We start from the raw sequence: 60,948 nt of genomic DNA on the forward strand, positions 1-60,948 counted from the left end.
GTCCCTTCGCTTCAGAAGATACAAATTCAGACGTTCTCCATGCATCCTCAATGGAATGCTGAGAGTTTGGTCTGTTGAAAGAGTCTTAAATCCCTTCCCAAAAATCGAACATTGTTTATATTTCACAGGCGTGGGGCCAGGTGCAACAGGCGAATCCCAGGAGACCCCCAAATCGGGTTCCGCACTGGGTGCCGGGCTGATCGCGGGTCACTCGACTCGTTCCGCCCGGCATGATCTGGGTCCAGATCAGCATATGTAATGAGCCTAATGGCTCATTTAAATACCCTGACGGCAGATTCACCCGGTGCCCAGTGCTCAACGGTTGTGCCCGTGAGGCTCGCCAGGGCGTTGTTTAGTATTGGTCCACACACACGTGTGTCAGGTATAACGGCACTTCGGGGGAGGGGGGGTCTCACAGGGCATTAGAGATGGCCAGGTAATCGACGACAAGCAGGATGGTACCCTTGAAGGGCAGCACGGTGGCGCTGTGGTTAGCAGAGCTGTCTCATGACGCTGAGGTTCCAGGTTCGATCCCGGCTCTGGGTCACTGTCCGTGTGGAGTTTGCACATTCTCCCCGTGTCTGCGAGAGTTTCGCCCCCACTACACAAAGATGAGCAGGGTAGGTGGATTGGACACGCTAAATTACCCCTTAATTGGAAAAAATGAATTGGGTACTCTAAATTTATTTTAAGAAAAGGTTGGTACCCTTGCATTCTCCCTGGAACCTGGGCAAATTGGCACTACCAGCTTGGCAGTGCCACCCTGGCACTTCCAGGGTGCCCTGGTGACACAACCGTGGTGCCAGGCTGGCACTGACAGGAGTTGGCCTGAGGAGCCATTGCCAATTCGATGGTGGGGTTCCCAGGGGCCTCGGCAATGTTGGGAGGGTGAGCTGGGGGATTGAGAAGAGGGGAGGGAGATCGGTGCTGCCGATTAAAATGCCGCCCCAATCTGCGAGCAGCCGTTCCTGCTGCCGAATTCAGCTCACCAGCAGGAAATCTCTCTAAGTGCAGCCTCAGCCAAGAGAAACTCCTCGAGGCCAAAACAATATCGGGGTGACTCTCGGCGCCACTTAATTTTAAGTCCGCTGAATCGCACCCAAAACTATAACGGCAAGTACTTTTTAAATTCTTTTTTAAAAATAAATTTAGAGTACCCAATTCATTTTTTCCAATTAAGGGGCAATTTAGCGTGGCCAATCCACCTACACTGCACATCTTTGAGTTGTGGGGGCGAAACCCACACAAACACGAGGAGAATGTGCAAACTCCACACGGACAGTGACCCAGGGCCGGGATTCGAACCTGGGACCTCAGCGCCGTGAGGCAGCAGTGCTAACCACTGTGCCACCCTGCTGCCTCTGTAGTTTTTAAATTCTAAGGGGCCCAGGCAGAGGGATAGAAGCTTTCGAATGGTGCTGCTGTGGATAATTCATTAAGGAAACTGCCTTTGGGTGGCACAGTGGTTAGCACTGCTGCCTCAAGGCACCGAAACCTGGGTTTGATCCTGGCCCTGGGTCACTGTCCGTGTGGAGTTAGCACATAATAATAATCTTTATTAGTGTCACAACTCACATTAACCCTGCAACGAAGTTACTGTGGAAATCATCTCCCGCGTCTGCGTGCGTCTCACCCTCACAATCCAAAGATGTGCAGGTTGGGTTGATTGGCCGCACTAAATTGTCCCTCAATTGGGAACACTTTTAAAAAAGGAAACTGGTTTGAAGTCGTTGTCTCTATTTGGGCTTAGTGAGCCTTTTTGTTTCAGAAAAATTATCTTCAGACATTTTCAGTGCAACCTGAATGGTTTGGTGAGTGGAAGGGGTTTGGTGAGGAGGGGAGAGTGGTCCTCCTTTGCTTTTTCTAACTCTTCCACCATTTAAGAAATGGTTCTGGCTCTGCTACAGTGGAAGAAACTAACTGTTTGGTGAGCACCAGGTACGTGGCTAAGGTCTACTCTTCACGTGTTTCAAAAAAGTACAGGAATTTGTGCTAAGATTAATAAAATAGGTGATTGAATAAAATAACTAAGTGATCAGCTAAAACAGGTAAGGATGGCAGGGCAGGCAATGTACCAAGGCTACAGCATCTGGGATCTCAGTGTGATCCAGAACAAACACATTTTGAGTCAGTGTTTGCAGTTTTGAGGAGTCACTGAGCTGCAGGTTGACTTGCGGACACTGTGACACATCAGGGAGGGGGAAAGCTACCTGGGCACTTTGTACCAGGAGGGAGTCACACCTCTGAGGACAGGGCTCTCTGGGGAGGGTTCAAAGGAAATTGGCTCTCCGTCCAACTAATAATTATTATTGTCACAAGTAGGCTTCAATGAAGTTACTGTGAAAAGCCCCTAGTCGCCACATTCTGGCGCCTCTTCGGGGAGGCCGGTACGGGAATTGAACCTGCGCTGCTGGCGTTGTTCAGCATTACAAGCCAGCTGTTTAGCCCACCGTGCTAAACCAGCCCCATCTCATTACAGGATATTTGTAGTTATATTGGAGAGACAGCTCGGGTACACTTGTGTGGTCAGTATCAGAGTTTAGCTAAGATCTGCTCACATCAATTCTGTCGGAGCCCTGTCCTCTTCTGCTCACGTTGTGAGCTTTTCTCTCTTTCACTGTTTTGCTTCACCTTTTGCCGACACCTTCCAGTGCAAAATCACCGCTTACTCCTCCTGCCAATCACTGATTAAGTGTAGAAAGAAGCATCCTGACTACAAAGCTGGCTGTTAATAACTTCTTCCAGGTGATGTGATATGTCTAATATTCCTGGTGTTGTTGCGCTAACACAGAATATTTACCGAGCCTGCTCAGGTAAGGGGAACTGTGGGCTGGATTCTCCGCTGGTGGCATTCTCCGTCTCGCCGGCAGCAGACCCACACCCGGGGGATTTCCTGACGCCGTGGGGCTGCCCACAATGGATAACCCCATTGGCCGGCTGGCGGGACGGAGAATCCCGCTCTACTTGCGAACTCAGTGGCTTCAGCTTGCCATGAGGGCCGGCCCGTTGGTAGTGGGTTATCGTTGATATTTGCTGACAAAGTTAGCCTGCCATGAGGTCTGAATGAAAAAGCAAGATCATGGGGCACTGCGCCACTTCCTGCGACGATGTACATTGTACCTCCTCAGCATATTGCACAGTTACGTCACAGTAAGATTGGCTGGTCCAGTGTTTCAAACTGAATTTATTCTTCATTGATCACACGCACAAAGTCCGTATCCCATGGAAAGGATCAAAAATATATCACAACTCTCCTCGGAAATACACACAGCTGTATCTAATTATTTATACCTATGAAAATGAATCTTGGTAATTATGAATCCCACACTGGAGACCTGATAGCAACAGGTAATGGCACAGAATTAATTTTGAAATAAACAAAACACCTCAGCGTGACGGCAGACTGCAACTGTTCGTTCACACCTGCGAAAGGATCACTGTGACTAATTTACAGCCGCAGCACTTGTGAGATATGTATTGTAGCCATGCATTATTACCATTAATATATAGATTCATTCACCATTAATATAGATACGATATATTCACCATTATTACATATGGGTCATACACATACAATATATACCATTAATACATATTATTTCTACTGTATATTCATCATTATTATGTATGGGTCATACACATGGGTTATTTTCCATTAATATATATTAGGCTGGATTCTCTGCTGCCTGCCTTTGGAAATGGAGTTCCAAATGTAACAGAGTGTCTGGCGCCATGCAAAAAACGAGATGGTCGTTTGTTCTGATGCAAAGTCCCGTAGGGGCAACAGCATCGAGGTTCACCAATGGGAGGATGCAAATGGGGCCCTCTTATTAACTGGCTGGGCACTATATTCTCTGGGCCCTCGTAATTCTCTGGTCCACTGGGCCGGGAGTCACATGGGCGAGCATTGGAGCAGGTCAGGCAGAGGATGCAGCACCCATCAAATCCTGGGAAGAGAAAACCAGACAGCTGGGTTTATACCTCCTCGGGTCTTTGATTTGCAAGCCTTTCATTCATATCTCTATGAAATTGCTTTCACTAGGCTGTGATTGACAGCTCCCACACACACCCAGCAGTCTGCATGGGTTCCATCCATCTCCCATCACGCTTGAGTGGCTTTGAAGTAGTCAATTGTGAAACTAACCACTTAGGGGCTTTAAGTGCTTTCACTTCCTCATTTTCTCTGCAGAAAGCACATAACTGTCTTTGATGTGCTCCCGGAGCTGTCAATCATAGCTAGACGTTTATAAACATTGCAATTAGCTTCACAACTGGGCACTTCAAAGCCACTGAAACATGAGGGATAAACCACCACCCCTTGCAAATTTCCCTTTCAGATAATCCCCCGAGGGATCTAAATATCTTGATAGGGTTTCCATTACCCTAGTTTTCGGCAACTATATGGGACTAACTTTCCCTAATTGATTGCAGGTATTAGATAATAATAATAATCTTTATTAGTGTCACAAGTAGGCTTACATTAACGCTGCAATGAAGATGGCATCTCACTCGATGGTTGGTGCTCCCGATTTCGCGGCTTAGGAGGACCATCCTAATTAAAATGACGGCATTGCCCAGATTGTTTTATCCTTTACAAATACTGCCTATTCTCTTGTTGGCAAGAGTCGAGGAAGAAGTTAATGGAATGATTAGTTTATTTTGAGGAACAAAAAGAGACCTCTCCTTAAGTTGATTAAGTCCCAGTTACCAGGTGCTGGGAGTGGTGGTGGTGGTGGGGAATGGGGGTTGGGTCTTCTGAATATTAAGCTATACCAACTGGCTTCTTACTAATATTCATTCGTGACTGGGTTAGGATGGACCCGCTATCCATCTGGCTTGACATTGAGGCAGAGAAGTCAATTTTCCCTCTCCAGTTCCTGTTGTTTAATGGTGACATTAAGACCGGCTCCGCCATGTTTGATGATCCTATTATTATTAATATTTTTAGAGTGTGGAGGTTGGTCAACAAATAGAAGGGAGATCCAAACTGACGTCTGCTCTCTTTCCGAACCAGAGCTGTCCAGACTTTCCACCCGGTCGAATCAACCATGAATTTGACTCCTGGAGAGGCAGAGGCATTTGTAAGCTGGGAGGTACCTCCTTGTCATCCTTTGAGCAGCTATGTCAGCAATTTGACTACCCCTTTTACAGCTTAGAGAATGTATTGTATCCTTAACAGGACTTGCATGCATCTTGATTCCTGATTTTCCCCAGTGGAAAGAATCCCGAATTCTGTGATTGGTAAGTTCTGTGTTGTTTTCAACTCCAGGGTCTGTATCACCACACTTTATGCACGGGTAAAGCACTTGGCTCTAAAGATTGGTGAGGGAACTTGGTGCAACATTTGGAAATGTGCCGGTAAAATTTTGGTTTGCAACAAATGAAGCAGACCCACCTCAAGATACTATACCGTATTCATATTCTGCCTAGTCTTAGGCACAGGTTTGATCCTGGCTGATCCCCGATGTGCCTAAAGTGCCAGCTAGTCGAGGGCGATTATATACATCGTCTCTGGGCCTGTGTCAAGATTCAAGCCTATTGGTCAGGGAACTGGAGAGGATTTTTTAGAGAGCCTGCGAGTCTAATCCTGTATTTCCGATTCTGCGTCTTCGGGATGGGAGAACCACAGGTTCTGATGAAAAAAGGCTCTATAACATTCTGACCTTTGCTGCTCCTAAGAATATCCTATGCCAGTCATTTTCAAACTTAGGGCTGCGACCCATGGTGGGTCGAAGGCGGGTATCAGGAGGGTCACGGAGCCAACGGTTGCACCGTTTATGATTAGGGGAAGAAGCGCCCAACGGCCGCGACCGGCTTTCAGAATGCAGGCCGTCCTGTGCATGCGTGCTCCCTCAGCAGTGCACAGGCCCGGAGCCCAGCGAGTCAGCTCCTGACGTCAACGCGCTGTCCCAGGAACAGATTCTTTTTCAAATTTGATGGAATCTTCTCTCTAGAAGCAGAGGCAGAGAGTAGGCCACGCATCCCAGACTCTGATGCTCTGGGCGCAAGAGAGATTCCTCCATTTTGTAGCTGCCAGCAGTGCTGGTGTGAGCTCTCGGGTGTCTGGTGAACAACCCGTGAAAAATCAGCTGAAAATAGGAATAAAGCAACATAAAGATGATTGCTTGAGGTGTGGATGTATTAATTGTGCCGTTGCACATCAGGATTCAAAGTTCATGTGTGTTAAATGCAAGGAAGTACTGGCAAATTGAAGATCAAAACCCCCAAAACTTCAAAAGCATTCATGGCGAGTTCGAGGACAAACTCTTGATTTTTTTTTTTAATGGATGCAGTGAGATCTTAAATTATCAGCTGGAGTCCTTAGCAGAAATGTAACAGTTTAAAAATAATTTAAAGTATCCCATTAATTTTTCCAAATAAGGGGCAATTTTAGGGTGGCCAATTCACCTACCCCACACATCTTTGGGTTGTGGGGGCGAAACCCACGCAAACACGGGGAGAATGTGCAAACTCCAGACGGACGGTGACCCAGGACCGGAATCGAACCTGGGACCTCGGCACCGTGAGGCAGCAGCGCTAACCACTGCACCACCATGCTGCCCAGCAGAAATGTAACATTGAATGACAAAGCAAGTGAGATCTTGAGGGTCAAGCAGGCTCACCTGTCACATTAAGATAAGTGGAACCGGGCAGCAAAGGTCGGCTGGCGTGAGTCCCGAAGGATGGTCGGTTGGTAAAGATGGGTCCCAGGCAAAAACGCTTGAAAAACACTGCCCTATGCTCCTGGAAAATTGGCATCAGCTGATTATGTAATGCATCCCCATGGAATTTTGGACTTCTGTCATCTGCTCTAAATTCAATGCAGTTCAGAAAGTATGGAACCCCTATCTTAAATTCATAGGCTCCACCTTAGCTGACTTGCTTTTGCTAAGCTTTCTATGAGCCAATTTATTCTAGTTTAACTCAATTTAATCCATTTCAAGTTGATAATCTGAATCACAATACTGTGTGCTGTGTGACCTGCATTGTTTTCCCTCTGTATCAATATGATCTTGCCAACTTTCCCCACTCGCTGCAGTATCTCATTGGTGAATTGATCCAGCATTTAAACTAGGAGCTCTGGTTCCTTGGTGGCACAGTGGTTAGCACGGCCATCTCATAGTGCCAGGGTCCCAGCTTCAATTCCGGCCTCGGGGGACTGTGTGGAGTTAGCACGTTCTCCCAGTGTCTGCGTGGGTTTCCTCCGGGTGTTCCGGTTTCCTCCCACAGTCCAAAGGTGTGCAGGTTACATGGATTGGCCATGCTAAACTGCTCCTTAAGATCATAGATCATAGAATTTACAGTGCAGAAGGAGGCCATTTGGCCCATCGAGTCTGCACGGGCTCCTGGAAAGAGCACCCTACCCAAGGTCAACACCTCCACCCTATCCCCATAACCCAGTAACCCCACCCAACACTAAGGGTAATTTTGGACACTAAGGGCAATTTATCATGGCCAATCCACCTAACCTGCACATCTTTGGACTGTGGGAGGAAACCGGAGCACCCGGAGGAAACCTACGCAGACACGGGGAGGATGTGCAGACTCCGCACAGACAGTGACCCAAGCCGGAATCGAACCTGGGACCCTGGAGCTGTGAAGCAATTGTGCTATCCACAATGCTACCGTGCTGCCCCATAATGTCCATAGATGTGCAAGCTATGTAGACTGACCATGATCTCTTTCAGCACTTCAAGTTGTAGTTAAGCGTCTTCTCTCTGATGTGTTGGAACCCTCTGATGTCTCTCTCAGCACATCAATATCAATGATCTGCCAGATGACGGTAAAAGTCTTCTCTCTGTAATCGTAAAACCTTTGACATGCTGAAAGATAGTTCAATGATTTTCAAAGCTTCAGAGGGAAGACCTCCTGACTCGAGCCCATCCAGCTTCTATATAGGTGTCCTACACACACATTATTCACCATTTCTACAAATATATCAGTTCAGGAAAGGACTCCCAGAACCTAACCCATATTACATGCGGTTCAGATCTGCGACCTCATGATAAATTAAGACATCTAAATCCCTCCATTGCTTTGTCCAAACAGCCATTATTGATCCAGTGTCAAATAATGAATCTGGTCATCACGTCAAGTGGGAGGTCAAGCCCATTATAATCGGTGAGATGCAGAAAGGTGGATTGGTAATCCTCTGAAGGAAATTACATCCCCCTTAATGGTGGAGTCACCAAGTGAAGGAGTACGCACACCTTCACCTGTGGGTTTAAGGGCAATTTTGTCAGAAGCCAGTTGTCTACCCAGACTCACAATTGAAAATGTGAGATGATTTAATTAACTAGACAATCATATGAATGACAATCACAGTTAGGTCATAAATTCACTGACTAGATTCGTTATATACAGAGGTGTTCTTGCGTATGCAGTTACAAAGATTTTCTTATAGAATTTGTACAGTGCAGAATGAGGCCATTCGACCCATTGAATCTGCACCAACTCTCTTAAAGAGCACCCTACATAAACCCACTACCCTGCACTAACCCCATAACCTCATAACCAACCTGACCTGCACATCATTGGACACCAAGGACAATTTAACATGGCCAATCCACCTAACCTACACATCTTTGGACTGTGGGAGGAAACTGGAGCACCCGGAGGAAACCCACGCAGACACGGGGAGAACGTGCAGACTCCGCACAGACAGTCACCCAAGGTCGGAATTGAACCTGGGACTCTGGTGCTATGAGGCAGCAGTGCTAACCACTACGCCGTCGTGCCCGCCCATATTTGTGTCGCGTTAATAGGCATTTTGGACTTTGATGCTTCAAATTATGTTTCCAGAATTTAAGTTAAACATCCAGCACCGACTCACAGGAGCTGCAGTGTGTGCCCTCAAAAACATGCAGTGCAACAGCTGACCAATGCTCTCTCTGAAAGCACCTTACCAACCCGCAGCCTCTGCCAACTAGAAGGGCGAGAGGCATATGGGAGTGGCATCACCCCCCCCCCCCCCCCCACTCCAGATCCCCCTCCAAGGCACACGCCATCCTGACTTGGAATCACATCACTGTTCCTTCACCATCGGTGGGTCACTACATCCTGGTACCTCTTCTGTAACCTCATTGTGGGCCCACCCAGACCACACAAGCTGCAGTGGTTCAAAAAGGTGACTCACCACCACCTTGCCCAGGGCAACGCATGTCAACCTTGCCTTCGTACTGTGCTCACCCCAGTCCAACGCCGGCATCTCCACATCAACCTTGCTAATGGCAACATAGTCCATGAACTATATACTTTGAGTCATCAATGAAATTGTACTTCCAACAAACAGGTAAATTTAATCTAGTTTAATCTGAAAATAAAAGTTGGAAACGACGAGTAAAACACTTTTGGAAAATAATTTAAAGCTGGCAGGTCTGTTCATCAAGTTACATACTGAAAGGAGGTCACCAGTGCCTCTGGCCGTGCATCTCATGATACATTCCCCATCAAATTCCATCAGTACCCAGTGCAGTTCATCGAAGGTGCACTGTACTGTGAGTCAGTGTGGAGAGATGATAAAGTATTCACTCTGTTATTCTCTGCGTGCAGCACAGCAGCTATTTATTTGGTCACTACCCTGTCGCCGAAGTGATTCTCTAATGTTTGAAGTGTGGACCAGTGGCACCTATTTATCTCCATATCATTGCCTGTGCGTAACACAAAATAAACAATGGGTCTGTGAGTTTTGTTGGGATTTCAGTCACATTTTGCAGTTCACCTTTTAGGAAGTGAATCTTTACGGTGCCCAATCAACTTCAGTCAAAAACAATCAGAGGCTTCTATATTAATCGCTCGACATTATTCGAATCGATATCTGCATACTTAACATTGGATAAGCAATGAAAGCAGCAAATGCTGGAGATGCCCAGCAGGTCTGGCAGTGACTGTGGACAGGGAAACAGAGTTCACATTCTGAGTCCGGGTGATCCTTCTTCCGAGCTCCGTGGCCTTTTATCAGACCGTCACATGCAGCTGGAATTTGTGCAGATAACTTAAGCCCCACTGTCGTGGCCGAAATCGGGAGGTGACCCCCTCATTTGGGCCATCAGTCGGATCCAGGGAGACATGTTCCCTCCGCTAGCCAATTAAAAGTGGATGTTGCCGGAGCCGCCACCTCTTTTAGGGACAGCTGCGTGCCCAGGAGGTGATGAACCGGCTGCTTCCTTTAGTCTGTGTGGTGTGGGTACGCCCCACAGAACTGTTAGGGAGGAAATACCAGGATTTTGCGACTGATCAAGAGTGAAGGGGGAGGCCCTTTGACGGGACAGGGAGTTCAGCAACCTCAGCCGCCTCACCGTGAACCGTGGCCATTGCTGTGTTTGCAGCTGTGAGGTGAGTGCCCCCTCACCGGTCAGTGTGAATATAAGAGCAGGGATGTACTTCTGAGGCTGTATAAAGCTCTGGTCAGACCCCATTTGGAGTAATGTGAGCAGTTTTGGGCCCCGTATCCAAGGAATGATGTGCTGCCCTTAGAAAGGGTCCAGAGGAGGTTCACAAGAATGATCCCTGGAATGAAGAACTTGTCGTATGAGGAACGGTTGAGGACTCTGGGTCTGTACTCGTTGGAGTTTAGAAGGATAAGGGGGGATCTTAAAGAAACTTACAGGATACTGCGAGGCCTGGATAGAGTGGACGTGGAGAGGATGTTTCCATTTGTAGGAAAAACTAGAAGCAGAGGACATAATGTCAGAATGAAGGGACGATCTTCAAAACAGAGATGAGGAGGAATTTCTTGAGCCAGAGGGTGGTGAATCCGTGGAACTCTTTGCCACAGAATGCTGTGGAGGCCAAATCACTGAGTGTCTTTAAGACATAGATAAATAGGTTCTTGGTTAATAAGGGGATCGGGGGTTATGGGGAGAAGGCAGGAGCATGGGGATGAGAAACATATCAGCCATAATTGAATGGCGAAGCAGACTCGATGGGCCGAGTGGCCTCATTCTGCTCCTATGTCTTATAATGCTCCCTTTTAGGAGGGATAATGGGTTTGCAGTGCACTGGAGCCAGGCAGGCATGCTCTAGCGATTGGTGGAGGGAGAGAGGGTTGTAGTGGTGGTGGTGCTGGGGGGTGAATGGGGGGGGGACGGGGGGGACGGGGCGGGGGGGGGACGTGGTGGGAGGGATGCGCAGAGTTGCATTGTCAGTTGCCCCTCCTGTGGATTGCTGAGTGCCCATAATGGAACTCTTGTGCCACAGAGCAGTGATGAGGTCTTTAAATGCCTCCTTAAGTTGCCCAACTGGGTTTTTGGTGGGCAGCCAATCTGTAACCTTTGCTTAGTTCTCAAAATGGCGCCGGAGCGTGGCGACTTCCTGTGGGCTCCCTCCCACAGATCCTCTTCCTACATCTCTTATAACCGTACTATCCTTTTAGAACTTACTTCTAACACTAACACTTTCTGTTTTATGTTCACTGACAGGTCTGAAGCGACTAAATAGCACTACACCCCATATGATTCGGCCGATGTCCGTGTACTTACGTTGTGTATTTATCGTATGTCCTACGTTTTTTCATGTATGGAATGATCTGCCTGGACCGTACGCAGAGCAATGCTTTTCACTGCACCTCGGGACAAGTGACAATAAATCAAGTCCAAATCCAAACATGACATGGTGATGGGCAGATTTCAGGCTATCCTCCCGCCACCCTCAGGCACCCTTCTTTCAGCTTTCCTGACTCACAGGCCATCGTCGAGGGGCTGGTAAAATTCCAACCATATCTGTTTCTCGATCCACAGGCGCTGACCAGACCTGCAGAGCGTGGCTGGTATTTTCTGTTTTTATTTCAAATTCCCAGCCTCTGTGGTATTTGGCTGTTGTTGTGGTGAGTTAACAATTCTTTCCTTTGTGCTGTGTTCTTGAGATGTACTGGCGGTTTCTCGTAAGTGAGACATTGTAAACTTGCGTGGCTCAAGGGGAAAACTGGGAATTATTGAGAAAAAGAGGCAATGGAGTATTTTATGTCGATTGTCAATTTCCATTGGTATGTGAGGATCCTTCCAACTTCAATTTGAATTCTAAACTTTTGGGATCATGTGAGAGGTAATAAAGATATGCTTTTTCATCCTTTCCCAATGACAGGAGAGCCCCAGTGGTAATCAAGCTCAGGGTGATGTGGAGACAATTCTTCTTTGTGGTTCAATCCTCCATCTGCCCAGGTGCAAAATTAAGAATTGAACATGGATCTGAATTTTATGCTCCCCCACACTTAATGTGTTTAGGGGGGGGGGGGGCAGGGCTGGGAGGGGCATGAAATTGCACAGACAGGATTCCCTCAGGGATGTTGCCTGCCCTGCCCTGGAGGCAATTTAATGGTGGGGTGGGCAGGACCACAGGGGGGGGGGGGGGGAAGAGGAGAACCAGCCCATGCCTCAATTAAGGCTCTTTAAGACTTAAGGGTCTTCCCCATCCAGCCTTAATTTGTAGGGCAGATGGCAAATCAAGTGCCAGAGAATGAAAAAATGTAACAATCCTTATCTTGGGTGAGAAGCAGGGGCACGGGGGGGGGGGGGGGGGGGGGGTTGTTGCCTCCATGAGGGCCTCCTTTCAGATGGAGGGTGCCCTCCCCTGAAGGCTCAGGTACCTTCAGACCTCCTTCCAGCACCCCTCCACCCCCTGACCTATCCTGTCACCCCAATTACACTCCGACCCTCGTGACCCCCGCCAGGTTTCCCGACCCTTCTCTCCCTGGGACCCCTAACAGTGACCTGGCTCTATGTCCCGACACTGAATCCCGAGAACATTCCGCAGTTCCTCTTCTGGCCAATGGAGGGCCTGGAGAACTGCTACGAGGACATAATTTACAGAATGTTATTGGTATTATTAGCTGATGCCCTAAAAAAGTTATGATGGATTTTAAGCAAAGATTTCCGCTGAGAGGAGGGTCATTAACCAGGGAACACAAATTGAAGATAATTGACAGGGCAACCAGAGAAACCCTAGGGCTTTTCCCTAGGGTAGAGGGGTCAATTACTAGGGGGCATAGGTTTAAGGTGAGAGGGGCAAAGTTTAGAGTAGATGTACGAGGCAAGTTTTTTACACAGAGGGTAGTGGGTGCCTGGAACTCACTACCGGAGGTGGTAGTGGAGGCAGGGACGATAGGGACATTTAAGGGGCATCTTGACAAATATATGAATAGGATGGGAATAGAAGGATACGGACCCAGGAAGTGTAGAAGATTGTAGTTTAGTCGGGCAGTATGGTTGGCACGGGCTTGGAGGGCCGAAGGGCCTGTTCCTGTGCTGTACATTTCTTTGTTCTTTGTTCTTTGTTCTTTGATGCCAATTGGATATCTTTGTAGAAAATTCCAGGCCATCAATTGGTTTCCTTGCCAAGTTCAGTCAACCAGTTGACCAAACCTCGATGCTACATTCTTTGCAAATCCCATGAAAAACAGGCAAAAATTAAAATTGCAAGCTACAAGGATCCTCACATACCAATCAATAATAAAAAGCATGCAAGTCTGAGCATTACCAATTTCGCACCTTGATTAAAAAGAAATAAGGACATTTGAATGGTGTACGTTGATTACAATTGTGGAGTACACATGGATCAGTCTAACAATGCCACTCGTGGTTTCAGGTACTGAAAGGTTTATGTTATTTGGTTTCACAGTAAAATCAGGCAGTAAAATTTGAACTTTTCATTGATAGCTTGGGAGCTTTGAACAAATAATTGTAAAAATCATCAATAAAATGAATGATCCACGTATTGGGAAATGGGTTTAAATGAGTAAATAATTCACTAAAGTGGTCAAGTTCATTCCAGTCAAGGATTTCAGATGACTTGAGCATCTTGGTCGACCATTTTTGAAATATCATTGGAAAGTGGATCCAATGCTCAATGTGGTTTGAACATTTGTTTCCCAGGATTGTATGGACCAAGGGCTGGATTCTCCATTGCCGGAGGCTGGTAGTGGGTTTTCCGATCCAGCAGAGAATGGTGTGCGGCCAAAAAACGGGATCGGCCTCCGGTTCCGATTCTCTGGTCGCACGGTGGCGGCGGCAGCAAACTCCACGCCCTGCCCCGGCTACACAGTGCGAACGCACCCATTTACATCTTATTAAAGCCCGATTCTCCAGCCCCTCGTGATGCCCCAGCCCTCTCAGCCGGGAGTGAATTGGTGCCAGTATTTACAAGCGGAATCCGGGCGCCAAGGCCGTTGAGGGGAGCAAGAAGGTGAGTAAACTCTTCAAACGTTTCGGGCTTGCTGGGTGGCGTATGCCTGCACCTCAGTGAATAGCGGGGAACAACTTGATGGCAAGTACGTGGTCTCGGGATGTCCCCTCCCCCTGAGGATCCCAAGCTGTCTCCAAGTCATGCCTGTCCTCCACACCCCTGATCCCATCCATCGTGTCCTGGCCAAGTATCCTGACCATCTCCCTGCCACAACCTGTGTGTGAATCCTCGGCTCCACATAACACTGCAGCAAACACACACATTCCTCGCTCACCCCCATCTGTCGGATGTGCTCGCACACCAGGCACTTAACGTGGAGGTGACTGGTGCAAAAACGACTGGCTGCATCTGCGCGATTCACAACAATCGATCCTTTTGAATGGGACCGATTATCTTCTGCTGCCTTGTCTACAGGGCAGGCCCAGAGTTTCCCCGGCTGGCTGTCTCTGCCCAGTGGATTTGAACTTGGCTGTTCGAATTCGCAGGTCGGCCTGTGATTCGGACTGAATTTCTCGAAGCCGGCGCTCCCAGCGAGAGTGCGCAGTTCCCGCAATTCTAATTGGCCAGCTGCATTTGGTCTCCAGAACAGAGAATCCACCCCCAAGTGTTTTTTTTCATTGCAACTTTCTCTGGCAACGCAGTCAGAGAGAGATAAATATAGACTTCTGAGAGAGAATACTACATCTAACTCTGTTGAAACTGCGATTGAAGCCTTTTGTGGACTCTCATCTGTGCCTTGAGCCAGGGTTGGAGGCTGTTTCACTTCATTGTTCCCTTGTTTTCAAGGTGGGCCTGTTCCTTTTGTTGAAAGCAAAGAAAGTTGTACAATTAAATCTGCAATTTTCCATCCATAGAGTTTATTACAAAGCGTGTAGGTTTGATAGGATAGACAGCTGCAGTATGTAGAGTTAGGCTAACTGAGACTGCGAAGAGATAGGCAAGGCCTTCCCCATGACGGGTTGCTGGCAGGGCACATTTAATTAGGCTGGAGGGTGGCAGTTGGGGACTGCACGACGTTCCTGTCTCTACCCTGGTTAAGTCTGTCGTGGGAGGGTCTGTGGACTGGCGGCAGAAGGCGGCACGCCGTGGAGGATCCCCAGCCAGCGCATCCCGGTGTGGGGTTGCTTGCGGGCTCCGCTGGGGTGCCCCTCGTCCAAAGGCTCTCCGTGTGCAATCGCAGATCTGGCATTGAGAGGAGCGGGGTGGAGGGTTGCTGAGGGCCAATCCATCCTGACCATAATTACTACCTCCCTCCCTGCCCCGCAACTCCACCCTGCGACCCCCCCCCCCCCCCCCGGGGAGTGGGGCACAGGACAGCTGAAACTGCCCCTGCCACCTTCATTCAGGCGTGGCCTGGGGCCCGGCGATAATGCTAAGCCTCAGGCGGTTGTCATTCCGGCAACAGCCATCTTCACCATGGAGCCGCCATTCAATAGAGCGGTCAGCCATAAACTGAACTGATCTCTTCACACATCTTCTCTACTGAGTAGTACGACACTCCTGTAAGCTTCACCCGATGCCTGTGTCTATGTATTTACATTGTGTATTTTATGTTTGCCCTATTATGTATTTTCTTTTCATGTGTGGGCAGCACGGTAGCACAGTGGTTAGCACTATGGCTTCACAGTGTCAGGGTCCCAGGTTCGATTCCCGGCTTGGGTCACTGTCTGTGCGGAGTCTGCACGTTCTCCCCGTGTCTGCATGGGTTTCCTCCGGGTGCTCTGGTTTCCTCCCACAGTCCAAAGATGTGCTATTAGGTAATTTGGACATTCTGAATTCTTCCTCCACAGGTGCCGGAATGCGGCGACTAGCGGCTTTTCATAGTAACTTCATTGCAGTGTTAATGTCAGCCTACTTGTGACAATAAAGATTACCATTCGGAATGATCTGCCTGAGCTGCACGCAGAACAATACTTTTCACTGTACCTCGGTGCACGTGACGATAAACCAATCCAATTCAATCCAGCTCCCTGCGTACAAGCAATTCTAATTTTTCCACTTGTTCTGTTAGAATTTTTTTTGTTTATTTTTGTTCTTTCACAGGATTTGAATGTCGCTGGCTAGGTCAGCTTTCATTGCCCATCCCCAGTTGCCCTTGAGAAGGCGGTGGTGAGCTGTCTTCTTGAACTGCTGCCATCCATGTGGTGTAGGTACACCCACTGTGCTGTCAGAGATGGGTCTCCAGCATTTTCACCCAGTGACAGCGAAGGAATGGGGATATATTTCCAAGTCAGGATGGTGTGTCGCTTGGATGTCTGTCTGTCCTTAATTTTGTGTCCTCTAATTATTGAACCACCAGTGCAATCACTTTCCTCTTATTTACTCGATCAAAACACCTCATAATGTTGAGCAGAAAATAATAATCTCCTTAACGTTCTCTCTTTAAAGGACAGATAATGTCAAATATTTCTTCGTAGCAGAGCCAGTAACAATGCATTGCTGTGGCTTTCCTGTTTATCAAACTATGGATGAGATAATAAATTTGGGACTATCCATATTAAATTAACCCCATCCACATTACAGCTGAAGAAACCACAGAATCCAAAGTTTGTTACAACTGCTTGAGAACAGTGAGCGACTGGGGATTGGTGTTCGGCTAGAAGCTGAACAGTTGCACAAGTCAAATCTCTGTTTAGAACGTTGTGTGGTCCTTTTAATTACTGAGGAATTGGATGGTTTTTACAAATTATCCTTTTTAAGATACTTTGCCCCCAGGGATGCCAGTCCCTGTTCATCTTAGAAAAGTGCCTGAGCCCGTATCTTGGAGTTCTGTAAGGTTGGTGAGCGTAGCATTCTAATCAGCTGATAACAGCAGCCAAATTCAATCAACTTCCATTAACACCGTGAAAGGACTGGAGTATCTCCTTTCAACACGCTAATGTATTGTGACCTTGCAAAGACTCACCAAACTTATCAAACAGCAAAATGACATGAATCTTGGGTCATACGCATTCGGGTGTCGCTTTTATCTTGGCATTGGGGCCAGTGGGTGGGGCGGGGCTGGTGGGGCAGGGGGGGGGGGAGGGGGCGACAGGCAATGTGGGGGTGGGCAGGTGCTGATGCAGGCTAGTTAGAAGGCTCACCTCATTCTCTTAGAATTAACGTGGAGATGCCGGCATTGGACTGGGGTGGGCACAGTAAGAAGCCTCACAACACCAGGTTAAAGTCCAACAGGTTTGTTTGGAATCGCTAGCTTTCGGAGGGCAGCTCCTTCCTCAGGTTAGTGAAGTTCATGACTCTGCCGAGGGGCTGTGAACTACGATGACTCACCTGATGAAGGAGCTGTGCTCTGAAACCTGTTGGACTTTAACCTGGTGCTGTAAGACTGCTTACTCTTAGACTTAGTTTCACAAGAGCAGACAGGCCTTCACATCTCCTGCAACTCCCCCACCCCCACCCATTCTCCATGGCCTTTCATAACATCCACGCCAACTCAATGTCACCTCATGCCCTGTCACCCAGCATGCACTATGCACATAACCAATCAACCAAGGACAGGTGTAATCCCAGGCAGCCTCGACCAATTAAAGGATTAGTTTAGCAGAGTGATCTGTTTTTCCAACTGAAGTGAATTGTTGATTTTGCTTGATTGATATCTTGAAGTGGTTAACATAAATTGTTTGCTATGTGACCTCTTTTGTCAATGTCTCAGTGTTTATTTTGTTAAGATTACGCGATGTGAAGTATTTAAAGCCTCTGTTATTGATCCTTGTCCGATTGGTACTTTTGTGGGTTGTAGGAACAGCAGTGTTTTTTATTTCAGAGAACATGCCTGAATGAGCAGTTTATTTTCTCAACATTTCCATACTTGAAATTACTATTATATGGTTGATTGATTATGTACATAGTGCCTACTAAGTGAAGGGGCATGGAAGGAGATGGGTTGCATTGAGTTGGCATGGAGAGTATGAGAAGCCATGGGGAGTGGCTGAGAGGCACGAGTTGACATTGGATAGCATGAAAGATTCGAGGAACCATGGAGACTTTCAAAAGGCTCCTGAATCAAGACCGTAGTTCATGACTCCGCTGAGGGGCTATGATCTACGGGGCACGAAAATTTCAGTGGACTGAGGCCCACAATGAAGCCAGCCAGCTCGATACTTTCTAAAGTCCCAATAATGTACTGAGGTTATTGTACGTGTTTTTGCTCTGACGCCCTCTGTAACATTTTTCACTTTGTCACGGACTTTATTCACGGACTAACGGCTGTTTTCCCCCGTAAAGCAATCTAGGCAATTACATTTTTCCATTATTTTCTTTTGCAGAATGAAAGGAGGCTCACAGTTTGTAATCTATGGAAAGCGTACAGTGTTGCCTTTTCTGTATCACTGCGTAATTAGCATCAAAAGTGCTCCTTATCAGATTACTTAATTTAAATTACACTTGAATAAAAAGTGGAGATCTAAACGATATTTCTTTGCACTATTATCTTTCCAGCTATAACCATTAGGCATTGCTGTTTAATTTATTTCTTTTGTTATTTTTAAGGTTTCATTATAGATCCCATTAAAGAGCTGCACACGTGTCTCCAGACCTGCCTGTACCATTGCTTCGTCTTTTGTTAATGGGTTCTGGAATTATATCTGTTTATTGCCAGGATACTGATGCAGGAAACGTAACGTCTGGATTTTTAGGTGTAGCGATCTCAACTAACCATAACTGCTCTGTTTCATCTCAATCGGGTTTATTTAACATGTATAAAATATTCTTTCTTATTTACAGAATTATGTACATCTCAGTACTCTACACCAAGATGTATTTCTGCTTCTCACCAGAGCGCAATCTCCTAACCATGTGACATGACCTCATAGATACGTTAGTCGTTACATCAATATCAGGTGCTCCTGATGTTAACCCTTTGCTCTACACCTCTCCCCAAGTCTTCGTCCCAAATATACACACCCTCCTACAGTAAGTGTTTGCAATTTGTACTCAAATTATTACAGGCAGTAAACTGATCATTTGTCGCTGAAGGTTGCCACTTGGGGTGTTGGTAGCGTTGCGGTAATGTTATTGGATTAAGGGGGAGGAGTTCCATCCCGTCATGGCAGCTGGGAATTGAGTAAAAACCTGGAATGCAAAATTAGTCTCAGGAATGGTGAGCATGAAACTATCAAATTGTCATAGAAGCCCATCTTGTTCACGAACGTCATTTCGGGAAATCTGCAGTTGTTATCAGCCTGTCCTAAATGTGACCCACAACTATGTGGTTCACTCTTATCCAACATCTGTGGCCTGGATGAGGCTCATGTGGAGTATAAACGCTGCTATAGATCAGGGGCGGGATTCTCCACCCCCGCGCCGAAGTGGCCGCGCCGTCGTGAACGCCGTCGAGGTTCACGATGGCGCGAAACGGCCCCGATCCCGACCGATTCAGGCCCTGACAATGGGCTAGGATTGGGGCCGCGTCATCTACACGCGCCAGGCCTTGTCGCCTGCGTAAAGGCGGCGCCGCATAGATGACGCGGCCGGCGCCGCATAACTGGCGTCATCCACGCATGCACGGGTTGGCCGGCGCCAACCCGCACATGCGTGGTTGCCGTCCTCTCTAAGTCCGCCCCGCAAGAAGATGGCGGACGGATCTTGCGGGGCCGCTGAAGGAAGGAGGTCCTCCTTCAGAGAGGCGGCCCAACGATCGGTGGGCACCGATCGCGGGCCACCCCTCATTTGAGGTACCCCCCGGTGCAGGATTCCCCCCTCGCCCCCCCGCAGGCCGCCCCCCCCCCCAGCGTTCGTGCGCTGTTCCCGACCAGGCAGCGATCAGGGGCGTCATTCTCCGACCCCCCAGCGGGTCGGAGAATGGCCCTTGGCCGCCGTGAATCCCGCCCCCGCCGGTTGTCGAAGTCTCCGGTACCGGATATTCGGCGGGGACGGGAATCGGGCCGCGCCGGTTGGCGGGCGCCCCCCGCTCGATTTTCCGGCCCGGATGGGCCGAAGTCCAGCCGATAAATTGCCTGCCCCGCCGGCATAAATTAGAGTACCTATTTACCGGCGGGACAAGGCGGCATGGGCGGGCTCTGGGGTCCTGGGGGGGGGGGGGGGGGGGGCGCGGGGCGATCTGACCCCGGGGGGTGCCCCCACGGTGGCCTGGCCCGCGATCGGGGCCCACCGATCCGCGGGCGGGCCTGTGCCGTGGGGGCACTCTTTCCCTTCCGCCTCTGCCACGGTCTCCACCATGGCGGAGGCGGAAGAGACTCTCCCCATTGCGCATGCGCGGGAAACTGTCACCGGCCGCTGACGCTCCCGCGCATGCGCCGTCCCGACATGTCATTTCCGTGCCAGCTGGCGGGGCAACAACGGCCGCTTCCGCCAACTGGCGGGGCGGAAATTCCTCCGGCGTCGGCCTAGCCCCTCAATGTTGGGGCTCGGCCCCCAAAGATGAGGAGCATTCCGCACCTTTGGGGCGGCGCGATGCCCGTCTGATTGGCGCCGTTTTGGGCGCCAGTCGGCAGACATCGCGCCGTTTGGGGAGAATTTCGCCCCAGGTGTGGACGGCGCCGGGGGGAACCTGCATTTTTGGCCTGGCTGCTCGGCCCATCCGGGCCTGAGAATAGCAGGGGTGCCGGAGAATCGCCATTTTGTGTGTCTCCGGCCTGCGGCCCGCGGAACTCGACCGGGCCATTCCCACCGCTTGGGAGAAGGCGTCGGACCAGCGTCCCGGGAAATCTTGGCCGCCCAGGCGATTCTCCCTACCTGCGCGGGAGTGGAGAATCTCGCCCCAGTTGTGTGCATAGGCTGCTTTAGTGTTGTGAATATTTGCAGATTCTAAACATTCTGTGCGGAGTCTGCACGTTGTCCCCATGTCTGCGTGGGTTTCCTCCGGGTGCTCCAGTTTCCTCCCACAGCCCAACGATGTGCAGGTTAGGTGGATTGGCCATGCTAAATTGCCCTCAGTGTCCAAAAAGGTTAGGCGGGGTTACTGGGTTACGGGGATAGTATGGGCTTGAATAGGTTGCTCTTTCCAAGAGCCGGTGCAGACTCGATGGGCCAAATGGCCTCCTTCTGCACTGTAAATTCTATGATTCTATGATGCTATGATATCTAGCAGCTTTTTAAAAGTAATACTCACGATATAACAAAATCATGCCAAATTTCTCCCAAATCTAATTTTCTCCTTGCCAGCTTCGCTGTCCTCATTCGCATTCGCTAGACAATTGAATAAGATGCTTTGCTCCCTCTGGCTGGCCCTATCATTTTTCCTCCTCAATTGCTGGCCTCTTTTCAATATTGCTCAATCCTCCCAAAACCTTTTCTTCACTGACTGGTTTCTCCTGGGCAACCTGTTTCACACATTCACTATCTCTTGTGGAAAGTAATTAAATCTAAACTGTTCGCGTATCTTTTTGCACCTCAACCTGACCCGTATCCCTTGATTGTGAAGTTTGCTAACATATTATCAGAGTTTAATCGACTTCCTCCTCGAAGATCTGAAATACCTCTGCTGAATTTTCTCTTTACCAGTCTCATCCACATTATGGGGAGGCAGTGGTGGAGTGGTATTGTTGCATTACCTGGGGACCCAGGTTCGAACCCCACCACGGCAGATGGTGAAATTTGAATTCAATAAAAATCTATAATTAAAAGTCAAAAGGTGACCATGGGGTCAATTGTCGTAAAAGCCTATCTGGTTCACTGATGTCGTTTAGGGAAGGAAATCTGCCGCCCTTACCCGGTCTGGCCTACATGTGACTCCAGACCCCCAGCAATGCAGTTGACTCCTAATTGCCCCCAGGGATGGGCAATAAATACTGGCCCAGCCAGTGACCACCACATCCCGTGGACGATTGTCATGGCTGAAACACTTCAAGTTAAGCTCTCAGCCATGGCTCAGTGTCTAGCTCTCTCGGCCCCCTGAGTTGGAAGATTGTGATTTCACATGCCACTTCAGTGCACAATCCAGTCTGACGCACCCTGTGCAGGGCTGAGGGAGTGCTGCAGGGTTGAATGTGCTGCCTTTCAGTTGAGTTGTTGAACTGAGGCACTGCCGGCCCTTGTGTCATGATGACGGATATGGTGACTGAGTGAGATCTACGTACAGCTGCACCAGCTAACCGCAGACATGTTGAATTCTTTAAAGAAGACCTTTGTGTTGAAGAATTCAAGTAAAGGCACTGACCAAAGATGGATGCCAGCAGTCACGTGATGTCTGGTATTGTAAGTGATCACTTTCCTCGAAATTTCCTCTCTGGATTGCATTACAGACCTTCTCTCAGATGTTGCATGGTATTTCACGCATGGGCCCGGGGAGGCGGGGGGCGGGGGCGGGGGGGGCGGGGGGGGGGGGGGGGGGGGCGGGGGGGGCGGGGGCGCGGGGGCGGGGGCGGGGGGGGTGTGGCAAAGCCCAGTACAGACCGGATTCTTGAAAGGAAGTCATTAAAGTAGCAAAATTCAGGATTTTTAATCAGCTATAATTCTGTGAAGACACTGAGATTTGCTTCCGAGCTATTTACACTCCTCCAAATATTCAAAAACCCCTGCAAAGGACAAAATAACCTGGTCTCCTGTTGATTTCTATCTCAAAATGTGTCAAGCGCACTCTGGGATGAAATAAAAAAACTGGGATTACTACTGTTGTAATCCAGGAAACGCAACGATAAAGTTGACTCAGAAGAGAAGCTGCCTCTGCAGCTACAACACTAGTGTCCCTGCCCGAGACTAACAGGAGCTCCCAGTCCGGGTCTGGGGGGGCATTGAAAAGGCTCGATACTGAGTCCCAACTGGATGGGCCTCCACCCATTAGTATGGGAACCCCTACTCAACGAGCTCCCACTGGGAGGACAATGAGTGATTCCTTGTGATCCGTATGAGGGTCGTCAAAGCGACAACAAAGGATGCAAGACATTGGATTCCCTTCCAAGAATATACAGAAATTAGTTTTAAAACTGGGTTTTAAATCCCCTCGTCGCCACACTCCGGCGCCTGTTCGGGTACACTGAGGGAGAATTCAGAATGTCCAATTCACCTAACAGCTTTCGGGACTTGTGGGACGAAACCGGAGCACCCGGAGGAAACCCACGCAGACACGGGGAGAACGTGCAGACTCCGCACAGACAGTGACCCAAGCTGGGAATCAAACCTGGGACCCTGTCACTGTAAAGCAACAGTGCTAACCACTGTGCTACCGTGCCGCAGGAAGGGGCCCACAAGGAAAGTTGCAGCAGGTACAGCAAAGAAAACTGGCTTTATAGTTGAGTGTTTCTCAGTAAAAGCATCAATTGGTGCCAGTTGTCTGGATGGGTTTTGCCAACTCAGTCTATGTAATCAGCCAGAAGCTTTGGGCTTGGTTTGAAATGAGGAAAAAATGTGATGGTATTAATAGAAAGGTAACAGCAGGCTTGATTCTCACTGTAGGCACTTCTTACATATCTTGCCAAGGGTGACAGAAACCTGAGATGGGACTATCCACAGCCTTTGGCAAGTGTGATTTGAAGAGCTATATGTAACGATTGCACTGTTCAAGCAATCTTTCATTGCAGTAAAGTTCTGCAACACAGTTCGCAGGTGGAGGCAATAGGTCTGGGACATCACCAAACAGATGCTCAAGCTTAGATCTGCTGTGTGGTCGGAGGCCTTGGATACAGAATTTATCAACGGTCTCCATGACCCATCCTCCCCGCCTCCACCTCTGCCTGCGTTCCTTTCTCTTTCCAGAATTGGAATCATTGTGACCTGCTTCACGCGAATGGCTGCTGATGTGTTCGGTGAGTTGGTTCAACGTTGACTGCAACTGGATGCAGTGAAACTAGAAACAGACTTCTGACACAGGAGATGGTCCAACTCTGTTTTCATGAACTAGCTGATTGCTGTACATGGTCTGCTGTGAGTTGACACTCTATTAATCTAACTGATAACCTCCTACTGGCTTGACCAGACTAGTTCTCTACCTCATGGAGATGGTGCTCACTGGCTTATGCACTCTAACTATCTCAGTAGCTGTGTCCTGTAGAGAGAGCGAGAGTCTTAATGCCCTGTGGGCTTTATAGTGGTGGTGTCCTGTCTGGTGATTGGTTGTTCTGTGTCGTGTGTGTTCATTGGTTATCCTGTGTGTCAATCACTGCCTGTCGGCATCTCATTATATACATGAGTGGATATTATGACATCTCCATTTTAAAAAATAAATTTTGGAACGTGGCGGTATGTACATACATGACTATGTACAAGTGCTGAATGAATGAACATATGTACATGGGAAGGTGGCTATCGTGCAGATACAGAGCAAACTGAACAAAATTTACAAGATTTAAGTCTATAGATTCAGGCTTTGTGGTGGGCGACGAATTCTTGTTGATCGCCTCAGAGGTGGAGGGGGGAGACCGGCACCTGGACAGGCGGGATCGCTGCCAGATCGGTGGCCACGTGGTGTGAGATGTCCTGAGGCGGCATGGTGACACGCAGAGAAGTGGGGTCAGGTGGTGGGCAGGGAACTTTGCTCAGTGCCCTCTTGTTGCGCCGTAGAATGGAGCCATCAGCCATTTCAACAATGAAAGACCTGGGGGCAGCCTGTCTGACGACAACAGCTGGGGCTGACCAGCCTCCCTCAGGTAACTGGATGCGAACAACATCTTCTGGAGCCAGCGCAGGCAGATCCGTGGCATGAGCATCATACGTGATCTTCTGCTGGTCCCTGGATCGCTGCACTTTCTGCAGCACCGTGAGGTGGTCAAGGTCTGGAACATGGATGGCTGGAACTGTGGTCCTCAGAGTGCGATTCATGAGCAGCTGCGCCGGAGACAAACCAGTCGACAGAGGGGTTGCCCTGTATGCCAACTGCACCAGGTTGAAATCCGAGGCTGAGTCTGCAGCCTTGCACAGCAACCGCTTGACAATATGGACCCCTTTTTCGGCCTTCCCGTTTGATTGGGGTAATGGGGACTGGATGTGATATGCCTGAAGTGGTAGGATCGTGCAAAGTCGGACCACTCTTGGCTGTAGAAACATGGGCCGTTGTCACTCATTACTGTGCTGTGTATGCCGTGCCTGGCAAACTTCTCTTTGCAGGCTTTGATGACTGACTTGGACGTGAGGTCTGACAGTTTCACCACTTCCGGGTAGCTGGAGAAGTAGTCGACCAAGAGCACGTAATCACGCCCATTTGTGTGAAAGAGGTCTATCCCCACCTTGAACCACGGAGGAGTCACAATCTCGTGCTGTTGCAGTGTTTCCTTGGGCTGAGCTGTTGACATTTCTGGCATGTTGTGCAGTTGAGGACCGTGCAGTTGTGCAGTGTTGGCAATGTCTTGGCTGATGCCAGGCCAGTAAACTGCCTGCCAAGCTCTGCATCGTCATTTCTCGACCCCAAAGTGACCCTCATGGATCTGACTGAGCACCATGGTTTGCATGCTTTGGGGAATGACAATTCTATCTGGTTTAAGAAGGATCCCCTCAACAACCGTTAACTCGTCCTTAAAGTTGAAGAACTGGGGGCACTGCCCCTTTTGCCAGCCATGGGCAAGGTGTTGCATCACGCGCTGCAGTAGAGGATCTTTGGAAGTTTCTTCGTGTATTTGGACAACTCGTTCATCAGTGGCTGGGAGGTTGCTGGCACACAACTGCACCTGTGCCTCAATGTGGCGAATGAAGTCGCCCTGTTCACAAGGCGTGGTGATGGATCGGGATAGGGCATCCGTGATGATCAGCTCCTTACCCGGTGTGTAGATGAGTTTGAAGTCATATCGGCGGAGACGAAGAAGAATTCGCTGCAGCCGAGGTGTCATGTCATTTAAATCCTTCTGGATTATGTGGACTAAAGGCCTGTGGTCTGTTTCCACCGTAAACTTTGGCAGACCGTATACGTAGTCATGAAACTTGACTATTCCTGTCAGGAGACCCAGACACTCCTTTTCGATCTGGGCATACCGTTGTTCAGTCGGAGTCATGGCCCTGGAGGTATATGCCACTGGAGCCCAGGGCGAGGAATCGTCTCGCTGGAGGAGCACCGTCCCAATGCCGTCCTGGCTTACGTCTGTGGATATCTGGTATCCTTGGTTGGGTCAAAGAACGCCAGTACTGGGGCTGTGGTGAGCTTCGCCTTCAGCTCAAGCCACTCCGCTTGATGTGCGGGAAGCCACTGGAACACTGTCGACTTTTTAACGAGATGCCGGAGGGCAGTGGTGTGGGATGCCATGTTGGGAATGAATTTTCTGAGAAAATGTACCATTCCGGGGTAACGGAGGACCGCCTTTTTGTTGTCTTCATGGCATTGATTGCCAGCACCTTGTCAGTGTCAGATTGCACACCTTGCTGTGAAATGTGGTCACCCAGAAACTTGATAGCGGACCGACCAAATCTGGAAAACCTGTTTGAGGCGAGCGATGTGACCCTCGGGCGTCGTGGACCAGATGATCACGTCGTCCACATAGACTCGCACCCCCTCGATGCCCTCCATCATTTGCTCCATTATGCGATGAAATACTTTGGAAGCTGAGATGATACCAAAAGGCATGCGGTTGTAGCAATACCTGCCGAACGGAGTGTTAAACAGGCACAGCTTCCGACTGGACTCGCCCAGCTGTATCTGCCAGAAACCACGGGAGGCGTCCAGCTTGGTAAAGAATTTGGCATGAGCCATCTCACAGGTTAATTCTTCATGCTTCGGGATCGGCTAGTGCTCTCGCATTATGTTGCGATTCAGGTCTTTGGGATCAATGCAAATGCGGAGTTCGCCGGAGGGTTTCTTGACACAGACCATGGAGCTGACCCAGTCTGTGGGTTCCATGACCTTTGAGATGATGCCCTGGTCTTGAAGCTCTCGTAGCTGCGCTTTCAGGCGATCCTTGAGAGGAGCCGGCACCCGGCGTGGTGCATGGATGACTGGGGTGGCATTCGGCTTGAGCAATATCTTGCAGCAATAAGGGAGCATGCCCATCCCATCAAACACACTGTGGTATTGTGTGAGAATGTCATCTATCTTAGCCTGGAGATTCGCATTGGGCGAGGCCGTCGCCGGTGTCGAGGACATGGCATGGACTCGCTGTACCAGATTTAGGAGTTTGCATGCGTGAGCACCGAGCAGGGATGCCTTGTCAGGCCGGACGATCTCGAATCTCAACGTTGCCTTGATTGCCTTGTGAGAGACACCTAGCTGACACGACCCACTGGCAGCTATGGCATTACCATTGTAGTCAAGGAGCTGGCAGGCTGGTGTAAGAATGCTAGGTTGGTCTCGGATGCTGTCGAGATCCGACTGTGATATGAGGTTTGCAGACGCGCCGGTGTCCAATTTAAATCTGATGCAAGACTGGTTGACCGTGATGACAGCACACCACCCGTCGTCAGGATCCACACTCAGGATTGAAAGGCGGTTTGCAGGCACGGTGGAGACCAGCTCGCGTGTGGTGATGATGCCCACCCGATATGGAGACTCGAGGCAGTCAGCATCGGGGTCCGTTGGGCTGTCGGGATCAGAATCCTGCATGCCTTGTTGTACGCAGCGGACACGTCTGCGCTGCAGCTGGGATCGCTGGCTGTTGCTCGGTGGAGCGGACCTGCAAAAGGCCGCGTAATGCCCAGGCTTTCCACACTGTAGACATCGCCTGCCTTTGGCTGGACATTGCCGCTTTAAATGGGCGGAGCCACAATTTGGACACGTCATGACGCTGACGTCAGCGCGTTCTGTGCACCATCGCGCATGCGCAGTGTGGTCGGCCGACGTCGCTCATACGCATTAGGGTCTTCGGCCTCATCGTCCACCCGGTTGTGGCGCGCTTGCGTGGGGACCCGAGAAAAGCGCGCGAAACGGCCACTCTCCTCGATGCTCAGGCCTTGCATTTTTGCGATGGCCTGCACCCTTTCTGCCTCGTGGGAGGCCAGTTTTGCAATTTCTGCCGCCCTGATGCGGGAGTAGCGATTTCTGGCATGCTCATGGACAACGCACGTTTTGATGGCAACGGAGAGGGTCAACTGTTTGATTTTGAGGAGCTGCTCCCGCAGGGAGTCGGACTGGACCCCGAAAACGATCTGATCCCGGATTATGGAATCAGCCGTTGAGTCATAATTACATGACTGCGCTAGGATGCGGAGATGGGTCAAGAAGGACTGAAAAGGTTCATCCTTACCCTGAAGCCTCTGTTGGAAGATGTACCGTTCAAAGCTCTCATTCACCTCAATTTCGCAATGGCTGTCGAATTTCAGCAGAACTGTCTTAAACTTCGTCTTGTCTTAGCCATCGGCAAACGTGAACGAGTTATAGATGTGAATGGCTTGATCACCCGCAGTCGACAGGAACAGCGCAATCTTTCTGGCATCCGATGCAGCCTCGAGGTCGGAGGCTTCGATACACAGGAGGAACTTCTGTTTGAAGACTTTCCAGTTGGCGCCGAGGTTGCCGGAGATCCGGAGTTGCGGAGGGGGGCTGGATGTTTTCCATGCCATTGGATGGCTGCTTGCTGATCGTTGCAGATTCACTCGAGGTAGGTTCGTTAGAATTAATAGCTCCCTGGTACCATGACGCGTTATGTGAGTTGGTTCAACATTGACTGCAACTGGATGCAGTGAAACTAGAAACAGGCTTCTGACACAGGAGATGGTCCAACACTCTTTTATTGAACTTGCTGATTGCTGTACATAGTCTTTGGTGGGTCTATTAATCTAACTGATAACCTCCTACTGGCTTGACCAGACTAGCTCTCTACCTCATGGAGATGGTGCTCACTGGCTTGTGCAATCTAACTATCTCAGTAGCTGTGTCCTGTGAGAGAGAGTCTTAATGCCCTGTGGGCTTTATAGTGGTGGTGTCCTGTCTGGTGATTGGCTGTTCTGTGTCATGTATGTTCATTGGTTATCCTGTGTGTCAATCACTGCCTGTCTGCATCTCATTATATGCGAGTGGATATTATGACAGCTGCCTGAATGAAGTTCATTCGTGTGTATGATGAGAGTTCTCGTCAGACATCCTGTCAATGCGAAATGAATGTAAACCCTTTCTCTTTACGCAAAGTCCTTCACACCAGGTGAACCTCTGCTGCCACTGACAACGGCGGGTCCTGTCCAGTTGATCATCTCTTGCCCTGTGGAAAGAAGGCAAAGTGTTGCCCCTTGCTGACATAGTGATTATCACTTCTTTGCTACAGGGTGGTGCTGCAATGATATCTCCTAGGGTGGCTTGGTGGGATGCAATATTATGAAAGCGTCATGCTGTGGGAAGAACTACCCCTGGTCAAGACGCTGCATGCCAATTACTGACTAGCACACGGCAATTCTTCAGCAGCCTGTATTGTGCATTTTGCAGGATTGTTACAAACAGGATTGCTACCATCTTCTAGATGGTACACACTGCTGCCACTGTGCATTTATGGTGTCGGGAGTAAATACTTGAGGTGATGGATGGAGTGCTGATGAAGATCACTGCAAGTTGTAACGCAGGTGGATAAGGTAGTCAAGAAGGCATACGGCATCCTTGCCTTCATCGTTTGAGTACAAAAACTGGCAAGTTATGCTGCAGCTGTACCGAACGTTAGCTAGGCCACATTTGGAATGTTGTGTGCAATTTTGGTTGCCACATTACCAGAAGGATGTGGATGCTTTGGGGAGAGGACAGAAGAGGTTTACCAGGATTTGCCTGGTCTGGAGGGTATTAGCTATGAGGAGGTGTTGGATATACTCGGATTGTTTTCACTGGAATGACAAAAGGTTGAGGGCCAATCTGACAGAGGTTTATGAAACTATGAGTGAGATGGATAGAGTGGATAGTCAGACACTTTTTCCCAGCGGGCAAAAGTCAATGAGGACGTAGATTTAAGGTGCTAGGGGAAAGGTTTAGAGGAGATGAGCGAGGCAAGTTTTTTTTACACAGGGTAGAGGAAACCGCTGCCGGGGGAGGTGGTGGAAGCAGGGACGGTAGTGACGTTTAAGAGGCACCTTGACGAATACATGAATAGGATGGGAATAGAGGGATACGGACCACAGAAGTGCAGCAGTTTTAGTTTAGACGGGCAGCATGATCGGCGCAGGCTTGGAGGGCGGAAGGGCCTGTTCCTGTGCTGTACTGTTCTTTGTTCTTTTGTCCTTTGAAGAAGGATGCTTTGCCCCTGGAAGGTGCTACATTTTGTGTGCTGTTGGAGCTGCACTCATCCAGGCATGAGGAGGGAATTCCATCACGCTCCTGGGGCGACATTCTCCGACCCCCGCCGGGTTGGAGAATCGCCGGGGGCTGCCGTGAATCCCGCCCCCGCCAGTTGCCGAAGTCTCCGGTACCGGATATTCGGCGGGGGCGGGAATCGGGCCGCGCCGGTTGGCGGGTACCCCGCTGGATTCTCCGGCCCGGATGGGCCGAAGTCCCGCCGATAAATTGCCTGCCCCGCCGGCGTGGATTAAACCACCTTTTGAACGGGACAAGGCGGCGTGGGCGGGCTCCGGGGTCCTGGGGGGGGGGGCGCGGGGCGATCTGAATCCGGGGGGTGCCCCCACGGTGGCCTGGCCCGCGATCAGGGCCCACCGATCCGCGGGCGGGCCTGTGCCATGGGGGCACTCTTTCCCTTCCACCTCCGCCACGGTCTCCACCGTGGCGGAGGCGGAAGAGACTCCCTCCACTGCGCATGCGCAGGAAACTGTCAGCGGCCGCTGACGCTCCCGCGCATGCGCCGCCCGGAGATGTCATTTCCGCACCAGCTGGCGGGGCAACAAAGGCCGTTTCCGCCAGCTGGCGGGGCGGAAATCCCTCCGGCGTCGGCCTAGCCCCTCAATGTTGGGGCTCGGCCCCCAAAGATGCGGAGCATTCCGCACCTTTGGGGAGGCGCGATGCCCGTCTGATTGGCGCCGTTTTGGGCGCCAGTCGGCGGACATCGCGCCGTTTGGGGAGAATTTTGCCTCTGATTTGTGCTTTGTAGACGGTGGACAGGCTTTGTGGAATCAGGCGGTGAGTTACTCACCACAGAATAGCCAGCCTCTAACTGCTCTTGTAGCCACAGTATTTATACGGCTGGGTCCAGTTCTGTTTCTGGTCATCGTCTATCCGCACTCCTTTGCAAGGCGCCATATCAAATTTAGCAAAATAATGAATTCACATCGGTAAGAAAATGCAAATAAACATGGGAACTGTAAAAAAAAACAATATGAGGAAGAAATGAAACAAAGAAAGTCTGAAAATGCAAAACATTCTCCAAATATTTCTGTAAAATGATTTTCCCGACATTGGTGGGGGAGGGGGATGTGACAAAGTGGGACCTGCTGGTGGACGTCTCACGCCATCTGAATTTTCTGGATTAAACTTTGCTTAAAATAAGGTAATGAATTAATTATTAAGTGACCAGTTGTAAATTGAATTACTTCTCTTTTACAAACCCTCTATATCTTTGTGGATGCACTTTGCTCCCAACTTGTGAAATTCACTCTTTTCATAAAACTTACCACCTGAAAAATGTCCAAGAAAAGTGTTGTGAAACGTGACAGATCTACTCCCTCTTCTCTCTCACGAGAACAAAAAATGAGACGAAGCACATTTCCCCTATTTCTGAATAACCGCTTATTGATTCTCTTCAATGGCAATCCATGAGATTCAGACCCCGCGCACAGTTAATCTGATAAGAATGTTAACTCGCCACACAAGTCTCTCTTGAAAGATAATGGCAAATGCAAACCCTGAAGGTACTTTTTTTTTTAAACAAACTAGTATCTTTAAAAAGAGAGGAACTCCCAACACCCTTCAAACACCCTGAACAGCGTCAGAACATTTGCCCACATTGTACTATTCAGTCAGTATCTTCCGGTCATTCCAATGCATGAGGAACATCTATTATCAGATGTAAAACTATAAATGCTGCCCCGCTTGCCGGTTTTTGCACTAACAAAGTGATTTCTGAGCCCTTTCGTCTATTAAGGCAGGGACGTCCGAAGTTCCCTTTGTTGTCTGCATCAGCAAGAGTCACTGCCCATGGCACTAAGGACTTTAAAAGCTTGGGGAGGAATTGTTAGAGGAAGGGTGGAGTATAGGGTCTTGCTATACACCGGCGATTTGCTGGTATGTGTTAGGGATCCGGGGGCTTCATTGGGAAATATTTTAGGGATTTTGCAGTGCCTTGGGCCCTTCTCTGACGATAAGCTAAATATTGGATAGAGCAAATATTTGACGTTTGGGGCACCAGGGCAGAGAGGGGGCTTATTGGGTTGCCGTTCATGCTAGCAGGAAGTTTATTTTCGGTACTTGGGGGCCCAGATAGCAAGGGACTGGGACTCTCCGAAGGTTGAACTTCACGAGTTTGGTAGGGAAGGTGAAGACAGACCTGCAGAGATGGGACTGTTTCCTACTATCCCTGGCGGACCGAGTGCGCTCGGTTAAGATGAACACCTTGCCCAGATTTTTATATTTATTTCAGTGCGTCACGGTGTCCCTGCCTAAGGCGTTCTTCAGAGAGATCGACCAGCTTGTGTCTGGGTTTATTTGGGTGGGTCAGGGCCCGTGGATCAAGCGGATAGTGGTCCAGAGGGCGAGACAAGCAGGGGGATTGGCTTTGCTGAACTTTCAATGTTGCTATTGGATGGCCAAAAAAGGATGTCAAACAATATCAAAGTAAAAGTTGCCACAGTTCCAGGTGACCATAGGCTGCTTTCCCCTTCGAGAGGGAGAGCTGACTGGTGGTGATTTAACCTGAGGATCACCACACCTCAGGCAAGGATGAGAAGGCTGGGCCTTCACGAATAACCTCAGCCGGTGTGGGAATTGAACCCGAGCTGTTGGCTTTTCTCTGCATCACGAACCAGCCGTCCAGCCAACTGAGCGAAACCGGCCTCCTGTCAAACTATACAGCAGAGGTATGGCTCACATTCCCCCCCATGAGGTAACTTTGAGAGAATTTTAATGTTCTGCCATTTGTGAAAATGATGAGGCAGCTGGCCTCACTTGATGGGTCGTAGGGGAACGATGAGTAGCTTCTACGATTCTTAGCTATTAATAATAATCGCTTATTGTCACAAGTAGGCTTCAATGAAGTTACTGTGAAAAGCTGCTAGTCGCCACATTCCGGCACCTGTTCGGGGAGGCCGTAAGGGAATTGAACCCACGCTGCTGGCCTTGTTCTGCATTACAAGCCAGCTGTTTAGCCCACTACATGATGAATGACAGTCCTGTGATTCTGGTGCACCTTCAACCGCCTCCGAATGTCCCAAAGCCCCTTACAGCCAATGAAGTATCTTTGCAGCGCAGTCACTGTTGTAATGAGGGAGACACAGAAAGCTCACATAAACAACCATCAGTCCCTGAAGGCAAGAATGACGTCCGGTGGGCTTCATGACTTGTGTGTTCCCCCCACCCCCTCCCGGGTGACTCAGCAAGTCAATCCTGGAACCACAGGTCTTCGGCAGAGACGACCAGAGTTCACCCGAAGAAGGGGGCTTCTTGACACAGTTTCCCGCTCCCTAAAATGGATCTCTAAGTGGATGTTTACTGTTTACAGAACAAAGTAAATTACAGCACAGGAACAGGCCCTTCGGCCCTCCAAGCCTGCACCGACCATGCTGCCCGTCTGAACTAAAAACCCCTACCCTTCCAAGGATCATATCCCTCTATTATAACAATAATCGTTATTGTCACAAGTAGGCTTACATTAACACTGCAATGAAGTTACTGTGAAAAGCCCCTTGTCGCCACATTCCGGCGCCTGTTCGGGTACAGGGAGGGGGAATTCAGAATGTCCAATTCACTTAACAGCACGTCTTTCGGGACTTGTGGGAGGAAACCGGAGCACCCGGAGGAAACCCAGGCAGACAAAGGGAGAACGTGCTGACTCCGCACAGACAGTGACCCAAGCCGGGAATTGAACCTGGGACACTGTGAAGCAACTGTGCTAACCATTATGCTCCCGTGCCCCATCCTGTTCACGTATTTGTCAAGTCACCTTTAAAGGTGAATTAACTGAAGGGGAACTCGAGAGTAGGGCCAGTAAGACTCCGAGGAAGAGCAGGCAGGGTAAGGTTGCTGATCAAAGATGTTCGGGTGGACTGAAGTGCATTTGTTTCAATGCGAGACTTGTAACAGGTAAGGCAGATGAATTTAGAGCTTGGAGTAGTACTTGGAGCTATGATGTTGTTGCCATTACAGAGATTTGGGTAATGGGAGGACAGGATTGGCAACTTAACGTTGCAGGATACAGATGTTTTAGGCAGGATAGAGGGGGATGGAAAAGGGGTGGGGGAGTTGCGCTATTGGTTAAGGAGAATATCACAGCTGGACTGTGGGAGGACACCTCGGAGGGCTCATACAGGGAGGCAGTACGGGTAGAGCTCAGGAATAGGGTGGGCACATTTCCCCCATTCCTGAAGTGTAAGCAGCGTTCCTGTTTTCAAAGAAACGTAATTTGCTTTGAAAAATTTACTCTTTCGCACGGGATACGTGTGTCACTGGTAAGGCCAGCATTTGGCAACCATCCCTAATTGCGCTCAGGGGGACGGAGTCCATGTGGTGTGGCTAGAGGCGCCCACAGCGCTTGTTGGGACAGGAATTCCAGGATTGTTTCTGGACTGAGCTTTTTACAGCGGCTGAATTTCACTCTTTGAGAACTAAGTTCTCTGGCAACGCTTCAGAGAATTGGTGAGTAATGAAATCAGAAAGTTCCGTTGCAGCCAGTTGTTTTGCTGTTCCTCATTTCTCCCTGACTTTCAGGAGCATCTTCAGCAGCCTTTACTGATAAGCGGTTGGCAGCTTGGACCTAAAATGCTGGTTTCCCAGCGATAATGCGATCATTCAGAACATTTGCCGTCTTGCTTCACAAGCAGATATCCTCCTACAGATAATTAACTCCTCACAACTGATGAAAGAAGCAGCCATTAATATTGAAAGAAGAAAGGCTCCGTCTGAAGATTCCCGCTCATCAGAATTTACTCAGCTACTCCTGGAAAATCCACTGACAATTCTAGTTCATATTCTCTGGCTCGAATACCTTTCTGTCCATTCATGGGGTGTGGGCATGAAAAAATGAAATGAAAATCGCTTATTGTCACAAGTAGGCTTCAATGAAGTGACTGTGAAAAGCCCCTAGTCGTCACCTTCCGGCGCCTGTTCGGGGAGGCTGTTACGGGAATTGAACCATGCTGCTGGCCTGCCTTGGTCTGCTTTCAAAGCCAGCGATTTAGCCCTGAGCTGGCTAGGCTGGCATTTGTGGCCCATCCCTAATTGCCCCGGAGGTGCTGCCGATCTGCTGCCTTATTGAGCGACTGCAGTCCAGGATTTTTGGGTCGGGTTGGGGAGATTTGGAAGGTGCTATCGAAGGAGCCAGGAGTGAGCTGCTGCAGTGCATTTTGTAGATGGGACACATTTTGGAGTAGGAATTTCTTCTTCCTCTGCCTGCTGTCCCGTGCAACAATCCAAAATGTCAACCTTGATTTGGTTGTCCCGGCTGTCGTGTTGGGTGTTCTGGTTCACAAACAAGCCAACAATGCTGGAAGTGGTGTAACGCTATTTTATTAACTGTTCAACTATGCTAACATACTGTAAACGTGGGTATAAGCAACACCAGCTTAACTGTGGACCCTTTCCTATCACTAGCTATGGTGAGGCACTCAGCACATGGTGAATGTCTGTGTTGCAGGCTGTGAGCTCTGTGCTCCGAGCTGGCTGCTGCTAGAATGAGCAGGAACTCTCCTGTCCCCTGTCTTTATAGTGCTTGTGCTCTCACTGGTGATTGGCTGTGGTGTTGTGTATGCTGATTGGTCCCACTGCATGTCCATCAGTGTGTGTGTGATTGCACCATAATGTACTGATGTATATTATGACACCGGCTTCATGTATTGAGACGATTGTAGTTGATGTCGCCCGAGATTTCAGTTGTGCAGGATATTCGGCAAAAGGGTACAAATGTAATGACGTGATCGACTGATCTGAATTTAATGCCGCCACTCACCCCTCCTTGCACCCGACCCCGTTCACCCCAATGCGAGTTCTGAGGTGGGGTGCTGTTTGCTCGAGGCAGGAGGTTTCAGGGTGAGGACCCCACTACCTTCCTGACTCTCTCTGATCTCTCTGATGGCCTTCACATCCAGAGGTCAATTGAGGTTCTTAATAAATAGGACCTTATCCCGCTGCCATGGGCAATCGGCTAGCAGCTGGTGAGGGGGTGGGGGTGGGCGTGGCTGGGAGGCTCGCTATCCGAGAAGCTTCCCAGGAGACCCTGTTGTGTCTGCTGGTGGCCTGCGGGCATGGGAGGGTCCACAATAATATGGACTCAATGCCCAAATAAGGGAACCGGCATTGGGAAGGGCAGTGGCATGCTACAATTGCTTCTGATCACCCTTGCTGCCCCATCACCGGCAATGCCCTATCCTGTCCACACTGTCCAAGGATCCATTACCGATCGCTGCTACAGACCCGGGTGTAATACCAGAAGTAGCCACTGCTCTTGGTGGTATTGTTGGTTGAAGAGTTGCTGGCCTCTGATTGGCTGGCAGCTCTCAGTGGGGAATTTTTGTCCTGGTGAGGGCTTAATTGAAAGAAGACCCCCAATTCTGTCCAGTAAGTGCCTGATTAGCTCAGAATTGCATTGGGCCTCCTAGAGAGAAGCAATGGGAGACACCACTGATTCTTCAACTGGTGAGCAAGGCTCCTTGCACATTTACTAGATTCTACCCGTTAACTGATGAGTACTGGAAGCTCTTGAGTGGCGTGGAGCCCCTTCAAGTGTGGGATCCCCTCAGTCCACACTTCGAGGCGGTAAAACTGTTGGCCATGCCTTAACTCACAGCAAGTTCTGTCCACCTATCACTCCAATGCTCACTGCCCCACACTGGCTCCCAGTGAAGCACCATCTTGATCTGATAATTCTGATCCTTGATGTCAAATCCAGCTATGCCCTCACCCTTCTCAATCTCTGAAATCTCCTCCAACCCCACAACCCTTTGAGATTTTTGTGTTTCGATAACCCCATCTGCTTGAGCGTCCACAATTTGAATTGCTCCACCATTAGTGGCTGTGCCTTTCGTTGACTGGGTCATAAGCTCTGGAAGTCCTTCCCTCCAACTCACCACCTTTCCACCATGGTTTCCTCTGAGGGACTGTTTAAAATCTGCCCCTTTGATCAAGCTTCTAGTCAGCTGACCAAATATCTCCGTACGTGGGCTCAGTGTCAAACATGGGTTTACAATGCCCCTGTGAAACGCTTTGGGATGTTAAAGGTGCTATAAGACCATAATTCCATAAGATATAGGAGCAGAATTAGGCCATTCGGCCCATCGAGTCTGCTCCGCCATTCAATCATGGCTGATATTTTTCTCATCCCCATTCTCCTGCCTTCTCCCCTTAACCCCTGACCCCCTTATTAATCAAGAACCTATCTATCTCTGTCTTAAAGACACTCAGTGATTTGGCCTCCACAGCCTTCTGCGGCAAAGAGTTCCACAGATTCACCATCCGCTGGCTGAAGAGATTCCTCCTCATCTCAGTTTTAAAGGATCGTCCCTTTAGTCTAAGATTGTGTCCTCTGCATCTAGTTTTTCCTACAAGTGGAAACATCCTCTCCACGTCCACTCTATCCAGGCCTCGCAGTATCCTGTAAGTTTCAATAAGATCCCCCCTCATCCTTCCTAACTCCAACGAGTACAGACCCAGAGTCCTCAACCATTCCACATATGACAACCTCTTCATTCCAGGGATCATGACAACCTCTTCATTCCAGGGATCATTTTTGTGAACCTCCTCTGGACCCTTTCCTAGGCCAGCACATCCTTCCTTAGATACAGGGCCCAAAACTGCTCACAATACTCTAAATGGGTCTGACCAGAGTCTTATACAGTCTCAGAAGTGCATCCCTGATCTTGTATTCTAGCCCTCTCGACATGAATGCTGACATTGCTTTTGCCTTCCTAACTGCCTTAAGTGAATCGTGAACAAGGACACCCAAGTCATAGATATAGATTATCATAGAATTTAGAGTGCAGAAGGAGGCCATTCGGCCCATCGAGTCTGCACCGGCTCTTGCAAAGAGCACCCTACCCAAGGTCAACACCTCCACCCCATCACCCAGCAAACCCACCCAACACTAAGGGCAAGTCCCTTTGTCCTTCTGATTTCCTAAGCATTTCCCCATTTAGAAAATAATCTATGCCTCCATTCCTCCTTCCAAAGTGCGTAAACTCACACTTTTCCACATTGTATTCCATCTGCCACTTCATTGCCCACTCTCCGAGCCTGTCCAAGTCCTTCTGCAGCCCGCCTGCTTCCTCAATACTACCTGTCCCTCTACAGATCTTTGTATCATCGCAAACTTAGCAACAGTGCCTTCAGTTCCTTCTTCCAGATCATTAATGTATATTGTGAAAAGTTGTGGTCCCAGCACCGACCCCTGAGGCACACCACTAGTCACCGGCTGACATCCTGAAAAATACCCCTTTATCCCTACTCTCTGTCTTCTGCCAGTCACAGTTGTTGTTGTTGTTATCTTGATGCAATACAGAGGCGTTATTGTGCTCACTGTGTCAGACAGTGCAATAAATACTGTACGATGATAGAAAGTTTGGTATCGCAGTGTACCAGTCTGCGCTATAAATCTTGAAAGCATTGCCTGTCAAACCCCACAGTACAATATCTTTTCTTGTCAAATTGCATAATTCGGCTTTGGTGACCTGCCATTTGTTGCCGCAAACAGAAAATTTATGAGGATATCGGGGGAGCCCTGAAATTGCAAAACAGCAACGTACAAACTCTTCTTGTATTCATCTCCGCTATTTGAGCGGAAGCGTTTTGTAAATTCCTTAAGCTTTGATCTCACAGATTGTCATGCTTAATTTCTTTTTTCAGATTTCATCTGTAGATTCCTTCGATTGGGCTACTCTCAGTTGGGTTCGGGGGTTACAGAACCCTGTGCGACCAATAGGGATGAATGGAGTTTGCATGGTTTTACAGTTTGGGGGGCATTCTGTGGCCCGCCAACCCTCTCCATGATGTGTTTTCCAACTTGCCATTGGCCGCTGGCGGGATCTTCCTGTCCCTCCTATGTCTACGTTGTTATGTGTGACTCGCCTGTCCCTCCACCGGGGAACTCGCCATTGAGGATCCCCTCCAGTGGGGCTGGAAGATCCCACCGACATGCAGGGCAGGAAAATCACGCCTTTTGAGTTTACAATAGAGACGTTTAAAAAAAAAAGTTTGTTACACTATCTGAGGTCACGTCGTTATCTTTCAAAGATGCATGATATGATTACACACCAGTTTGAAAGCAATCATTCCTGGTAACTCAGTTACCTGTAATTCACATTCACAGTGTGAGACATAAATTCATTCGAATCTTGAAAACCAGTCCTGTTACATTGTTTTGTGCAGGAAAGGAGCTTTATGCATTTTTACATTTACTGTCAATTTACATTACAGACAATTGCCTTGCACAAGATCAGTCAAAAATATAATGGATAGAAGACGGTACTGGAATGTGCTTTATTTATTATTTGCAGGGAAAATCTATTCTCAACTTGTTTCTCTTTTATACTTGCATCCCTGACACAGCAATGTCTTGAATCTAAAATTCCCATTCTTGTCTTCAAAAGTCTCCATTGCCGTAAACTCCCTAACCTCAGAACCCACTGAGATCTCAGAACTCCCTTCAGTTTTGGCTTCTCGTAAGTCCCTCATTATAATCAGTCCACATTGATGGCCATGTATTCAGTTGTTGAGGCTCCAACATCCCAATTTGCTGGTACATTAAGTAGTACAAACATCCCAATATATTTCACCTGTGCGCATAACTGACACCTGCTCTGGAATGCACTAATTGACAGACCATCTGGTGTAGCCCAGAAAAAAAATTATCTGTTTCTACCGTTTCAATCGGCATCATTGTTTACGTTTTCCAAAGGCTGTTAGTACAGCTGAGCCCAATATGAATGCTTATCTGAGTTTCAAAAGCTGGTCTCAGCAGGTGAACTGAGTTCACATTTTTATTGAAATTTTAAAGGGCTATTAAAGGATTATCTTTTTTTATGTGACTAGAAAATAGATGTGTGTTTGTTTTCCCAATAGATTGAGCACTTGAGGGCATTTAACATTTTTAAGGGATACTTGAATGAGAGCATTATTTTCATAATCAAGAGTGTATGAGTGTGAGCTATCTTAGATTGTTAGAAGTTTTCTTTCATCTGCACATGGTTCCTTATGTCTGCCCATAGTGGATATTGGGTGAATGACTACGGAAGCAGCATGGAGGAATGTGGGTCATGTGGGTATGGGGAATATGACAAGGCTTTGGGGTATAAAGGGGCATGGAGTTGGCATGTAGGTGTAGGGCCAAGTGGGTGGGAGGAGCGATGAAGGCCAGGGACCTGAACAGCCTTTGATACAACTGGGCTACTATTTCAGAGAACTGAAGCGGGTCGCTAACCAGCCCGCCTAGCATTGGCCTACCCCTTTGGCTAGAAGCAAACACTGCCCCTTAATTGGAAAAAATGAATTGGGTCATCTAAATTTTTTAAAAAAGAAAGAGAACAGTAAGGGTTGGTCCAATTTTGCACTGGTAAATAATTATGCCCTGCATTTATCATCCATACTTTTTAAAATAAAAAATACGAACAGATCCCTCAATCAGTGCTAATGGTCTTACCTTCCTCTGTCTCTCAGCTATCAATCTCATCACACATCTCTCTCTCTCTGTTTCCTGTCTTCCAAAACCTTCCTTTCTCTGCCCTCTCTCTCGTGGGGTACAATTTCCTATCTTTTGATTTCTTGGTGCTTGTAACAGTTGTAAGTCCATCTAAACATGGTCCTTCCTCACTGTGGCATTCTGCGCATAACTCACGGTGAATCCGCCGAGGGAGGGAAATTTGATTTCAATGAATGGGCTGTATGAGCCGCTGTCACCCCACTCCTCAAGGCAAATGAAGATCAAGAGACCGGGAGGAGATTGGGACCGGGCAGAGGAGTTCAGGAAAAAAAAAAGGCGAAGAGGGCTTAGGTGAATCTGGCAAAAAAAGTGAGAGGGCGAAAGGAGAGAGACTGGAAGCAAAAAGTGAGAGATTAAGGGCAGCATCCAGAGCACAAAGTCAAATGGTAATGGAAGATTAAGGTCAGGACAAGGCTAGGAGCTGGAGAGATGGCAGGAAACGAGTAGGAGGTGAAAGGATAAATCGTTCAATCTCTTGCCTTATGAATGTTTATTTCTGGGTTAGAAAGAATCACCTTTTCTGTGTGGCGACTTTCAGACACGTACTGTATGTACTTCAGTATTTCTGTGTTGATTAAATTACTCCATAATCAAATACCCTTCCTTCCAAATCAGGGTTGTTATGATTAAGGATTTTTCTGTTGATTGAAGAATGTTGCAATTCTACATGTTAAAAGCACCTTCAGAAAGTAATTTAACAATAAGTTAAAATTAAAATGTGTAAATATCCAATGCTCTTTTGCCTTTGGAGTGGGTTTTATTTAAGTTTAACAGTTAGCAGTGAAGTAAATTCTGAAGCCAAACATTTGCAGTCTCAAAGCACATCTCGATTCTGCACCAGAGTTCAGACGATGGAATGAATGACAGGTGCGTGGTACTCCCATGGTCAACCCTGTGTGTCTCACTCAGTACTTACTATCAATGGTAAATACATTGCAAAATCTAGAGTTTGTCCCTTTTGTTTTTACAATCGGAATCTTGCACGTGAGAATTTGCTGAATATTGGGCAATTTTGAAGGTGTCACGTTGTGCCTAACCACAAATCCCAATCCCATTATAATTGGAATAGACAATTTACATCAACCCAGGATGGATTTCAGGAAGTCAGCTGACTTGTTGTAGTTTTTGCTTTGACAGGGCCTAAACCGTGTCTGGACAAGTCTCCAGAAAACCATTACAATGTAAATGACCTTTGTGGGGACCTTCCATTGAAATGAACATCAGAATGCAACAGATCACTTGTGGAATTAACAGGTACAATTGTACAGAAATTGAGATACAACTGTAACCCCAGACCTGGGTGTCTACACACTGGAATGCCCTCCAAGAGGAGTGTGAATATAAGCACTTTATCACAACAAGGTGCGAATGGCTTCATTCATTCCCCATTGTTTAAAATTGTTAACATCATCAAATCATTTGTGTGGCTAATGGGGATATCGATTCTGTGGTCACATGACAGAAACTGGCTTTAGCACAGGTCAAATGGGGCTGGTTTAGCACAGGGCTAAAGAGCTGGCTTTTAAAGCAGACCAAGGCAGGCCAGCAGCACGGTTCAATTCCCGTACCAGCCTCCCCGAACAGACACCAGAATGTGGCGACTAGGGGCTTTTTACAGTAACTTCATTTGAAGCCTACTTATGACAATAAGCGATTTTCATTTTCATTCAGATAGCAAATATTGTATTATTCAAAGGACAACCCAGAGAAGGCAGTCTGGGATATGTGGATCACATAGGGAAGACATTTTTCCCAGCAAATGGAAGGGTCCTGCTTCGGAAATCCATCACAGGCAGGGACGTGGGGCTAATTTGTTTTACCTGTGGATCATGAATTTTAATACGGGGGCTCAACCACACCTTGGGCTACAAAAGCCAGAAACCTACTGTTGCTTGGAGTAAACCCTTGGGAGTTCATCACCAGAAACATCACACAACCTCTGTTTTTCTTCAGTCAACCAAATGTGAATTTTCAGGCCTGTAATCTTTCCAACCTCCATCTTCCGGAACTAAAGCAATGGTGCATACAACCATCTGAGCAAATGAATTAGAAACAGGCCAGTCGGCCTGGAAAACCTGCTCTGTCATTCAGTAAGATCATAGTTGATCTGACTGAAACCTCAACTCCATATTCCTCCCGATCTCCAAAACCTTTTCACCCTCTTGCTGATCAAGAATCTAACTGTGGTACCCTCAATAACGATGCTGAGAGTGTAAACCGTAAAGAAGGCTTTAATAAACTAAGAACTAGGCTAGAGCTGAGACGTGTGCTAACTGCTGCACTGCCCACAAGGCGGCCCCTTATATACGGCTCACAGATGGGCGGAGGCGGAGTTCCCCAGGGTTCCAAGCCATGTCTTAAAGAGGACATCACCTTACATGATGACAAGGGTACAGTGTTACAGTAACCGTTCATCACACTAACTATCTTCACCTTAAAAATATTCAAGGACTCTGCTGCCATCGCCTTTTGAGAACGAGGGTTCCAAAGGCTTATTGGCCCTCTGAGCAAAAATAATGCCCCTGTTTTAAAGGGGTGATCCCGAGTTCTATTTTCCCCCACAAGAGGAAACATCTGCTCCACATCCAGTCTGTCAAGTCTTTTTGTCCTTGCCCTCTTCGAAATATATGGGTGCACGTTCTCTCTTTTTTTTTATGTAATCACTTTTTCTCGTGTCTGTTCCTTGTGTGAATGAGGAGTGGGTGTTGCTGGATTACAATTCGGGTTGTGAGGAAAAAAATAAAGGCCGGAGTTCAGGGTTCTCTGGTCCTGCCGGCAGTGTCCCCCCCCCCCCCCCCCCCACTCCCCCAACCCCCGCTTCCCGTGGGTTTCCTGGCGGCATGGGGAGGCTTCAATTGGAATTCTCATTGACAGCAACGCGAGAGGGGTAGTACAGTGGTTAGTGTGGTGAACACCACTAGTGGCATAGAACAAAGAAAATTACAGCACAGGAACAGGCCCTTCGGCACTCCCAGCCTGCACCGATCCAGATCCTTTATCTAAACCTGTCTTCTATTTTCCAAGGGTCTACTTCCCTCTGTTCCCCTTTCATATATCTGTCTAGATGCATCTTAAATGATGCTATCGTGCCCGCCTCTACCACCTCTGCTGGCAAAGGATTCCAGGCACCAACCACCCTCTGCGTAAAAAACTTTCCACGCACATCTCCCTTAAACTTTCCCCCTCTCACCTTGAAATCGTGACCCCTTGTAATTGACACCCCCACTCTTGGAAAAAGCTTGTTGCTATCCACTCTGTCCATACCTCTCATAATTTTGTAGACCTCAATCAGGTCCCCCCTCAACCTCCGTCTTGCCAACAAAAACACTCATAATCTACTCAACCTTTCATCATAGCTAGCACCCTCCATACCAGGCAACATCCTGGTGAACCCCCTCTGCACCCTCTCTAAAGCATCCACATCCTTCTGGTAATGTGGCGACCAGAACTGCATGCAGTATTCCAAATGTGGCCTAACCGAAGTCCTACACAACGTAACAATGACCTGCCGACTCTTGTACTCAATACCCCGTCCGATGAAGGCAAGCATGCTGTATGCCTTCTTGACCACTCTATCGACCCCTGTTGCCACCTTCAGGGTACAATGCACCTGAACTCCCAGATCTCTCTGTACATCAATTTTCCCCAGGACTCTTCCATTGACCGTATAGTCCGTTCTTGAATTAGACCTTCCAAAATGCATCACCTCGCATTTGCTTGGATTGAACTCCATCTGCCATTTCTCTGCCTAACTCTCCAATCTATCTATATTTTGCTGTATTCTCTCCTCGCTATCTGCAACACCACCAATCTTAGTATCACCCGCAAACTTGTTAATCAGACCACCTATACCTTCGTCCAGATCATTTATATATATATCACAAACAACAGTGGTCCGAGCACGGATCCCTGTGGAACACCACTAGTCACCTTTCTCCATTTTGAGACACTCCCTTCCACCACTACTCTCTGTCTCCTGTTGCCCAGCCAGTTCTTTATCCATCTAGCTAGTACACTCTGAACCCCATACGACTTCACTTTTTCCATCAACCTGCCATGGGAAACTTTATCAAACGCCTTACTAAAGTCCATGTATGTGACATCTACAGCCCTTCCCTCATCAATTAACTTTGTCACTTCCTCAAAGAATTCTATTAGGTTTGTAAGACATGACCACCTCTGCACAAAACCATGCTGCCTATCACTGATAAGTCTATTTTCTTCCAAATGTGAATAGATCCTATCCCTCAGTATCTTCTCCAACAGTTTGCCTACCACTGACGTCAAGCTCACAGGTCTATAATTCCCTGGATTATCACTGCTACCCTTCTTAAACAAAGGGACAACATTAGCAATTCTCCAGTCCTCCGGGACCTCACCCGTGCTCAAGGATGCTGCAAAGATATCTGTTAAGGCTCCAGCTATTTCGTCCCATGCTTCTCTCAGTAACATGGGATAGATCCCATCCAGACCAGGGGACTTGTCCACCTTAATGCCTTCTAGAATACCCAAAACTTCCCCTTCCTTATGCCGACTTGACCTAGAGTATTTAAACATCCATCCCTAGCCTCAACATCCATCATGTCCCTCTCCTTGGTGAATACCGATGCAAAGTACTCATTAAGAATCTCACCCATTTCCTCTGACTCCACGCATAACTTCCCTCTTTTGCCTTTGAGTGGGCCAATCCTTTCTCTAGTTACCCTCTTGCTCCTTATATACGAATAAAAGGCTTTGGGATTTTCCTTAACCCTGTTTGCCAAAGATATTTCATGACCCCTTTTAGCCCTCTTTATTGCGCGTTTGAGATTTGTCCTACTTTCCCGATATTCCTCCCAAGCGTCATCAGTTGTAAGTTGCCTAGATCTTATGTATGCTTATGTATATTATATGTATTACGGCACTGCACTTATATTAGAGGTACGATGGTAAATCCCTGCCTGCTGGCTCCGCCCAGCAGGCGGCCTATAAAAGTGTGTGCTCTCCTGAGCTGCAGCCATTCTGGTTCCAGCTACAGGAGGCACAACATCTTGTTCAATAAAGCCTCGATTGTTCCACCATTCTCGTCTCGTGGTAATTGACGGTGCATCAGTTAGCATTGCTGCCTCATGGCACCGAGGACCCAGATTCGATCCGGGCCACTCTCCGTGTGGAGTTTGCACATTCTCCCAGTGTCTGCGTGGGTCTCGCCCCCACAACCCATAGATGTGCAGCGTAGGTGGATCGGCCATGCTAAATTGCCCCTTAATTGGAACAACAAAAATAATTGGGGGCTGTAAATCTTTTTTTTTTAAAGTACAGCAACGGGAGAAGAGAATCCTGCAGCCAACGGATGGCGCACTGCCTCCCACTGCCGAGAAGCACTGGGCTGGTGGGGGGCTGAGAATCCCACACTTATTCTTTCTTTTGAGTTAAGCTAGGAGAATGACTGTCTTGTGCCCAATCTTGAGTCACAACGCTGAGAAGGTTAAAGTGCTTCTTCTCAAAATTACTCTTGTTGCTGCCAAGTGAGAGTTGGGTAAAGAGCGAGATTATCCCACATCTTTCTTCTTCCATAATAATGACACACATCACTTCCCACATCACTGCACATTTAGGACCCTGCATTATGAATTTTAGAACATAGAACATACAGTGCAGAAGGAGGCCATTCGGCCCATCGAGTCTGCACCGACCCACTTAAGCCCTCACTTCCACCCTATCCCCGCAATCCAATAACCCCTCTGAACCATTTTGGACACTTTATCATGGCCAATCCACCTGACCTGCACGTCTTTGGACTGTGGGAGGAAACCGGAGCACCCGGAGGAAACCCACGTAGACACGGGGAGAACGTGCAGACTCCGCACAGCCAGAGACCCAGCGGGGAATCGAAGCGGCGACCCTGGTGCTGTGAAGCCACAGTGCTAGCCATTGTGCTACCGTGCTGCCCACTTTTAATCCATGAAAATCCATTCAGAGAAATCGAACATGCAGACCTGGGCACGATTCAGTGGACAAATGTTAAAGTCCACTTTTGGACGTGTTTAACGCGGTGTTTCTCGACAGCTGCAGCTTTGAGAAGCACCCGGATATTCAACGGCACTTTGCCTTTTTTTTGGCCTTGTTGAGTTGGAGGGAATCCGTGCTGGTGAGTTGATCTCGCCAGTAGGAACAGCTGTTTGTAGATAAGGTCGCCATTTTGATCGGCAGCCCCGATGTCCCCCCCCCCCCCCCACACCCGCTTTCAGCCCCCCCTGATTTATTGAATCACCCTCACCCCCCAACCTTGTAGAGGCTCTTGGGAATCCCCATCCCCCATTCTAATTGGCAAGCCTCCCCCCAGGCCTGACCCCTGGAATTTCCAACCAGGCACCCAGGCACTTCCAGCTTCACACCGTCGTTGTGTCCCTCGCACCATGGCAGTGGTGGCACTTCTAGGGTTACAGGCTGGCAGTGCAAAAGGTACCACAGTGCCAGGGGGAATGCCAGTGTCCCGCCCTGCCCTTTCCCGACCATCCGGGGGTCTATAATGGCCACGAGGTTCCCCCTCGAGGTGCCGTTATGCCTCACTGGATGAGATCCCAGATCTCTCCGGGTGGAACGAATCAGATGTGAGCCCTATTCAGGGCTCTTGCGCGATTCGCCCGATGGGCCGGGATCCGGGCCAGCCAGAACGGGGTCACTCAATCACGCCCCTGGTTTTTGTGAGGATAACATTTTAAAAATGCTCAAAGAATTGCAAGGCCAGATGAAGGAGGGGCATTCAACTTGAAATGCTCTGGGTGGAATTTTTCCAAAGTTTGGCCCGATAGTCAGCGGTGTGGTGATGTGCGGTGTGGTGATGTGCGGTGTGGTGATGTGCGGTGTGGTGATGTGCGGTGTGGTGATGTGCGGTGTGGTGATGTGCGGTGTGGTGATGTGCGGTGTGGTGATGTGCATCAATGTAAATGCTTGTAGGCTAGCTAGACACTAGAGGGAGCACCAGTGACATCACACGCACACACTCAACCAATAGGTCAAGTAGATATGACATGACCAATACACATTCACGATGCACAAGGAGATGACACGACCACAGGGGGGCATTGCACCAACACATATATAAAGGACACCACACACATGATCTGCCTCTTTCCAGTGGAGACAGTCAGTGAGTACAGTCACAGGGTTGATTCAATATTACACCCACCACGTGGATTGCAGCAACTGGTTCGTCAGTCTGGGTAGCTATAGTAGGATTAGCAGTCGTGTCGAACCCGAGTAATAGAAGTGTAAATAGTTTAATAAACGTGTTGAAGTTATCTCCACGTCTGAACCTTCCTTTGTCAAGTGCACCACAAGGAAGCCGCTTATGTTACACCTACAACATAACATATCAGGCGGGAAAAGGAGCATTGAAGCTGCCGGATTTGGCTCAGAAACCTCAAGCGGTGGGTACCATAACGCCCTGCCAGTTTAATTTTTTTGAAGATTAGGCACCATTTTGAGATACCACCACCCATGGGAACAATCATAGGATTGAGATTCCGCTGAAGGGCAAGGGTAGTTGTTGCTTTATAACAACAGTGTGTGTTTAACCCATATACGATGGACAAATGATCACACAAGTTTGTTCAGTACAACCATAGCTTATTTGACATACACAAGATTGTTTATTAATTTAATCACACGTTCATGCACATTGGACTATAACTAACACACTTAAACGACCTTGACTTAACGTCCAGGTGACCGGCAGATACAGAGTAGGTAAGGCCTCATCTGGTTCTTGTAGTCTGGTGGAGGCTGCAGATCTTGTAGGTAGTCTGTCTTCTGTTGTCATCCCTGGCCACCCAGTTTTGCAGCTCTCGATACCTTCGCCCGGAAGGTTTGATTGGAGAATATAAAAGATCGAGGAGACGTGGGTGAATTGTACCTAATGCTTTTAGTCTCCACTCAAACATTGCTCCATGCTCAACGCCACATAGTTTGGTTGCACCCAAACCGTGGGCGTACCTGAGCATTGATATGTTGGAAGCCCCAGCCCGATATGTCTCTGGTCCCTGATGATGTTCAACTGGACTAGTCACACCAGCTAAAGTGGCAGACAATGGTTGAGAGTTTCAATTTGAGGACCCTCTCCCAAAACGCACTGAGTCAAAGTCAGGGTCTTGAGAGGGTAAGTGGGCAATGAAAAGTACTTACAAGGTATGGACCAGAATGAAATTATTCCCGATTCAGCGGGGGGGGGGGGGGGGGGGAGGAAACAAGTAAGTCGCACAATACTCGGGTAATCACAGGACAAACGAAACATAATTCATTCCTCGCCCACACAAACGGCACACAATCGTTATAAATTAAAGGAGAAACATTTGTTTCACTTTGAATGACTTACACCACAGGATGGTCACAGATAAAGAAAATCTCATCGCTCCGGAGCCGCCAGTCACATCTCACTGGAGGTCATCCCCATTCATCCGTCTTACTATCACAGCAAGGTGCATTATACCTGCGGTTCAGGACAAGTGAGGAACTGACATGGTGCCACTTCTGACTGAGGAGGGAGGGATGGGGGGGAGATGGAAATTATAACAGTTCCGCTAGAGAGAGGCTGCTGGAGGCTGTGTTGTGACCTCCTTGTCTGAGAGCCTGATGAGATTATAGTGTGTCTTTTTATTCAGTTGCGGAGTGACTTATTCTGAAGATCTGGCTGTTTGGCAAATCTCATTCTTGTTGCTGAAAAGGGTTTAGCTCCTAATTCAATTTACATTTGATTCAGCTGCATTCCAGACCTGTGTAATCAGCTGCACTTTTGTTGCTGGGAATCTGCGTTTCCCATTCTGCTCCTGGATATTCAGTTTTAGATGCACGTGTAGATTTACTGCACCCCCATATAAGCACAGTGACATCCAGTCAGAACCATACCGGGCAGGAAGGTGAATGTTTCGAACCCTGGTTGCTGCGGAGTTTGCTCATCTTAGTTGGGGAGTTGGAAATGAATGGACGATTAACTCTGGTGTTCCTGAGTTCAACAGGGGGGCATAAATGCTGGTGGATGGAATCGAGATGAGGTCACATCAGGCCTCCCTGTGATGCCTCCCTGAGAAAGATAACCCTTCACTGCCCAGCACCACCTTCCCCAAGAGCGTGGTCCTCAGGCGGGAATGCAGCGGGAAATCCTGGAATTATATCCCGCCAGCTTAACATATGGTTGCCTTGACCCCATAAAACAGCGCCATGCAATTCACGGGATTGTAATCAAACAAAATGACACAAATGCAAAATATTGTGACATTGGGGTAAATGCCCAAAAACATGGGGGTCAAGGAGGTAGGTTTTAAGGAATTGTCGTAAAGGAGCCGAGAGAGGTGGAGAGGCTCACGGAGGCTATTGCAAAGGCTTTGTGTCCAGGCAGCTGAAGGCACAACCTCTGATGGTGGGGTAAAGGAGACTGGCGATGTGTAAAGGGCTAGATTGGAGGCTCACAGAGCTCTTGGAGGGTTGTAGGGCCAGAGGAGGCTACAGAGATAGGGAGGGGTGAGGCCATAAAAGGATTTGGGCACAAGTTGGTGAATTTAAAGTTTGAGTCTTATGTGGACCAGTAGTGATTAGCACTGCTGCCTCACAGCGCCAGGGACCCGGGTTCAATTCTGGACTTGGGTGACTGTCTGTGCGGAGTCTGCACGTTCTCCCCGTGATCTGCGTGGGTTTCCTCCGGGTGCCCCGGTTTCCTCCCACAGATATTGAAAGATGCCCTCGTACGAACGGGATATGGCACTCGACTCATCGATCGACAGTTCCAACGCGCCACAGCAAAAAACTGCACCGACCTCCTCAGAAGATAAACATGGGACACAACCGACAGAATACCCTTCGTCGTCCAGTACTTCCCCGGAGCGGAGAAACTACGTCATCTTCTTCACAGCCTTCAACACGTCATTGATAACGATGAACATCTTGCCAAGGTCATCCCCACACCCCCACTACTTGCCTTCAAACAACCGCGCAACCTCAAACGAACCATTGTTTGCAGCAAACTACCCAGTCTTCAGAACAGTGACCACGACACCACACAACCCTGTCATGGCAATCTCTGCAAGACGTGCCAGATCATCGACATGGATACCACCATTACACGTGAGAACACCACCCACCAGGTACGCGGTACATACTCGTGCGACTCGGCCAACGTCGTCTACCTCATACGCTGCAGGAAAGGATGTCCCGAAGCGTGGTACATTGGCGAGACCATGCAGACGCTGCGACAACGAATGAACGGACATCGCGCAACAATCACCAGGCAGGAATGTTCCCTTCCAGTCGGGGAACACTTCAGCAGTCAAGGGCATTCAGCCTCTGATCTCCGGGTAAGCGTTCTCCAAGGCGGCCTTCAGGACCCGCGACAACGCAGAATCGCCGAGCAGAAACTTATAGCCAAGTTCCGCACACATGAGTGCGGCCTCAACCGGGACCTGGGATTCATGTCGCATTACATTCACCCCCCACCATCTGGCCTGCAAAATCCTACCAACTGTCCTGGCTTGACACAATTCACACCTCTTTAACCTGGGGTTACCCCATCTCTGGATCTGTAAAGATTTAATCACCTGCTAATGCTCGCATTCCAAGCATTGTTTGGCATCTTTGAATTTGTCTATATATGTGTTTCTGGAACATACCTCTTCATTCACCTGAGGAAGGAGCAGCGCTCCGAAAGCTAGTGACATCGAAACAAACCTGTTGTACCTTTATACTGTGGCACCATGTTTATTTGAGGGGCTTCTGCAGTGTGATAACCCTTCCAGGGTTTCAGAGTTTTCCTTGATAACACTATATAGGCTTCAAGCAGAGGTAAACATTCCGAAGGTGAAGATCTGAGTTATATTCAAAGCTGCAGTGGGGAGTGAGAAGGTTTAGCTGGTCAAAAGGCCTCTGTTTGGAGTTTAATCCGGACAAATGTGAGGTAATGCATTTTGGAAGGTCTAATGCAGGTAGGGAATATACAGTGACTGGTAGAACCCTCAAGAGAATTGACAGTTAAGAGAGATCTAGGTGTACAGGTCCACAGGTAACTGAAAGGGGCAACACTGGTGGAGAAGGTAGTGAAGAAGGCATACGGCATGCTTGCCTTCGTTGGCCGGAGCATTGAATATAAAAATTGACAAGTCATGTTGCAGCTGTATAAAACCTTAGGTAGGCCACACTTGGATAATAGTGTTCAATTCTGGTCGCCATACTACCAGAAGGATGTGGAGGCTTTAGAGAGGGTGGAGAAGAGATTTACCAGGATGTTGCCTGGTATGGAGGGCATTAGCTATGAGGAGAGGTTGAATAAACTCAGTTTGTTCTCACTGGAACGACGGAGGTTGAGGGGTGACCTGATCGATGTCTACAAAATTATGAGGGGCATAGACAGGGTGGATAGTCAGAGACTTTTTCCCAGGGTAGAGGGGTCAATTACGAGGGGGCATAGGTTTAAGGTGCGAGAGGCAGGGTTGAGAGGAGATCTACAAGGGAAGTTTTTTACACAGAGGGTAGTGGGTGCCTGGAACTCGCTGCCGGAGGAGGTGGTGGAAGCAGGGACGATAGTGACATTTAAGGGGCATCTTGATAAATACATGAATAGTAATTTGTAGTATATATAAATGATTTGGAGGAAAATGTAACTGGTCTGATTAGTAAGTTTGCAGACGACACAAAGGTTGGTGGAATTGCGGATAGCGATGAGGACTGTCAGAGGATACAGCAGGATTTAGATTGTTTGGAGACTTGGGCGGAGAGATGGCAGATGGAATTTAATCCGGACAAATGTGAGGTAATGCATTTTGGAAGGTCTAATGCAGGTAGGGAATATACAGTGAATGGTAGAACCCTCAAGAGTATTGAAAGTCAGAGAGATCTCGGCGTACAGGTCCACAGGTCACTGAAAGGGGCAACACAGGTGGAGAAGGTAGTCAAGAAGGCATACGGCATGCTTGCCTTCATTGGCCAGGGCATTGAGTATAAGAATTGGCAAGTCATGTTGCAGCTGTATAGAACCTTAGTTAGGCCACACTTGGAATATAATGTTCAATTCTGGTCGCCACACTACCAGAAGAATGTGGAGGCTTTAGAGAGGGTGCAGAAGAGATTTACCAGAATGTTGCCTGGTATGGAGGGCATTAGCTATGAGGAGCGGTTGAATAAACTCGGTTTGTTCTCACTGGAACGAAGGAGGTTGAGGGGAGACCTGATAGAGGTCTACAAAATTATGAGGGGCATAGACAGAGTGGATAGTCAGAGGCTTTTCCCCAGGGTAGAGGGGTCAATTACTAGGGGGCATAGGTCTAAGGTGAGAGGGGCAAGGTTTAGAGTAGATGTACGAGGCTAGTTTTTTACACAGAGGGTAGTGGGTGCCTGGAACTCGCTGCCGGAGGAAGTGGTGGAAGCAGGGACGATAGTGACATTTAAGGGGCATCTTGACAAATACATGAATAGGATGGGAATAGAGGGATACGGACCCAGGAAGTGTAGAAGATTGTAGTTTAGACAGGCAGCATGGTTGGCACGGGCTTGCAGGGCTGAAGGGCCTGTTCCTGTGCTGTACTTTTCTTTGTTCTTTGTTTGATTTTTAAAAAAATTTGCCAACTAAACAATGAGATAAGCACATGCATTGTAAAAAATCTTTGTTTAGAAATGAAGGGTATTGATGTAAAAACGAGGTGAAATCAAAGGTTAAGGGCAAATATGAAAATGTCAAAATGGTGCACCTGTGGGCATTGTAAGCTCTGCCCCAGGGCAGGTGTGTGCAGGCCCTTGATACCGTGTCCAGGCTGAGTGTTCGGTGACAGAAGACACTTACATCTGCTGACTGCAACAAAGAACCTTTCTATTGGCTGGGCTCTCCCTGACTTTAATCACTCCACTTACTGGCGGCTTCAGCTGCCAAAGATTCTGGAATTCAGGCTTGAACGTGATGGCAACACAGTTAAACAGCCAGCTGCTACTCCATGTACAGGCTTACCCACAAACGCATGTCCACTTGAGTAAGGGTCATGAGGGTGGTGGGCAACTAACTATGTTGTGGGTGGCACGGTGGTTAGCGCTGCTGCCTCACAGCGCCAGGGACCCGGGTTCAATTCCGGCCTCAGGTGACCGTGTGGAGTTTGCACGTTCTCCCCGTGTGTGCGTGGGTTTCCACCGGGTGCTCCGGTTTCCTCCCACAGTCCAAACGATGTGCAGGTTAGGTGGATTGGCCCTGATTAAATTGCCCCGTAGTGTCCAAAGGATGGGTGGGCTTACTGGGATAGGGTGGGGGCAAGGGTGGGGTGCTCTTTCGGAAGGTCGGTGCAGACCAGATGGGCCGAATGGCCTCCTTCTGAACTGAAGGGACTTTATGAAATTTCAGCCTCATTTGGGGAGTGGATGAGCACTGATATTTGTTGATCTTTTAAAAATGGTTATCTCATTATTAAGCATTATTTTAAAAGTAAAATGAGTTTCAATGTCCGTTCCTAATCATAATAGCATCACAATAACCCTATATTTAAAAAAATATCCTTTGTCTTTTGATTGATATATATACAGCGACTATGGATGGGGAAGGCAAAGGAGGAATGATTAAACCTCACCGTGTGAGCTGCTGAATTAATTTGACTTGATACAAATGTTAATGTAGCAGTCTTCAACATGCTTGTCACTTTGACTGTCTGTATGCTAATTCACTCTCTCTCACTGAGGACACACTAGTTCATTCCAGTCAGGTCCTTCGACCGACACTCTCACTGTTCAAACACAAACTGAGCCTTTTAATTTTTTAATTAGCAGAGATCTCCCCTAAAAAGGATGTTAGAATTACAATTCATGATTATTGGGAGCCATTTAGATTAAAAAAAAACAATTTGAAAATAACTCTTCGCGTGTGCGTGTAGTAAGAGGGCAAGAGAAGGAGGAGGGGGAAGGAGACAAGTTGAAGGGATTGAGTTCCCGGCAGGTTTCTATGAATGTCATTGTACCGAAACAGCTCTTGTCAAAGTCATAAATGACACATCTTTTGTGATGTGACAAAGGTAAACTATTCACCCTCATGCTTCTCGCTGTCAGACCACACCACCTCCAAGACCTCTCCAATGCCATCCATCTTGGCCAGGCTCATCTCACCTCGTTCCATTCTATCCATCCCATCATGGACAGAGAATCGCCTGCAATGCCTTCACTTCCTGCTCCTGCACTGGTGTTCCCGAGGATCTATCCTTGAAGCCCACCAGCACCATCACCGACCCCCCCCCCCCCCCCCCTCCCCGCTCCCCCCAAACCTGCCATTCCATGGAATGCACTGCCTGTGGAAGTAGTTGAGTCGGAAATATTAGGGACCCTCAAGCGGCTATTGGATAGGTACATGGATTACGGTAGAATGTTGGGGTGTAGATTAATTTGTTCTTAAACAAAATTTCGGCACAACATCGTGGGCCGAAGGGCCTGTTCTGTGCTGTATGTTTCTATGTTCTATGTTCCTCATTGAATAATAATTTTTTATTATTGTCACAAGTAGGCTTACATGAACACTGCAATGAAGTTACTGTGAAAAGCCCCTAGTCGCCACATTCCGCGCCTGTTCGGGTACACTGAGGGAGAATTCAGAATTTCCAATTCACCTAACAGCACGTCTATCAGGACTTGCGGGAGGAAACCGGAGCACCCAGAGGAAACCCACGCAGACACGGGGAGAACGTGCAGACTCCGCACAGACAGTGACCCAAGCCGGGAATCGAACCTGGGACCCTGGCACTCTGAAGCAACAGTGCTAACCACTGTGCTACCATGCCACCCAACATGCTGACATCATCCAAAAGCACAGCATTTTTTTTCAAATGTATATTAACAACACCCATCTCTACTTGCCCTCCACTTTTGACTGCTCCTCCAGTGTTGCTAAATAATCTGACGATTTACCTGGAATCCGGGACTGGATGAGTGGAAATTCCCTCCATTTCTCCTATTGGAAAAGCTGGAGCCATTGTTTACAGTCCCTGCTCCAACTTCCATTTCATAGCGATCGGGATTAAGCCAGTCTGTTCGCAACCTTGGTGTCACACCTGACCCGAGGTGAACTCCCAATCTCACATCCAGTGAGACCATCTGTTTCCAACTCCCGGACATCGCTGAACTTGGCCCCTTTCCCAGCTCACCGGCTGCTCAGAATCCTCATTCATGCCTTTGCCATATCTGGATTTGTTTATTTCCAATACTCTATTGACTTGCCTCTACCATTCTACCACCACGCCCCCGTGGCCAGGGAGCCACCCTGCCACCCAAATGTCTCCAATGGCCCATGACCACCCGTCCCCAGGTGCCGTTCCCGCCAGGTCTAAGTTTGTGTGGACCAGCCCTGATCGGAAAGAGCACCTTGATTAAGCCCACACCCCCACCCCATCCCCGTAATCCAGTAACCCCCACCTAACCTTTTGGACACTAAGGGGCAATTTATCATGGTCAATCCGCCTACCTCTTAACTGGTATAAAATTTTGTCCACTTGTCACCCTTGCTCTCGCTGACCTACACGGACTCCTGTCAAGCAGTGCCTTGATTTTAAAATTCCATCCTTGTTTTCAAATCCCTCCGTGGCCTCGTACCTCACAATCTCTGGAATCTCCTCCAGTCCCACTACCCTCTGGGATATTGGACTCTCGCACACGCCGGTTTTAATTGGTCTCCCGCTGGCTGCCTTGCCTTCACCTCCCTGTGCCCCAAGCTCTGGAATTCCCAGCATGAAAACCTCCCTGGCTTCTCTACCCCACTCTCTTCCTTCAAGGCCCTCCTTGAAAAGCCTACCTCATTGACTCATCTTTTGGCCCTTTGCCCTAACGTCACCTGATGTGGGCTCTGGGTCAGATTTTGCTCTCTGATTCTCTGTTTATAATTCTTGGGCATTTTAATATGTTAAAGTGGCTAAAGTTGATCACCCTGCATCATTGGCTTTGTCTATATATGTGTTTGTGGAACCCACCTCTTCATTTACCTGATGAAGGAGCTACGCTCTGTAAGCTAGTGATTCGAAACAAACCTGTTGGACTTTAACCTGGTGTTGAAAGATTTCTTACTGTGCTCACCCCAGATCCCCAAATGCAATCAAACATGTGGCTGGAAACCAAGGTGACTGGTCGAGTTCCAACCCCTTTATATCAAACTTCCACAATTAAAAATATAATGCCTCAGTACAGAAGGGGTACAGCATGTATCTGCAGTAACTCTCAATGATTATTTTGCAGTAGCAGGGGGGGGGATTGGTCTGAATTTCTTCGGAGCCTTGCTGGGAATTTTGTGTCGAACAGGCATCGGTAACCTGTTAAAAGTCAACAAGAAGCTTGTGGAATGACAATAACATGAATACTCCCCTCGGTCAAAACAGTGGAAGGGATATGGCAGAGTGTTATTACTGCTTTGCACTGCTCTGGGCAGTACACATTCCCCATGAATTACTCATATAAAATATACAAAGGTAAAATGAGACTATCAGTGATAGGTATGTCTAAAATAGTAAACTACACAGCAGAACAACTGATGCGTGCTTACATGGTTCTACTGTATCAAAAAATATAAAAGACACTCCTGCTCCACTAGGCAGCTTGGGTTAACCACCTTTACTTGGCTGTTGAAAATCATAGGACGTGCAGAGATCATTGAGTTAGTATTATCCTGGCACATTGTGGTTTCCGCACACCATCATCTGTCGGGAGATCAAAGGTTTCTTTGAAGAGCCTTCCGATCACATTGATGGAGGAGAGTGTCCTTAATGTATCCTAAACATATCAATAAGTGCCCCGCCTCTCCATAACAGGACTCCCAGTCTCCCCAAGATCTACCTCCATAGAAATGGCTGGCAGCGTGTGCTGGGTTCCGATTTTGTGGATTTAATTTGGACCCTTCCCCATCCTCTCGAGGGGGAAAGGGTGTGACTGTCAGTCCAGTGACTCCCAGGGGCGTGCCCCAAAGACAGAAAAAAAGTGACGAGGCCGACTTTGAAAAATATCTGGACAATTCTTCCCTGAAGCCCCAAAGCAAATCACATCGCTCCGGGAAAGCTTTGGCAACTGAGTGTCTACCTATCCTCTGTACGTAGACATGTTAACACAGTCAAAATCACTGGAAGTTATAATTATTTCCCATCAGCAAGCTGCCAGGAACTGATGCCGTAATCACAGTTAGGTAAAGAGTTCTGTTCTTCTTTTACGTGGCAATTCTAACAGATTAATAAGCTTTTTAAAAATAAAAATGATGTCCTTTTGTACCTCACTGTGATAATAAATATTGATGCTAAAAGGTAACATAATTAATTACAAAAGCAAAATGACTATCAATTCGACAGTAGGTTTGAGGGGAGATCCTGGTGTAATGGTAATGACACGGGGCTCGTAATCCAGAGGGCCTGGCGAAAGCCCAGGAGGCACGGGTTCAAATCCCATCATGGCAACTGGTGGGATTTTAATTCAATTCTAAATCTGGAACATAAAGCTAGCTTCAGTAATGGTTGTCAGAAAAACTATTCTGGTTCACTAATGTCCTTTAGGGAAGGAAATCTGCCATCCATTCCTGGTCTGGCCTACATGTGACTCCAAACCCACAGCAATATGTTGGACTCCTGACTGCCCTCTGAGATGGCCGAGCGAGACTCTCGGTTCGAGGGCAATTAGGGGTGGACAACAAATGCTGCCCTTATTACTGGCACCCACATCCAGTGAGGGAATTTGACAAAAATATTTTCTTGGGAAAATATTTCTGAGCTTGATCCCAACTCAGCAATATAAATACCAGGACACAGTCACATCCTCCTCTGCAAACCAGCTATCAAACACTGAGAGGAAGGGGCATTGAAAGCATTAGATTCTTCCGACTATCACGTTGTTAATCGCAAGCCCTCACTATTCTTCTGCTATGAGGGAGCTTGTGTCAGCCGCGACACAACTGGCCGCATCCGTTGTGGCTAAATCGCAATGTTCTGGGTTCTCCTGGGCACGAGCACAAAAGTCCCGATACTCCAGTACAGTGCTGAGGGTGTGATGTCTTTCAGCTGGGATGTGTAAGAGCCCACCTGCCTGCTCAGGGACCCGTGACACTGCTTTCAAGAAGGACAGGGAGTTCTCCCTGGTCTCCTGGGCTATATGTACCCCACTATCAACATCACAAATCACCAACAGCACAAGTCTGTATGGTGATTGTCACGTTGTTGTTGGTGGAGCTCGTTGACTGCAAACTGGCAGCTGTACTTCTTACAACAGGACATGCTTCATTCATGGGGCTTTGGTCAGGCATAACCTTATAGAGACACAAGTCATTCTTTCTGTGCAAACTGGACTGTCCTCAAGTGTCAGCATTTCACAAACTGGTGCTTGTGGGTGGTTCCTTCACGCTCACAAGTTCCCAGTGGAAACACAGACCAAGTCCCACGACACCTTCTCATCCAATCTTCACCTAATGAAGGAGCAGTGTTCCGAAAGCTAGTGATTCCAGATAAACCTATTGGACTTTAACCTGGTGTTGTAAGACGTCTTACTGTGCCCACCCCAGTCCAACGTCAGCATCTCCACATCATCCTCCCTTCTAGTGTGAACAGATGTGCATTTCTATACCACTTTGTCACGTCCTCAGGGCACCCTAAAGCACTTTGTGTGGTCCCGGTCAATTACTTTTTAGCTCCATTCGCTGATGTAGTGGAGGCAAAGAATTTGCGCACAGCAACGTCTCAGAAGCAACAGCTGAATAAATGGTCAGCGTTTATAATCATACGTTCGGGAGGAACAATGGCCAGAATGATGTTTTCAATGCAGCAATCGATGCAGAAAATCACAGAAATCAAGTAATTAAAGGGAAAAACAATGTCACAAAACCCTTGGGTTCAAAGACCACCAGTTAAGAAAGATGCTTCAAGGCTACAAGGTCTGATTGCTGTGGACAGGAATCCCCTAATGTCATCTCAAGGCTAATTCTTATTAGGTGCAATCTGACGGCACTTCGAGAGTTATTGTGTTTCTGTCGATGGGACAGCTGCTGGTCCAGCCCAGCTCCCTATTCAATATCAGAGAAACAGAAAATTTTAAAAAATGGACTTAAGGATCACCTCTTCTAACCAACGTATTTTAAAAAAATGTTTATATCCGGGTTTTTTCTTTTTATATATATTGAGGATAAAAGAGAACAAACGCAAATCTGTACACATCAGTTACAATTTACGATTTACAAGTGCCCAGCTTTGAACCTCCCTGCCACAATTCCCCAACTCCCCCAAACCCCCCTCCCCTTCTTGTTAACTGCCGTGTTTTCTTCGTTCGTTGGTTCGTCAGTCCTCAACCTATTGGGGTAGCGGAGTGCATGTTACATTGTGCAAAGTTGCTCTTATTTAGTTGCTTGTATTTTTGTGCGTTTGGTCCGGGGGGTGGTAACCCACCCTCCCTCCCCCCCAATGTGGGGTGTGGTTGGACTCTGTGTCTCCTTGTTCCCTCCCTACATCTTGGAACACGTTGGTGAATGGCCGCCACGTCTTGAAGAAGCCCTTTTCCAACCCCCAGATGGTGAAATTGGTTTTCCCCATTTGGAGAAATTCCGACAAATGGGCCAGCCAGTCCGCAGCTTTAGGTGGTGCTACCGATCGCCAGCCGAGCATGATTCCCCGGCTGGAGATTAGGGAGGCAAAGGAAAGGGCGCCGGCCCCCCCCCTCCCTATAAAGAGTTCTGGCTGTTCTGATACCCCAACGACTGACACTTTTGGGCATGACTCCACCCTCACACCCGCAATTTTGGACATTGCCTCGAAGGAAGCTGTTCAGGACCCGGCATTTCTGGGGCATGCCCAGAACATGTGGGCGTGGTTGGCCAGGCCTCCTTGGCACCATTGTCGTATGTCTTCCACCTCCGGGAATAACTTGCTCATTCTGGTTCTGGTTAGATGCACTCTATCTACCACTTTCAGCTGCATTAGGCTCAATTTACGGATGGGGGCGCAAGTGGAGGTGGAGCTGACCTCTTCACTGCAGAGTCCCCACCCTATTTCAAATCTAAGCTCTCTCAGTCCCATTTTTCTCTTCTTGCCTCGACCTGTGGGGAGCGTGCCTTTCCCAGTAGTCTACAGGGCCTCACAGTCCTCCCCCCCCCCCCCCCCCCCCACTACTGCCGTCCTGTCTCCAACATTTGAAGGTGGTGTCCATTTTGGTTGGTGCGAACCTGTGATTGTTGCAGATGGGGGCCTTGATGGACATTTTGGTGAGCCTT

General features: G+C 48.4%; 1 long non-coding RNA gene across 1 annotated transcript; it reads left to right on the forward strand.

The window, feature by feature from the left end:
* The first annotated feature begins 14,627 nt into the window (after window positions 1-14,627).
* LOC140425630 (uncharacterized) lies at window positions 14,628-56,914 on the forward strand. Its single transcript, XR_011947913.1, has 4 exons — window positions 14,628-14,964; window positions 18,901-19,089; window positions 41,868-42,107; window positions 55,237-56,914. It is a non-coding gene; the product is annotated as an uncharacterized lncRNA (long non-coding RNA).
* The last annotated feature ends 4,034 nt before the right edge of the window (window positions 56,915-60,948 follow it).

Source organism: Scyliorhinus torazame, chromosome 6 (assembly GCF_047496885.1).
Source record: "Scyliorhinus torazame isolate Kashiwa2021f chromosome 6, sScyTor2.1, whole genome shotgun sequence".
Classification (NCBI taxonomy): Eukaryota; Metazoa; Chordata; class Chondrichthyes; order Carcharhiniformes; family Scyliorhinidae; genus Scyliorhinus; species Scyliorhinus torazame.